Source organism: Piliocolobus tephrosceles, chromosome 10 (assembly GCF_002776525.5).
Source record: "Piliocolobus tephrosceles isolate RC106 chromosome 10, ASM277652v3, whole genome shotgun sequence".
Classification (NCBI taxonomy): Eukaryota; Metazoa; Chordata; class Mammalia; order Primates; family Cercopithecidae; genus Piliocolobus; species Piliocolobus tephrosceles.
The window spans coordinates 50,356,167-50,424,379 of NC_045443.1; the positions used below are offsets into that span (position 1 = coordinate 50,356,167).

Below are 68,213 nucleotides of genomic sequence, written 5' to 3' on the forward strand. Positions count from 1 at the left end.
TAAAAGGAAATCCTAAACTGAGGCCCCAGATGCCTTGGTTCTTTGGGGGACTCATGGAAAGTAGAGAACATTCTTCCTCTACAAAGATGCCATCTCAGATGGTGGAGCAGGGGGGATGACGGACTAGGGGAGAGGGGCTTTTACAAAGCTGCTTCTCTTAGAGCTGAGGTGGAGTTGAGGGGAGGGCATGGATGAAGGGGGCTGCCGGATGGAGGGGGGTGCGTTTCCCTGCCGCCCTGCCCGCTCCAGAGCCTGGAACAAAGCTGCTCTTGTCGGCCACTCTCCACCCGCTGCCCCCCTCCCCTCTGTATAAACACGACCACCTTTTTCCATGACCCCATCTCCAGCCTGGGCAGAGAACCCAGGCATCCTCTGCTCTAGCCTGGGCCCCCAGCCTGCTCCCCAGGAGGCAGCAGTGGGCCAGGCTTCCTTGGCCTCGTGCCATCCCTGGGGGAGTCCAGACCCTTGAGTCTCCATCTCTCATCCCCAGGTGCCCTCCCTCCACCCTACTAGCCCCAGGGAGGGGCAGTGCCCAGGAGGCAGGCAGGCAATGCCAGTGGAATGTGTGTGGGCATCAGAGGGCATGGGCAGGGTGGGGCAGAGGGGGGAACTGGAGGTGCCAGTTAGGTGGCTTTCTGAGCCAGGGGTGGGGGTGTGCCGGGATGTGGGGGGGCGTGCCCCATGCTGCCTACTAGGCTGTAGGCCACAGTGCGAGTGTGTGTGTGTGTATGTGTGTGTTTGTGTGTCTGTCTATATGGGATACCCAAGCTCCAGGCACCCTGCACACACTATCCCCGCTCCCCTGTCTTCTCTCTACTTGCCTCAAGGATATGAGACGCTGGCTGTGGTCCTTGACCCCAACTCAGCATCTGACACTAAGGGCAGAAGCCTCAGACTTGAGGACTGGGATTCCAGCTGCCCAGGACCAGAGCCCCAAAGCAGGACAGTCATCTCAGTTTCTTGCCCTGAAGACCTCCTACTCAGGCTCCCCTGCCCCCACCCCCTCCACCACCACTAACAACCAAGCATCTTCTTACCGGCTGGCCGCCTGCGGAGACTGGCTCCTACATACTGGGTCAGGTTGAGGGAACTGGGCCGTAGCTGCTAAAGACAGAGAGGCAGCGTCAGTGGAACTCTGGGGCCAGCACTCCTGGGTCCCTGTCCCGGTCTTCCGGCTCTTTCTTTGTTCCATTTGGGCTTCCCTCAAGAATACTCCATAGGTGCCCCCCGCACCTTGGCTGGAGGGAGCCAAGGCTCGCACCTGGGCTGGGAACGTGTCCCAGGGAATCCAGAGCTTCAAGGAAAGTTCACAGATCCCTATCCTATGCACTAGTCCCTCGGAACTGCTGGACACGGAGGGCCAGGCTCACTTGCCTCTGAACGTTTTCCTTGCTTTCTGATGTCCAAGGTGTGCCATTCTACTGGGGAGGGAGGAACTTGGACCAGCATGGAACAGCAAATCTACCCATCAGAGCCCGGGGGTAAGGGGGTGGTAGTCTTTCCCCGCGAGAGAATCCCTGTCTTCTCTCACATTCCCAGCACAAAAACATAAGGAGGAATGTCCCCTGGCTGAAGACTTCCCCAAATGCTCTCCTCTGCTATGCACCAAAATGCAGGGCAGATGACCCAGCCCATCCTCAGCCTGTTAAAATCTTCCCCATTCCCTTCCCACAGCAGGGCTGGCCCGGGTCGGGGCAAGAAACCCCCCTCAAGCCCGGCGGCCAGCCTGGCCAGCCTCGGGAGGACATTCGCCCGTGCGGCTCCTCCGCGCCCCCTCCCCCAGCCGCCTCGTCGGAGGACCCAGGCGACAGAGCGGGCGAGCCTCCTTCCCCGCCTGACTCACCTGGAGTGGGAGGGGGAAGGGAGGCGGCGGAGCCCCGAGGTCCCGGCGTCGGGCGGTCTCTGGGATGGAGCGTCGCAAAGTCCGGGGCTCGTGGTACTGGGGGGCTCCTGGGGGGGCACGGCTTTAGGCTGGGACTGTCCCGGGGCCTCTTGGAGCCCGCCCGCCCACGTGACCGCCCCAAAATATCCGACACATTTTCTCCCAAACCGCACACTGACTCTGCAGGCGGGGACACGGAAAATATTTTCTTTCTTTTTCCCCCCCCCCCCCCCCCCCCCACCTCCCTCCCTGCCCAGCTCCCTCCTCCCCCTCCCGCCCTCGCTCCTCCCTCCCCTGCCTGCCCCTGCCCGGCTCCCTCCTCTGTGCCCTGGGGCTGGGGGGCGGAGGGATGGGTGGGCGGGAGGGGGACTGGGCGGGGCGGCCCGGGACGCCTGGGTCTCTGCCCCTCCCATTTGCTAGGCTTCCGTGACTCCATCCCCTGGGAGGCCGGGCACGGCTGGCAGAGGAGGTCAGTGTCCTGGCCCCGTGATGCCAACCCTTTCTCTCTGGCACTTTTCTCCTTTCTGCATTTTGGGGTGACTAGTTGTCTGTGGCCAGGCTGTGACTCTTCCGAAGCCAGTCTCTGGTGCCTCCCCAGGGTAGGCAACGGGGCGCTGGAGTGGCCGGGCAGAAGTATGCCAGATCTAGAATAGATGCTCCTGCCCTTATTCTTTGCTCAGCCTTCACCTGCAGGTCCAAGTAGCCTCTCCCTTCCCCTAGCCCACCTCAGTCCCTTGGTCCCAGGAGCAAACTGGTTGACTAGTGGCTGTTGTTGGGGGTGCTGAGGCCAGGGTTCACGAACATCTTCCCTGTCATCTTGCCTGGAGTAAGCTCCAGGAGTTAGGGCGCCTGGCTGCCAATGTTGTCCCCACCTTTAGGCCTGGATTTGGAGGGGGAGAGGCTGGAGAGGAGGGCAGGAGGAACTGTGACTGGGAGTGGGAGGAGCCTTGGGCTGGGTGTGAGAGAGAAAGCACAGGCAGAGGGTGTGTGTCTGCCCTAACCAGCACCGGCCTGCCTGCCTGCCTGGTAGATGTGCCATGAATGCTTTTGACTCTGGGTGTGTGTGTGTGTGTGCGCGTGCGTGTGTGTGTGCACGCGCGTGCGCGTGCCAGTGCCGAGAGTCAGTGTCTGCGTCTGATGGGGGCATTCTCTGCTTCAACATAGACAGACTCTCAACCCTAGAGTGGGAACCCAGTGGTTTCACTCTCTATTCCACTGAGGACAGAGGTAGAGAAAAGAAGGGGTCTGTAGTCCAAGCTGTGTGCATGGATCCCAAACACTCCCATGGGGACTGGAGTTGGGAGGGAGAAAGAGGAGGAGGGGAGGATCTGAGCTAGGCTGGTAGGCTGGGCAGACATAGCCAAAGTACTTTCCCCAGCAACGCTCGCAGGGTAGACAGGACCTGAGACACAGACTCCTGGGTCACGTCACATTTTCCGTACTGGAATTACTTGGCTCTCTCCTTGCTCCCCCCTGGGGGCCAGGTGTCCTCCCACCTGGGAAAGGCTGCTTTTGGTAGCCAAAGTCAGGTGAAGGAGAGGGGGAAAGAAGAGGCATGCTGTGGCTATCTCAGGAGAATGCGAGACGGCAATGGGGGTGCAGACAAGCCCTCTCTTTCACTCCAGGGATAGGAAGAGCTGGGAATAGGTACTCCAGGGTCCCGTCCCCAGGTGGCCTAGCAGCTGTTGACTTTGCTTGGTTACCCTGGGAGCAGCTCTCAGCAGTGTGGGAGGGGCGGGTGTCAGGGAGTTGGACCCAGGCGTCCAGGCTGTGGTGGGATGGTGCCCCGCCTGTGTGGCAGGGATCCTGCCAAGAGGCTGCAAAGTTAACCCCTCCTGCCCTGCCCTAGTGGTGGCTGGCGGGAGGAGGGCGGGCCCAGTTGTGGTTTGGGAATGTGGCCCTAATTTTCCCCTCCCCCTTCCAGCACATCTGTACTTGGTTTACAGTGAATGAGCCTCCTGTCCTCATGAACCAGGCGAGGGCACCACTCCCTCCCTGGCCGGGCATTCTGACACAGAACCAGGCACCACCCGTGACACTCTCCTCTCCCTGCTGAGTTATCATCTCTCTGAACTCTTCCCTTCTCCTTCTGTAGAGGGGCTTCGGGTTGGTCCCAAAGATCAACAGCTGGAGCTCTGACACAGTGCGTCTAGGTAGCAAATGGGGCCAGGGAAGCCTAAATCGGGGGACAAAACACTTGGGGTAGCCTCTGAAGACAGAGGGAGTCAGAATTCCAGCTGTCTCTGCCCTCCCTTTGTCTTGGTTTGTCTGTCTGTCTGCCTGGGTCTTTGTCTCTGGTGGGCGTTTGTCTATCCATCCGTCTTGGTAACTGTAGCTCCTCCCTTCTGGCGGCCTCCTCGTCCCCAGCCGACGACAGCAGCCAAGCAGCGATGCCCAGGAAGACCCGCCCTATGCCGGCCCCTCCCCTTGGGATTGCCACTGCCTCCACCCCCGGCCCCTCTACCGCCCCTCCCCAGGACCCAGTGACTGGGGTCTGTTCACTGCAGCAGTTTGGAAGTCAAACCAAGCAGCAGCAGCAGATTGGGGGACAGGGAAGAGGAGCATTGTGAGGGCTTCAGATTCTTCTCCCCACCCTCCACTCCCCAGCTTGCAACAGAGCCAGCTTTCTGTCCAGAGATTCCAGGAGGAGGCTTGGGAAGAGGGCTTCCCACTCTGGAAACTGGTGGAGGGGGCTCCCCCCATTCCTCTTTCCCTTGGGTCATCCCTATTTCTAGGCTTTGCTCGGTTTGTGGCTGCTCCACTCTGTCACCTTGGCAACTTGGAGAAATGATATCTTGGGGGCCCTAAGACCAGGCTTTGCTTGCTCCCCTCATCCCAGAGCAAAGACCAAAAGGAGAGATTATGAGGAGAGGAAAAGGATGCAGATATCTGTCCCACCTGTCCTGAAAGTCATGGGGAAATGACCTATTCAGTGTCCTGATGCCGGAGGGGGTGGACAGTGGTGAGGATGAAAATTGCCCCACCCTAATTTTCACCCTCACCCCCTCCCAACCCTCCAGCATCAGGACACTGAATAGGTCATTTCCCCATGCCCAAATCTGGTGGTGTGGGGGATGTCCTATGCCATGCTCAGAGGTGTCTGGCAGATGTCTATGGGGGGTGGTGGGGGAGCTGTGTTGCAACCCCCCAGGGACATCATTAAGGCATGGAAGTGCTGTCAGGGCTTGGAGACCAGGGCACCCAGGGAGAGCGTGATGAAAACATGTTTTGTACATGTGTCCTCTCTTTTCCCTTCTTCCTCTCCTCTCCCACCTCCTCCCCCTAGGCAGGCTCTGTGCCAGTGCTGATGCCAGCCCTGCCTCTGATGCTTGCTCCACTCCATCCCTTGTACCAGGCCTATTCTGCTGCTTGGCAGCTTGTTGACTCTCCTGGTGAGTGAGTCTGTGTGTGGAAGGTCCTTACCAGCCCCAGTGCTGCCCAGAACCCCACATAGATAAGGACTTAATTTTGAAGCTCAGGATTTTAGGATTAGCCTAAACAGCTCTGGGAATTTCTTCCCTGAACAGGCACCATGCATTAATTCAACAAATCTTTATTAGGCATCCACTACGTGGTAAGCACTGTGCTAGGTTCTAGGAATACCCAGGTATGGTCCCTGGCAGGTTCACAGTCTGATGGAGTCAGATAGTAACTCACAAAACTGCAACTGGAATAATCAGTGTGGAGAGGCATGAGGTACCATGAGAATGGAGCAGAGGAGTATTCCCCCCCGCCAAGATCAGGAAAGTCTTCGGAGAAAAAATGAGGGGAGGTTAGAGAGAAGGAAGGGCAGCGAAATATATGTGCTGCTCAAGAGTATGTACAAAGGCCCTGGAATTGAGGTCCTGGCCCTCAGCCAGTCTGCTCCCCCAAAAAGAAGAGGGTCCTTCCAATCCTGTGACCTGCTTGGATTTCAATATGCCATAAGGGAGGGATGGTAAGCACCTCCTCGTGGTCATAGCAGGACGCTGAGATACCAGAATGCATTCATTTCCTCCAGAAAGGGAAACAGACACAGAGAGGGAAGACGACTCACAGGCTGAGACTTGAGATTATACTACAGAAAACAAGGCCCCATACTGGCAAATCCCCCAGGGTGAGGGATTCCTGCATTTGCCCAGCTGGAGCCTCACCAGACAGAAAGCCTTCTCCTCTGAGCCTGCTTTACCATGCCCCCACTCCCCCCGATCCAGCCCTGACCTGTCCCACTCCCTGGAGCTAGCATGTCTGCCTCCACAGTTGCCTAGAGTATGTGTGAGGTGAGTGCTACAGGTGCCAGCCAATGTGTGGGTGGATGTAGCTGTCTGTTTTGCACAGAATCTCCATCCAGGGGATACGGGGTTCTCTCTCCTCTGTCCACTGGAGAGCTTCCAATTCCTCCTATCCAGACACCAAAGTTTCAAGTTTCTTCCTTTCTGAAAAGGAATTGGGGGCCCTTTGAAAGAGGGAGCAGGCTTCTTTTTGGTTGTGCCTCCTCCAGAGCCAGCAAAGAGGTCATAGAACCAATGGGGTTAAATCCCAGCCCTGCTCTGACCCACTTTCCTCCCTGTGCCCACATCCCCTGGGGCCAGGGTGTTGGGTGGGGCCAGCCTGGCACCCCCACACCCACACCTGGGACTTCCCCTGGATGGAAACTCCCAGAACCCAGGCATCCTGCTTCCCCTGCCAACTCCCACCAACTGCGTGGGTTCTATTCAGCTTCAGTTAGATCTCCCTGTCTGCCAGTCTTTGACCAAACTACATCTCTGCACCAGCCCACCCTTTGATGTCTGGCTGCCCCTTCTGGTGGACTCCTTTGAAGAAAAGATGTGGAGCTGGGGGAGGGGGTTACGGAGAAGCCATCTTTTATTGAGCACCTACTATGTGCCAGGTATTGTGCTAGACATGTACATTATCTCATTTAATCCACAAGTCAGGGAAGTCCAGAGAGCCAGCAATTATCATCCTCACTTAACAGAGCAGGGAGTAAGAACTGGAGAGGTTAAGTGACTTGCTTAATATCACACAGCTAGGAACTGGCAGAGCTAAGATGGGAACCCAAATCTTGGTGGTCCTGAGCGCTCTTCACTATAGCAGCGTTCCTCCACTTCTCCTGCAGCTGCCCACCTCTCTATAGGATGGGAGACTTAAGAAATTCAATTTAATCCAATTCAGCAAACATTGAGTATCTATTATGTGCCAGGTACTGACAGGTACCAGAAATAAAGAGATCACTGTCCTCGAGGTCTGGTGGGAAAGACAAGCATTTGGAAGTGCTCTAATGTCAGCATAATGACCTGAACAAGGTGGCATGGAGCTGAGAAACAAGTGGTACTTTTATTTCCTCCTTCTTTACAGAGCATATAAATACATTATAAACAGTATACAGAATAAATGGAATAAAGTCAATACCTACTTCATTGCCACCCAGGTAAAAAAAATTGAGTATTTCCTATACCTTTAGAAGTTCCCCATGCATCCTTTTCACAATTCCCTCAGTCCCCTAAAAAGGAACCACCATCCTGACGTTTGTAATAATCGTAAACACAGAAATTACTTGTTTTTCTGTATAGTTTTAGCATCTGTGTATGCCTTCATGAACAATACTGCTCAACTTTGCCTGTTTTTGAACTTTCTATAAATGGAATGATACTCTATTACTTTTTGCTTCCTACTTATTTTGTTCAACTTGTGAGATATATCCAATTTGTTACACATAGCTGTCTTCCTACTATTGCATAGTACTCATTGCATGGATATACCACAAGTTATTTTTTTCATTCTACTGTTGGTGAATGTTTGAGTTGTTTTCAGTTTGGACTGTTATAAACAATGTAGCCATGAACATTATTATTATTATTATTTTGAGACGGAGTCTCCCTCTGTCGCTCAGGCTGGAGTGCAGCGGCGCCATCTCAGCTCAACACAAGCTCTGCCTCCTGGGTTCACGCCATTCTCCTGTCTCAGCCTCCTGAGTAGCTGGGACTACAGGCGCCCGCCACCACGCCCGGCTAGTTTTTTGTATTTTTAGTAGAGACGGGTTTCACCGCGTTAGCCAGGATGGTCTCGATCTTCTGACCTCGTGATCCGTCCGCCTCAGCCTCCCAAAGTGCTGGGATTACAGGCATGAGCCACTGCACCCAGCTGCCATGAACATTCTTGTACATGTTTCCCAGTCACAGATGCAGGAGTTTTTCTAGGATATAGAGTCAAACTGTATATACAGGTTTAATTTTATTAGATAGCACCAAATTGATTTCCAAAGTGGCTGTATCAATTATACAATTATATCAATTATACAAGAAATATTCCTTTTTTTTTCTTTCTTTTTTTTTTTTTTTTTTTTTTTTTTTGAGACGGAGTCTTACTCTGTCACCAGGGCTGGAGTACAGTGGTGCGATCTCAGCTCACTGCAACCACCGCCTCCCAGGTTCAAGCGATTCTCCTGCCTCAGCCTCCCAAGCAGCTGGGATTACAGGTGCCCACCACTACACCCAGCTAATTTTTTGTATTTTTAGTAGAGATGGGGTTTCACCATGTTGGCCAGACTGGTCTCCAACTCCTGACCTCGTGATTTGCCCACCTTGGCCTCCCAAAGTGCTGGGATTACAGGCATGAACCACCGTGCCCAGCCTTTTTTCTTTTTCTTTTCTGTGAGACAGAGTCTCGCTCTTGTTGCCCAGGCTGGAGTGTAGTGGTGCCATCTCGGCTCACAGCAACCTCTGCCTCCTGGGTTCAAGTGATTCGGCCTCAGCCTCCTGAGTAACTAGGATTACAGGTGCCCACCACCACACCCAGCTAATTTTTGTATTTTTAGTAGAGACGGGGGTTTCACCATGTTGGCCAGGCTAGTCTTGAACTCCTGACCTCGGGTGATCTAACCATAACCACCTTGGCCTCCCAAAGTGCTGGGATTACAGGCGTGAGCTACCGAACCCGGCCAGGAAGCAGAACTAACTTTCTTTCTTCCTTCCTTCCTTCCTTCCTTCTTTCCTTCCTTCCTTCCTTCCTTCCTTCCTTCCTTTCTTCCTTTCTTTCTGACAGAGTCTCACTCTTGTGGCCCAGGCTAGAGTGCAGTGGTGCAATCTCAGCTCACTGCAACCTCCGCCTCCCGAATTCAAGCAATTCTCTTGCCTCAGCTTCCTGAGTAACTGGGATTACAGGCACCCACCACCACACCTGGCAAATTTGTTTTTGTACTTTTAGTAGAGATGGGATTTTTCATGTTGGCCAGGCTGGTCTCGAACTCCTGACCTCAGGTGATCCGCCCACCTCAGCCTACCAAAGCACTGGGATTACAGGCGTGAGCTACCATGCCCAGCCGAAGCAGAACATTCTTTTTTTTTTTTTTTTTTTTTTTTGAGACGGAGTCTTGCTCTGTCGCCCGGGCTGGAGTGCAGTGGCCGGATCTCAGCTCACTGCAAGCTCCGCCTCCCGGGTTTATGCCATTCTCCTGCCTCAGCCTCCGGAGTAGCTGGGACTACAGGCACCCGCCACCTCGCCCGGCTAGTTTTTTTGTATTTTTTAGTAGAGACGGGGTTTCACAGTGTTAGCCAGGATGGTCTCGATCTCCTGACCTCGTGATCCGCCCGTCTCCGCCTCCCAAAGTGCTGGGATTACAGGCTTGAGCCACCGTGCCCGGCCTCGAAGCAGAACATTCTAACCAGGAGCAGGCATAGGGCCAAGAAGACCCACACAATTTCTTGCCTAAAATCTTCAGAGGTTTTCTATTTATCTTATTTATTTCTATCTTTTATTTATTTATTTTCGAGACAGAGTCTCACTTTCTCACCCAGGCAGGAGTGCAGAGGTCCAAACACAGTTCGCTGCAAACTTGACCTCCCAGACTCAAGTGATCCTTCTGCTTCAGTCCCCAAGTAGCTGGGACTACAAGCGTGCACACTCACGCCCAACTAATTTTTTGTATTTTTTTTGTAGAGATGGGGATTTTGCCATGTTGTCCAGGCTGGTTTTGAACTTCTGAGCTCAACCCATCTGTTCACCTTAGCTTCCCAAAGCACTAGGATTACAGGCGTGAGCCACCATGCCGGCCTTTATTTTTATTTTTATTTTTATTATTTTTTGAGACAGGGTCTTGCTCTGTGCTCCCGGCTGGAGCGCAGTGATGTGATCTCGGCTCACTGCAGCCTCTGCCTCTTGCCTCAGCCTGCCAAGTAGCTGGGATTACAGGCTCATGCCACCAAGTTGGATAATTTTTTCAATTTTTTGTAAAGAATGTGGTCTCACTATATTGCCCACGCTATTCTTGAGCTTCTGGGCTCAGGCGATCTTCTCCTAGGCCTCCCAAAGTGCTGAGATTACAGGCAGGAGCCACCTCGCCCAGCTGTTTTTCCCTTTTTACTTGGAATAAGATCCAAGTCCCTGCCATGGCTCACAAGACCCTGCGTGGTAGGACCTCTGCCTTACTCTCTGACCTGTGCCACTATGACTCTTTGCTCCTGGCATTGCCGTCCCCACTCTCTGGAATGTTCTCCCACTAGATATTTCCATGGCTTGCTCTCTCACTTCTTTCAGGTCTTTGCCTCAGTGACGCCTTCCCTAACCACCGAATTTTAGATTTTAGACCTCCAACCTTCCTTATTCCTTTCTCAGCTTTATTTTTCTCCATAACCCAGTCACTTGGGTTCCATTCAGCCTTGGTCCAGGTCCGCTCTGCCTCCTCTGCCAGGTTTTGACAGACTGCATCTCCCCCAAAGCCCTTAAGGGTGGTCATACCTGATTGGGGGCTGCTGATCTAACTGTCACTTCTGATAGAGTCACTTTTTATCACATCACCCTGGGATAAGAATAGTCTTTCTCATGCTCTGAAATAAGCTTAGTTATATGTTTACCTGTTTGCTTTTTGTCCCCACCCCACTCCACCCCTCACTTTTATGTGAACTCCATAAGAGAAGAAACTTAGCTATCTTGTCCATTACCAAGGCCAGTGCCTGATGCATACTAGGTCTCAAATAATAGTTGACCAGGCTGGTTGTCAGTCTCCCAGAGAAAGCTGGACACCCCCTACACTCACACCTGGGACTTGGTCTCCCTGGAAGTTCCTAGAACCCAGGCATCCCACCTCCTCTGCCAGCTCCCAACTACATCCCAGACTCCGTCTCTTAGAGCCCTCATGTGGCCACTGCTATTGCCTGCTGCTGCTTCCCTGAGTCCCTTATGGGAGCTGTTTGGGGGCCCTGAAGCAGCAGCTCTGGAGGTTGGTGTTGGAGAGACTCAGGCATCAGGGGCTTAGAACTCAATACATTTTTGTTTGTTTGTTTTTTGGGGGTTTTTTAAGACCAAGTTTCGCTCTTGTTGCCTAGGCTGGAGTGCAATGGCATGATCTCAGCTCACCGCAACCTCCACCTCCTGGGTTCAAGTGATTCTCCTGCCTCAGCCTCCCGAGTAGCTGGGATTACAGGCATGTGCCACCACGCCCGGCCAATTCTGTATTTTTAGTAGAGACAGGGTTTCTCCATGTTGGTCAGGCTGATCTCGATCTCCTGACCTCGGGTGATCTGCCCACTTTAGCCTCCCAAAGTGCTGGGATTACAAACATGAACCACCATGCCTGGCCAAGAAATGCTTTTTGATTGAGTAAAAGAGAAGACTTCAGAGATGACAGGGCCTCGCCAGGTGAAGAAGGGAGCAGGGGCACTCAGAGCAGAAAGACCAGTGTGAACAAAGGACCTGAGGCCTGGGAGTACACGTCATATTTGAAGAACGTGTTCTGATCTGGTGCTGTTGGAGGATTTTCAGGGGAGGGGGTTTGTAGGAGAACCTTGCCGGCCTGGAAGGGGAGGGCTGGAAGAGGAGGGCTGGATGTGGAGGGCTGAGCTCCCTGCAGGATCAGCAAGGCTCAGCATGTCTTAGGTTTAATCCTGTCCCCCACCATCCACCCCTCCTACTCCAACCCTGTCCTCCCCTTCACCCAGCCCCCAGCCTGACCACAACTGCAGCTGGATGGACTTCTCTCTGGGCCTGCGCTTGGGGCCTCGGAATAAGAAGCCTGCCCACCGAGAGCCTCCTGCCCGCTCCAGGCATGGTCCACCTGCCGCCTCTCCTTGTCTGTCCTGTCCCCCCTCTGCCTGTGCCTTCCCCTGCCCTGGCTGTCCCCCACCCCCCTGTTCCTGCACTGCCTGTCCCTCTAGTGCAACTCCCTGCCCCACTTGTCCTAGCCTCCCGGGCCCATCCTGTACCTGCTCTTGCCCCCGTTGCCCTGCCTGTCCTCCCTTGACTTGTCCCCATAACTCCTGTGTCTCATGCTCCGGTCCACCCTTGACCTGCTGCCACCCTTCACCCTGCCCGGTTTATCCTTGCTCCGTGAGCCAAGCTGCCTGTTTGAGCTCCCGTTTAGGCTGCGGTGACAGCTGTAGCTGTGGCCGAGGGGCTGCCTGGGGGCCTCCAGGCTCCCTTGGCTGCTGTAGCTGCTGCTTCAGGGGACAACAACGCACTTCTCAGGGGCGCTGTCTGATAATTTAGGTGGACTGTTGCCCACCAGGAGACTGCCAGTCTCCGGGAGCACTTCCGTACTGCTGCCCTGGCAAGGAGGCAGGAACTGAGTGGAGTGGGAGAGGGATCAGCTGGACCCCTCCCTCAAGCAGGTAGAGGCAGCTGGCTTCCCCCAGTCCTGGGCAGGTGGCAGTGGGAATCTGCTTTGAAGTTAGTTTCTGGGTGTGCTCCTGCTGGTTCCAGAACCTCTTCCTCTGCAACCTCTGGAATGGAAAGTGTTCTTCTCAGGGCCTCCCTCTCGGCCCCTGAAGGTGAGCAAGTTTGTCATTTCTTCCCCTCCACTGAGCCTCCATTGGAGTCTCCTCTGCAGTTCACATGAATAAATGGACTCTTCCTCTAGAGGAGCTGGAGGATCCTGGTCCAGAGGCCACTTCTTCTCCCTCTGACCTACACCCAAGATTGACCCAAGAGTCTCTGAATCCCTGACCTCTCACCTTGAGTCAGGCAGAAAGGGTCAGTGGCTTTTGGACCAGAAGAGGCTGAGTGGAAGATATTTGGTTCCTCCCTCCACTTGCAAATCCTTGGCATCCTTTGTGGTCTTTTGTTTCTAGCTCCAGGAACCCTCTGCCTGGATGTCTTGTCTTTCAAATCTCTGAGAGTTCACTCAGCCTCATGACCTCAATCTTGCAGCAGTGATCCCATCTGTGACATACAGGCTCATCTGGCGTGGGGATGAGGGAAGCTGGGAACCCTTGACTCAGGCTCCTAAGGATGGCATCCACACATAGCTAGCTGTAAGTCTCCTGTCCCCAGGGGTGGGACTGGGAGATGAGACAAGCCACCCAGAGATAGCTGAGAGCCAGGCTCGGTGGGTCATGCCTGTAATCCCAGCACTTTGGGAGGCTGAGGCGAGTGGATTGCCTGAGGTCAGGAATTCGAGACCAGCCTGGCCAACATAGTGAAACCCCATCTCTACTAAAAATACAAAACAATTAGCTGGGCATGGTGGCACGCACCTGTAATTCCAGCTACTAGGGAGGCTGAGGCAGGAAAATCGCTTGAGCCCGGGAGGCGGAGGTTGCAGTGAGCCAAGACCACACCATTGCACTCCAGCTTGGGCAACAAGAGTGAAACTCTGTCTGGAAAAAAAAAAAAAGAGAGAGAGAGAGATAGCTGGAAGTGGGAGACTCTGGTATCTGCCTGGGACGAGCTCCTAGGCTGACAGCCCTTCAGCACCACTCCATGTCTCTCCAGTTTTCTGGCTCCTGCACTAATCTGTTTCAAGCTTCTTTTTCTTAGTTGCCTTCTCTAGGACTCCTTTCATTCTTGTCTTTCTAGCTCTTTATTTTTCCTTCTGTCTTTCTACTTCACTGTCTCCATTTCTGTTTCCTGCTCACTCTCTGTCACTGGGACATTTTGCCTTCACCTAATTGTATCACTACATCTGTTTTCCCCACTCTCTATCCCTCTATTACTCTATCTAATTTGAAATCAATTTAACATATGTCTTCAGCACCCTAGGAAAGGTTAAAAAAATTAGCATATGTGTTTTTCTTCCCCCTTCTCTGTCTCAATCCTTGTCTTCATGCCTATTTTCTTCCTTGGTCTTTCCTTTTCCCTCATATCTCTCTGCTTTTCTGTCCTGTTCTGCTTCTGGGTGCATTTCATTCTTTTTGTTTTTGTTGTTAGTTTTTTGTTGTTGTTTGTTTGTTTTTTGAGACAGGGCTGGTTCTATCGCCTAGGCTGGAATGCAGTGGTGCAATTAGAACTCACTGCAGTTTCTAACTCCCGGGCTCAAGTGATCCATCTCAGCCTCCCAAGTAGCTGGGACTACAGGCATGCACCACCACTCCTGGACAATTTTTTAAAGTTATTTTGGAGACAGGTTCTCACTATGTTGCCCAGGCTGGTCTCAAACCCCTGGCCTCAAGCAAACCTCCCACCTCAGCCTCCCAAAGTGCTAGGACCACAGGTGTGAGCCACTGCACCTGGCCACATTTCATTCTTGATCCCTTCTATTTCTATCTCCTTTTCTTTGTCTCTCTTTATGTCTTCTCTATCTAGCTGCTTTTTCACTTCCTATCTCTGTCTGTCTCCCCATATCTGGTTTGCTCTTGTACTGCCCCATCCCCCCATCTCCCTGTCTCCCTGGGTCCTACACACCAGAGCACACCATGCCTGTCTCATGTCTTTGTCATTGCTGCCCAAGGGCCAGAGCACTGAGCTCTCCACCAGTGTCTGTCACGGACACACAGTCCATGCCCTGGAGTAAGCCAGGGGTAGACACGTCTACCAGAATAGCCCTTCCTTTCCCCACTCACTATCCAGGCCATTCATTCCTGCTCAGCTTTAAGCCCAAGCCTCTTTTCTTTCTTTTTTGTCTTTCTTTTTTAATGATACTTCTCCCAAATTCTTATTCTGGAAGTTGGCAATCAAAAAATAAAAAGAGGCCGGGCGCGGTGGCTCAAGCCCGTAATCCCAGCACTTTGGGAGGCCGAGACGGGTGGATCACGAGGTCAGGAGATCGAGACCATCCTGGCTAACACAGTGAAACCCCATCTCTACTAAAAAATACAAAAATAAAAAAAAACTAGCCAGGCGAGGTGGTGGGCGCCTGTAGTCCCAGCTACGCGGGAGGCTGAGGCAGGAGAATGGCGTGAACCCAGGAGGCGGAGCTTGTAGTGAGCTGAGATCCAGCCACTGCTCTCCAGCCTGGGCGACAGAGCAAGACTCCGTCTCAAAATAAATAAATAAATAAATAAATAAAATAAAATAAAATAATAAAAAGTAAAAAGAAATGGCTAGGTTCGTTTCTTTTATGGGTTCATGCCCATAATCCCAGGACTCTGGGAAACTGAGGTGGGTGGATCATTTGAGGTCAGGAGTTCGAGACCAGCCTGGCCAACATGGTGAAACCCCATCTCTATTAAAAATACACAAATTAGCAGGGCGTTGTGGTGTGTGGCTGTAATTCCAGCTACTTGGGAGGCTGAGGCAGGAGAATCACTTGAACTCAGGAGGCAGAGGCTGCAGTGAGCTAAGATCACACCACTGCACTCCAGCCTGAGCAACAGAGTGAGACTCTGTATCAAGAAAAAAGAAAAAAAATAATTAAGCAAAAGAATTAAGCATTTATTAGCCAGGCGTGGTGGCAGGCGCCTGTGGTCCCAGCTACTCGGGAGGCTGAGGCAGGAGAATGGTGTGAACCCAGGAGGCGGAGCTTGCAGTGAGCTGAGATCATGCCACTGCACTCCAGCCTGGGTGAGAGCGAGACTCCGTTTCAAAAAAAAGAATTAAGCACTTATGCTGCCTGCATGCATGTGTAAACTATATTTCAGGATAGCCAAATAGCTCTAATTGGTGAAGACAACTTCTTATTTACAGAATAATTCCAGCTAATGTGGAAGGAATATGGAATTAGAAAAATCACCATTTTGTAACTCCTAATGAAGTAATGATCAAAGCAAGACTCACCTAATGGATGAAACCAAAGAGATGGGTGATGGAGAACTTTACAATGGAAATTGAGCTGCCACAACCTAACCCCATGGATGAATCTTAGCTTCACTAAAAGTGACACAACCAGGCACTGTGTACCTCCTGATGTGACATAATCTGAAGCACTCATCACCACCTATGAAGGAATCTTGCCAAAGAAACAAACAAACAAACAAAATTGAACATAAACCTAATCAAACCTCCAGTGCTGACTTCCATTTAACAGGAAATACAGGGAATGAAGGAACAAATAAAATGACACAATAAGGAAGTAGGTAAACGCCCCCAGAATGTGTGACATTCTAAAGGAAATCTGACCCCATTTCTTCAACTAGTGAATGGCTGGGGGAAAAAAAAATGAGAAGGGACTTAAGAAGACAACCATTACATGGAACACAAGGACCTTGTTTGGTTCCTAATTTGGACAACTCAACTGTAAAGACAGTTGGGGACATGTAATTATGGACTGGGTATTTATGATAACAAGGAAGCAGTGCTAATTTTGTTAGATATTAAAATGGCTCTTGGGTTATAGAAGAGAAGGTTGTTATTTCCTAGAGATGTATGCTGAAGTATGGAGTGAAGTGACCTATTTAATTTTAAATATTTCAGCAGAGAAAAAAAGGACAGAAAGGGGTTGGGCGTGGTGGCTCACATCTGTAATCCCAGCACTTTGAGAGGCCAACGCAGGAGGATCACGAGGTCAGGAGATCGAGACTAGCCTGGCCAACATGGTGAAATCCCGTCTCTACTAAAAATACAAAAATTAGCTGGGCGTGGAGGCACACACCTGTCATCTCAGCTACTCAGGAGGCTGAGGCAAGAGAATCACTTGAACCCGGGAGGCGGAGGTTGCAGTGAGCCGAGATCACACCATTGCACTCCAGCCTGTACAACAGGGCAAGACTGTCTCAAAAAAAAAAAAAAAAGAATATGTAAGTTCTGGCCTGGTGCGGTGGCTCATGCCTGTAATTCCAACACTTTGGGAGGCCGAGGTGGGTGGATCACCTGAGATCAGGAGATTGAGACCAGCCTGGCCAACATGGTGAAACCCCATCTCTACAAAAATTACAAAAAGTTAGCCAGGTGTGGTGGCAGGCGCCTGTAATCCCAGCTACTCGGGAGGCTGAGGCAGGAGAATCGCTTGAACCTGGGAGGTGGAGGTTGTAGTGAGCTGAGATCGCACCATTGCACTCCAGCCTGGGTGACACAGCAAGACTCTGTCTCAAAAAAAAAAAAAAAGAATATGGAAGTTCATAGACCTATGCTCTCTACCTTTGTGTATGTTTGAACATTTCCATAATAAAAGAGTTTTAAATGATGTTCCTCTGGTAAGCATGGTTTCCAGTAACTCCCAGAGCATCCTTCCCACTTGCCCTGAAAGCCAGGACTTCCCCTTTGGCTCCCCACGCACAGATCCCAGCCCTTTCTCCCCTCTACCCAGGCCACCCTTTATCCCCTGTAGTTCTCTGCTGGCACAGTCCCCACATTTAGGACCTTTCCCAGTTGTGCTTCACAGCTCTGAGGGGCCAGAGAGACCTTAAGGAGTATACATATTTTGAATAGGTCCTACAATAAACAAAAATAAACCAAAATAATATAATATTGCTTTTGGTCCCTATTAGGTGCTTCTGAGCAAACTGCAATGCAATAATGGTAGAAAACTGGCCTCCATCCTGTGAAACAGAAGGCAAGGGATGTAAGGTCATCCTGTCTCATCCACTGCCTTCATCCAGGATGACCTCCACTCCAAAGGAAATACCACTAAGAATTCAGAGACTCAGGCTGGGTGCAATGGCTCACACCTGTAATCCTGGCAATTTGGGACACCAAGGCAGGAGGATCACAAGTTCAGGAGATCAAGACCATCCTAGCTAACACAGTGAAACCCATCTCTACTAAAATACAAAAATTAGCCAGGCGTGGTGGCATGCGCCTGTAGTCTCAGCTACTGGGGAGGCTGAGGCAGGAGAATTGCTTGAACCTGGGAGACGGAGGTTGCAATGAGTTGAGATCGCATCATTGCACTCCAGCCTGGGCAACAGAGCAAGACTTCGTCTCAAAAAAAAGAATTCAGAGACTCACTGTCATGAGTTCAAGGGGCTGAAGACCAGGACTGGGATGGAGGGCACTTATTGAGTAACCCTGGGAAAATCATGATTTTTTTTTTCTTTTTCTTTTTCTTTCTTTTTTTTTTTTTTTTTTTTTTTTTGGTTGTTGTTTTTGAGACACAGTTTCGCTTTTGTTGCCCAGGCTGGAGTGCAATGGTGCAATCTCAGCTCACCACAACCTCTGCCTCCCGGGTTCAAGCGATTCTCCTGCCTCAGTCTCCTGAGTAGCTGGGACCACAGGCATGTGACATCATGCCCAGCTAATTTTGTATTTTTAGTAGAGATGGGGTTTCTCCGTGTTAGTCAGGCTGATCTTGAACTCCCAGCTTCAGGTGATCCACCCACATGGGCCTCCCAAAGTGCTGAGATTACAGGCGTAAGCCACCGCACACGGCTTTTTCCTTTTTTAAAGACAGGGCTTGTTCTGTCACCCAGGCTGGAGTGCAGCGATACCATCAGAGCTCACTGCAGCCTCCAACTCCCGGGCTCAAGCAATCCTCCTGCCTAAGCCTCAGGAATAGCTGGGATTACAGGCACCCACCTCCATGCCCAGACAGGGGTTTCCCTAGTTGCCCAGGCTGGCCTCAAACTCCTGGCCTCAAGAGATCCTCCCACCTCAACTTCTTAAAGTGCTAGGATTACAGGTATGAGCCACCAAGCCTGGCAGAAAGCATGATTTTTTAAATTTTTGTTTATTTATTTATTTATTTTTGAGACAGAGTCTCACTCTGTTGCCCAAGTTGGAGTGCAGTTGTGTGATCTTGGCTCACTGCAACCTCCACCTCCAGAGTTCAAATGATTCTCCTGCTTCAGCCACCTGAGTAGCTGGGATTATAGGCGTGCACCACCAGGACCCGGCTATTTTTTTTGTATTTTTCGTAGGATGGGGTTTCGCCATGTTGGCCAGGCTGGTCTTGAACTCCTGGCTTCAAGAGATCCACCCACCTTGGCCTCCCAAAGTGCTGGGATTACAGGCGCAAGCCACCACGCCCAGTCGGAAATCATGATTTTCTGTCTTAAGTGTTTCTAGATGAAAGCATGGGAACCATCACCCCTTTCTACTCTTCACTAGTTTGCCAGCTAGGCATGAAAGCGCTTTGGAACTTGTAGGATATAAACCAGCTGTTTTATCATAAGAAAGTATTTCTACAGGCGGGACACGGTGGCTCACACCTGTAATCCCAGCACTTTGGGAGGCCAAGGCGGGTGGATCCCTTGAGGCCAGAAGTTCAAGACTGTTTTGGAACAGGGTCTCATTCTGTTGCCCAGGCTGTAGTGCAGTGGCGTGATATCGGCTCACCACAACCTCTGCCTCCCGAGTTCAAGCCATTCTCCTGCCTCAGCCTCCCAAGTAGCTGGGATTACAGGTGTGTGCCACTACCACCCAGCTAATTTTTGTATTTTTAGTGGAGATGGGGTTCTACCATGTTGGCCAGGGTGGTCTGGAACTCCTGACTTCAAATAATCCACCCACTTTGGTCTCTCAAAGTGCTGGGATTACAGGCGTGAGCCACCATGCCTGGCCAAAAGAAAATATTTCTCCAGATGTAATCCCAAACTCTCCTACCCTATCTCTAAACTTTAGTATAAAAAAAAAACCAACAGGCTAGGCGCGGATCACCTGAGGTCGTGAGTTCAAGACTAACCTGACCAACATGGAGAAATCCTGTCTCTACAAAAATTCAATATTAGCCAAGGGTGGTGGAGCATGCCTGTAATCCCAGCTACTTGGGAGACTGAGGCAGGAGAATCGCTTGAACCCGGGAGCCAGAGGTTGCAGTGAACTGAGATCATGCCATTGCACTCCAGCCTTGGCAACAAGAAGCAAGAGCGAAACTCCGTCTCAAAAAAAAAAAAAAAAAAAAACATGTACTGATCTGCTGTGCAGGTAGGTGAACTAGTGTAATTGCAGAAACTATGTGAGCTTGGAACTGGAAAGATTGGGGTCCCAGTTCTGACTCTGTCTTTTACTATGTAACTCTAAACATGTTACCTAACTTTTCCAACTCTGGGTAGTACCTACTGTATGGATTGTTGTGACAATAAGATGAGATAAGTCATCTACAGCAGTTGGACTAAACCTTCTTTTTTTTTTTAATTTTTTTTTTTGAGATGGAGTCTTGCTGTGTCGCCCAGGCTAGAGTGCAGTGGTGCGATCTTGGCTCACTGCAAGCTCTGCCTCCCGGGTTCACGCCATTCTCCTGCTTCAGCCTCCCGAGTAGCTGGGACTACAGGCACCCGTCACCACACCCAGCTAAATTTTTGCATTTTTTTAGTAAAGACAGCGTTTCACCGTGTTAGCCAGGATGGTCTCGATCTCCTGACCTCGTGATCCACCCGCCTCGGCCTCCCAAAGTGCTGGGATTACAGGCATGAGCCACCGCGCCCGGCCTGGACTAAACCTTCTTAAAACTCCTTAGGTGCATAATAACTGATACGTGTTAACAGTTAATATGGGCCAGTACTTTTGATATTAATTTACATAAGTTACTCATTTATTCATAGAATATTTATGAAATATTTATGACAATACATATCAATGACTGTTTTAAGTACTGGGAATATAGGTGAACAAAACAGATAAAAATCTGTAGGGAGAAGAGATAGTAAATATTTACTTATTTATTTACTTAGAGACAAAGTCTTGCTCTGTCACCCAGGCTGGAGTGCAGTGGTGCAATCTTGGCTCACTGCAACCTCCGCCTCCTCTTGTCCCTCAGCCTCCTGAGTAGGTGAGATTACAAGCGCACACCACCAGGCCCATCTAATTTTTTTGTTTGTTTGTTTGAGACAGAGTCTTGCTCTGTTGCCCAGGCTGGAGTGCAGTGGTGCAATCTCAGCTTACCGAAACCTCTGCCTCCCAGGTTCAAGCGATTCTCCTTCTTCAGCCTTCCAAGTCGCTGGGATTACAGGTGCACGCCACGATGCCCAGCAAATTTTTTTGTATTTTTAGTACAGATGGGGTTTCACCATGTTGGCCAGGCTGGTCTTGAACTCCTGACCTCATGATCCGCCCCCCTCGGCCTCTCAAAGTGCTAGAATTACAAGTGAGAGCCACGCACCCAGCAATTTTTTGTATTTTTAGTAGAGATGGGGTTTTGCCATGTTGGCCAGGCTGGTCTTAAATTCCTGGCCTCAAGTGATTCACCCATCTTGGCCTCTCAAAATGCTGAGATTACAGGTGTGAGCCACCACACCTGGCTGAGATAGTAAATAAATAAACAAGGAAAATACATAGTGCACTGTAGAGTAAAAGCAGCAGAAAGAATAGAGAATTGGAAGGAAAGTAGGTAGATTACTGTGCTGGAGGTGGTGGTGTTGCTATTTTAAACAGGAGGGCCACGGAAGGCCTGTCTGATCAGGTGACACTTTTTAGAAATTTGTTTCATTTTATATTTTTTTGTGAGACAGAGTCTTGCTCTGTCACCCAGGCTGGAGTACAGTGGCGTGATATTGGCTCACTGCAACCTTTGCCTCCCGGGTTCAAGCGATTCTCCTGCTTCAGCCTCCTGAGTAGGTGGGATTACAGGTGTCCACCACCATGCCTGGCTAATTTTTCTATTTTTTTAGTAAAGACAGGGTTTCACCATATTGGCCAGGCTGATCTTGAACTCCTGACCTCAAGTGATTGACCTGCCTCGGCCTCCTAAACTGCTGGGATTACACGTATGAGCCACCAGGCCCAGCTAAGATCAGTGACATTTGAACAGAGAACTGGAGGAGGTGATGGGGGAACCACGTGGATATCTTGGAGAAGAATTGTACAGGGAACAGTGTGCAAAGACCCTGGTGGTAGCCAATATAGATGGAGTAGGAGGGAGAGTAGCAGGGGATGATGTCAGAGGAGTGGCAGAAGGTCAGAGGACAGAGGGTCTTGTAGACCATTATAAAGATTTCGGCTTTTACCCTTAGTGAGATGGGAAGTCATTGGAGGCTCTTGAGGAGATAATACGGAAGCTGTAGAGAGGTTAAATAGCTTTTCCAAGGTAAAACAGCTTGAGTGGCAGAAGGTAGGGAGTTAAGCGCCAAGGCTGAAGTTCTTAACCCTATGCTGCCACTGAACTTTAGCCTTCTTTATTTGGGCATTGCTCTCCTGTGACTTCAAAGAAACTGGGACACTGGGAAGTTATGCGGCTTGCCTAAGGCCACACAGCTGGTAAGTGACAGGGGCAGAATTGCGCCTTAGTCTGTCTGCAGCCCGACTCCAAGTTCTTTACACCACACCGCCTCCCTCAGGTGTCTGGACCATACTGGCTGCTCTTGCATGGAGGTCACTGAAGTGGGAGAGGAGGCAAACCGAGGAGACCGTCCCGGCTTCGCCTGCGGTGCTGTTCCTTAGGAAGCTCCAGCCCTTGGCTCTACCGGACTGCGGGCATCTTTCCCGAGCAAGGCACGGAAGAAAAGAAAACTGGCCTTTATTTCGGGGTGGCCACGCAGGCATCCAAGAGCCAGAGGAGCAGGTGTCACGGGAGAGCGGCGAGCAAGGCCAGGCCAGGAGGAGCAACCGCAGCCGCCTACGGTCGCCCCTTCCTGACCCACCCCAGGTGTCCGGAGTTCCGCGCCCGGGTAGGGGAAGGAGGGCGGACGGGGCGGGGTTTTGGCGCCGCGCCCCCGTCACGTGACGAAGCCATCATGGCGGCGGCCAGAGGCCTGCCCGGCTCCCGGAAGCAGGCTGTGAGGGGCGGGAGCGCTGCTGGAACCCGAGCTGGAGCCGGAGCCACAGCGGGGAGGGTGGCCGTGCGGCCTGGAGCCGGACGTGTCCGGGGTGTCCCCGCAGACCGGGACAGCAGGTGAGACGGAGTCTGGGCGAGGTGCAAGCGGATGTGGCATCGCTGGGCAGGGGCTAGGGGGCGCAGTGGGGCGCCAGTGACCTGGAGGAATGGGCATCTGAGATGCACACGCATGACCCTGAAGCAACTCGAGAGGCCTGCGCGGGTGGGAGGGATGCCCGGGACAGAGGATGAGACACTGAGGGCAAAAAGAGGCTCCCCAGCGAGGATGGGAGGTAATAGAAGGACGTGTGCGGGAGGTGCTGTGGGAAAAGGCAGTAGAATTTGGGGGAGCGGGATTATTGGAAGGGACTCCCTCTTTACAGGCAAGGATGGGGTGAATGCCCAGTCCTCTCCCCTGTCCTCTTACCCCTCCCTGCCCCACAGTGTCCTAGGAGACAGCTCTGGCGGGGCCGCTCCCCCCACCCACCCAACTGGTCCCTCCGGTCTGAGATCTTGGGGAGTGGAGTTGACGGGGTTGGGTGGAGCTGCCTTCTGCTTAAGACAGTCGGCCCCTTGACCGTGCTGCCCGAAGGATGGATATGACTCTGACCCCCACCTCTCTTCCCAGGTCGTCGGGGGCTCACCATGCTGGTGACTGCCTACCTTGCTTTTGTAGGCCTCCTGGCTTCCTGCCTAGGGCTGGAACTGTCAAGATGCCGGGCTAAGCCCCCTGGAAGGGCCTGCAGCAATCCCTCCTTCCTTCGGTTTCAACTGGACTTCTATCAGGTCTACTTCCTGGCCCTGGCAGCTGACTGGCTCCAGGCCCCCTACCTCTATAAACTCTACCAGCATTACTACTTCCTGGAAGGTCAAATTGCCATCCTCTATGTCTGTGGCCTTGCCTCTACAGTCCTCTTTGGCCTGGTGGCCTCCTCCCTTGTGGATTGGCTGGGTCGCAAGAATTCTTGTGTGCTCTTCTCCCTCACTTACTCACTATGCTGCTTAACCAAACTCTCTCAAGACTACTTTGTGCTGCTAGTGGGCCGAGCACTTGGTGGGCTGTCTACAGCCCTGCTCTTCTCAGCCTTCGAGGCCTGGTACATCCATGAGCACGTGGAACGGCATGACTTCCCTGCCGAGTGGATCCCAGCTACCTTTGCTCGAGCTGCCTTCTGGAACCATGTGCTGGCTGTAGTGGCAGGTGTGACAGCTGAGGCTGTAGCAAGCTGGATAGGGCTGGGGCCTGTAGCGCCCTTTGTGGCTGCCATCCCTCTCCTGGCTCTGGCAGGGGCCTTGGCCCTTCGAAACTGGGGAGAGAACTATGACCGGCAGCGTGCCTTCTCAAGGACCTGTGCTGGAGGCCTGCGCTGCCTCCTTTCGGACCGCCGCGTGCTGCTGTTGGGCACCATACAAGCTCTATTTGAGAGTGTCATCTTCATCTTTGTCTTCCTCTGGACACCTGTGCTGGACCCACATGGCGCCCCTCTGGGCATTGTCTTCTCCAGCTTCATGGCAGCCAGCCTGCTTGGCTCTTCCCTGTACCGTATTGCCACCTCCAAGAGGTACCACCTTCAGCCCATGCACCTGCTCTCCCTTGCTGTGCTCATCGTCGTCTTCTCTCTCTTCATGTTGACTTTCTCTACCAGTCCAGGCCAGGAGAGTCCAGTGGAGTCCTTCATAGCCTTTCTACTTATTGAGTTGGCTTGTGGACTATACTTTCCCAGCATGAGCTTCCTACGGAGAAAGGTGATCCCTGAGACAGAGCAGGCTGGTGTACTCAACTGGTTCCGGGTACCTCTGCACTTACTGGCTTGCCTAGGGCTCCTTGTCCTCCATGACAGTGATCGAAAAACAGGTACTCGGAACATGTTCAGCATTTGCTCTGCTGTCATGGTGATGGCTCTGCTGGCGGTGGTGGGACTCTTCACCGTGGTAAGGCATGATGCTGAGCTGCGGGTGCCCTCACCTACTGAGGAGCCCTATGCCCCTGAGCTGTAACCCCATGCCAGGACAAGATAGCTGGGACAGACTCTTGAATTCCAGCTATCCAGGATTGTACAGATCTCTCTGTGACTGACTTTGTGACTCTGTCCTGTGGTTTCTCCTGCCACTGCTTTGTGTTTGGGAGGACATGATGGGGGTGATGGACTGGAAAGAAGGTGCCAAAATTTCCCTCTGTGTTACTCCCATTTAGAAAATAAACACTTTTAAATGATCATTGATTTGATTTACTCATCCTTACCTGTAGCCTTCTCAGTAGTTTCTGGCAAGTGGGCAGCTAGAGGTTTTTTGTTTTTTGTTTTTTCATTTTTTTATTTTTTGAGACGGAGTCTTGCTCTGTCGCCCAGGCTGGAGTGCAATGGTGCGATCTCGGCTCACTGCAACCTCCGCCTCCCAGGCAGGTTCAAGTGATTCTCCTGCTTCAGCCTCCCACGTAGCTGGGATTACATGTGCCTGCTACCATGCCCAGCTAATTTTTTTTTTTTTTTTTTTGGTAGAGATGGGGTTTCACCGTGTTGACCAGGCTGATCTTGAACTCCTGACTTCAGGTGATCCACCCACCTTGGCCTCCCAAAGTGTTGGGATTACAGGCATGAACCACCACGCCAGGCCCAGCTAGAGGTTTTAAGGTGGGATTATCAGCAAAAGTTTTCTATTTCTAACTTCTCCAAGGCTGTCTCCAGTTCAGACTGAGAACTATGGAATTGTTCTCAGCAGAGCTGTGTGGGAAGGGTCTGAGGCTCCTAGGTCCTCCACATTCCTCTGTTGTTGGACAGGCATTGCCCCCAGTTGTTAAGCAGAACCCTTGCTTATATCCAGGGTAAGATGATCTCCGTAGCACATGAAGTAGATACCCAGTATGCCAGGCCACTGAGCAAAGATTCCAGGGCCTTGGGCTGCTGCTGTGACCACCTCTTCGGCAAAGCCAGGGCCCTTCCTACCAAAGTAAGCTTGCAGCTCAGCACAGGCCTGCTGCCTGCCTTTTGCCTCTGTGGCTATGAATGCACCATTTGTCCAGCATCATCAGGGTCTACCAGATCCTTTATCCCTGCATGAAACTGAAGTGAAAGGCTGCCAAGGGGAGAGTGGTGCATTGCTGAGGGACTAGGATATCTTGTCTATACCTGACTCTCCCCCACCCAGCCTGAATGAGGGTGAGGGAGCCATCAGGGCAGGAAACAGTACTAGTGAGCCAGTTCTGTGGGTCCCTCCCTGCCTCACCTCTGATTGTATCTGCCTTTCCTCCTCCCACCAAAACCTGGGCTTCTCAGGGGAAGCACAGCCAGCTTTAAGAAGGGTAGGAAGGGAAGGAGGGTAGGCTCAAGGATGTGTCCTGGAATGTGCTTGGCATGGGCATGGGGGACAGGGACACCTATCCCTTCTGGAAAGGGGTTGATCACCTTTCCTTGGGTCCCAGACTACTTCTCAGACAGAAAGATGCAGGATGTTCCAAGAACTGCAGGTCCCAACCTGTATGGAAAGATAGCATCAGCAGGTGCTGGTGGAATGCAGGGTGGAAGGGCTTCTGCAGGGTGAGGCCAAGGGGAGGAATGGGTGGTGGTCTCAGTTCCCTTCTCAGACCAGAAAAAAACATGTTGCCCCACCCAAGCTTCAGGGAATAGACATTGAGCTTAAGTAAGAAAAAACGTATCAGCCAGGTGTGGTGATTTACACCTGTAATCCCAGCACTTTGGGAGGCCAAGGCAGGTAGGAGTTTGAGACCAGCCTGGGCAATGTGGCAAAACCCCGTCTCTACAAAAAATAGAAAAATTAGTTGTGCATAGTGGCATGTGCCCATAGTCTGAGCTACTTGGGAGGCTGAGGTGGGAGGATCAATTGAACCTGGGAGATCGAGGCTGCAGTGAGTGATGACTGAGCCATGCCACTGCACTCCAGCCTGGGCAACAGAGTGAGACTCTGTTTCAACAAACAAAAAAAAGAAAAGGTGTCTTTTCTGCTGCACCCCTACTCCTGCCACTCATCATCTCAAGACTAAAGACAGAGTCTTGCAATAACTCCACTTCCTCTTTCTGCCCTGTTGGGCTAGACCTAGATATACTTTATAGTTAGTTATTTGTAGACATTGCATCTCTTTCTATCATGCTGTGATCTTGAGGGGACGAGGAAACAGTCATTTTTTTTTTTTTTTTTCTGAGACGGAGTCTGGCTCTGTCGCCCAGGCTGGACTGCAGTGGCCGGATCTCAGCTCACTGCAAGCTCCACCTCCTGGGTTCATGCCATTCTCCTGGCTCAGCCTCCAGAGTAGCTGGGACTACAGGCACCCGGCTATTTTTTTGTATTTTTTAGTAGAGACGGGGTTTCACCGTGTTAGCCAGGATGGTCTCGATCTCCTGACCTTGTGATCCACCCGTCTCAGCCTCCCAAAGTGCTGGGATTACAGGCTTGAGCCACCGCGCCCGGCCTGGAAACAGTCTTACTACCTTTATCTCCTGCGTATATACGCACAAGTGGATGCTTTCCCCATGGCTGTGCTCAGTACATATCCGGAGAGGAGACAAGCTAGCTCACGCCTGGCTTTTCAGGAGACACTTGATAATTTGTTGTTTTGGATGACAATAATTATCATTATTATTGTTTTTTGTTTTATTTTGTTTTTGAGATAGGGTCTTGCTCTGTCGCCTAGGCCAGAGTATAGTGGCAGGATCACGGCTTACTACAGCCTCGACCTCCTGGGCTCAAGCGATCTTCCCACCTTAGCCTCCCAAGTAGTAGGGACTACAGGCAGCACCACCACACCTAGCTAATTTTTAAAATTTTTTTTTTTTTTTTTTTGAGATGGAGTCTTGCTCTGTCACCCAGGCTGGAGTGCAGTGGCCGGATCTCAGCTCACTGCAAGCTCCGCCTCCCGGGTTTATGCCATTCTCCTGCCTCAGCCTCCCGAGTAGCTGGGACTACAGGCGCCCGCCACCTCGCTCGGCTATTTTTTTGTATTTTTAGTAGAGACGGGGTTTCACTGTGTTAGCCAGGATGGTCTCGATCTCCTGACCTCGTGATCCGCCCGTCTCAGCCTCCCAAAGTGCTGGGATTACAGGCTTGAGCCACCACACCCGGCTAATTTTTAAAATTTTTATGTAGAGACAAGGGTCTCACTATGTTGCCCAGGCTCATCTGAAACTTCTGGGTTCAAGCCATCCTCCCTTCTCAGCCTCCCAAAGTGCTGGGATTACGGGTGTGAGCCACCACACCTGGCCTGACGGTAATTATTTAGGGACCCTCACCTTCCTAAGTGATATGGAAACAGAGGGCTAGGGGAGATTAATGAGATTCCTTTAGCTTTGTCCCTGCTGAGCTTGCTTCAAAGGAGCTGGTGGCAAATAGAGTGGAGAGGGTTGTTTCCTGTCAGACTCACAGCATGTTAAGAGCTGGAAGGCATCTTAGAGATTATCCATTTGGCCTTAAACATTTTTTATTGAGCACCTACTATGCCATGTGTTTTACTGCTAGGTACCGGTGATATATTTATTTATTTTTTATTTTTTTGAGATGGAGTCTTGCTCTGTTGCCAGGCTGGAGTGCAGTGGCATGATCTTGGCTTCCATGTTCAAGTGATTCTCCTGCCTCAGCCTCCCTAGTAGCTAGGACTACAGGCATGCCCCACCACACCCAGCTAATTTTTGTATTTTTAGTAGAAACCAGATTTCACCATGTTGGCCAGAATGGTCTCAATCTCTTGACTTCGTGATCCACCCACCTCAGCCTCCCAAGGTGCTGGGATTACAGGGATTACACGCGTAAGCCACCGCGCCTGGACTTATTTATTTATTTACCCAAGAGGAAAATCCATTTAAAGAAAGCAAATAACTTGCCTAAGGGCATGTAGTGAGTGATAAAACTAAGACTAAACTTTGCCTCAGGTTGCCAACCCAGTGCCCCCTCTATGACACATGCTGCCTCTGTCCCATGGGTCTTCACTTACCTGTCTTTTAGCCTCCATCCCTGCTTCCCCATCTGAAGCTCTGTCCCTGGAGAACAGCAAGAGAGTAGGAGCATTTGGCTATCTGATCCACTCAGGGGTATCTGTCCAGATTATTCAAATGAGGGATTGGTTCACCAGGTGCATACTCCCTGCAAAATGCTGCTCATGATGCTCCACCAACAGGCCCCATAAGGGAAGTGATTAAAAATGTGGATCTGGGGCCAGGCGCGGTGGCTCAAGCCTGTAATCCCAGCACTTTGGGAGGCCGAGACGGGCAGATCACGAGGTCAGGAGATCGAGACTATCCTGGCTAACACAGTGAAACCCCGTCTCTACTAAAAAATACAAAAAAACTAGCCGGGCGAGGTGGCGGGCGCCTGTAGTCCCAGCTACTCGGGAGGCTGAGGCAGGAGAATGGCATAAACCCGGGAGGCGGAGCTTGCAGCGAGCGGAGATCCAGCCACTGCACTCCAGCCTGGGTGACAGAGCGAGACTCCGTCTCAAAAAAAAAAAAAGTGGATCTGAGGCTGGGCGTGGCAGCTCACGCCTGTAATTCCAGCACTTTGGGAGGCCAAGGTGGGCGGATCATGAGGTCAGGAGATCGAGACCATCCTGGCTAACGTGGTGAAACCCCATTTCTACTAAAAATACAAAAAAAATTAGCCGGGCATGGTGGCGGGTGCCTGTAGTCCCAGCTACTCGGGAGGCTGAGGCAGGAGAATGGCGTGAACCCGGGAGGCGGAGCTTGCAGTGAGCTGAGATGCGCCACTGCACTCCAGCCTGGGCAACAGAGCGAGACTCTGTCTCAAAAAAAAAAAAAATGTGGGCTTTGCAGACGCTGCCGCCGAGGAAATTCTTGTACTACTAGCCATGGTCAACCCTACCGTGTTCTTCGACATTGCCGTCGACGGCGAGCCCTTGGGCCGCGTCTCCTTGAGCTGTTTGCAGACAAGGTTCCAAAGACAGCAGAAAATTTTCGTGCTCTGAGCACTGGAGAGAAAGGATTTGGTTATAAGGGTTCCTGCTTTCACAGAATTATTCCAGGGTTTATGTGTCAGGGTGGTGACTTCACACGCCATAATGGCACTGGTGGCAAGTCCATCTATGGGGAGAAATTTGAAGATGAGAACTTCATCCTAAAGCATACAGGTCCTGGCATCTTGTCCATGGCAAATGCTGGACCCAACACAAATGGTTCCCAGTTTTTCATCTGCACTGCCAAGACTGAGTGGTTGGATGGCAAGCATGTGGTCTTTGGCAAAGTGAAAGAAGGCATGAATATTGTGGAGGCCATGGAGCGCTTTGGGTCCAGGAATGGCAAGACCAGCAAGAAGATCACCATTGCTGACTGTGGACAGCTCGAATAAGTTTGACTTGTGTTTTATCTTAACCACCAGACCATTCCTTCTGTAGCTCAGGAGAGCACCCCTCCACCCCATTTGCTCGCAGTATCCTAGAATCTTTGTGCTCTCGCTGCAGTTCCCTTTGGGTTCCATGTTTTCCTTGTTCTCTCCCATGCCTAGCTGGATTGCAGAGTTAAGTTTATGATTATGAAATAAAAACTAAATAACAACAACAACAACAAAAAAATGTGGATCTCAGGGCCAGGTGTGGTAGCTCATGCCTGTAATCCCAGCACTTTGGGAGGCCGAGGCAGGCGGATCACAAGGTCAGGAGATCAAGACCATCCTGGCTAAGATGGTGAAACCCTGTCTCTATTAAAAATACAAAAAATTAGGCCGGGCGCGGTGGCTCAAGCCTGTAATCCCAGCACTTTGGGAGGCCGAGACGGGCGGATCACGAGGTCAGGAGATCAAGACCATGCTGGCTAACACGGTGAAACCCCGTCTCTACTAAAAAAAAAAAATACAAAAAACTAGCCAGGCGAGGTGGCGGGCGCCTGTAGTCCCAGCTACTCGGGAGGCTGAGGCAGGAGAATGGCATAAACCCGGGAGGCGCAGCTTGCAGTGAGCTGAGATCCGGCCACTGCACTCCAGCCCGGGCGACAGAGCGAGACTCCGTCTCAAAAAAAAAAAAAAAATACAAAAAATTGGCCAGGTGTGGTGGCAGGCGCCTGTAGTCCCAGCTACTTGGGAGGCTGAGGCAGAAGAATGGCATGAACCCAGGAGGCGGAGCCCAGCCTTGGCAACAGTGGGAGACTCCGTCTGAAAAAACAGAAAACAATGTGGATCTGTCCCGGCACAGTGGCTCACTCCTGTAATCCCAGCACTTTGGGAGGCCGAGGCAGGTGGATCACCAGAGGTCAGGAGTCGAGACCAGCCTGGCCAACATGGTGCAACCTCATCTCTATGATAATACAAAAATTAGCCAGGCATAGTGGTGGGTGCCTGTAATCCCAGCTACTCAGGAGGCTGAGGCAGGAGAATCCCTTGAACCTGGGAGGCAGAGGTTGCAGTGAGCTGAAATCATGCCATCATGACATTGCACTCCAGCCTGGGCAACAAGCAACAAGAGTGAAACTCCATCTCAAAAAAAAAAAAAAAAAAGAGCCCAACTGCCTGATTTGAATCTAGCTCAACAACTCTGTGCCTCAGTTTCCTTGTCTGTGAAATGGGGAGGATAGTATAGTTTCAACCCCTAAGGGTTCCTGTGAGGATTAAATGCATCATTGTACTTAAGTGCTTAGAACAGTATTTGGCCCACAGTATAAGCACTACATAAGTGTTTGCTTTTATATTTTATTTCTTAACTTCTCCAATCCAACTGAGCCTATCTGGATTTGAGTGTGGGAATGAGTGGACAGGACCGTAATGGGGTGCAGAACTTTCTAATGCATCTCAGTGATTGGGGGATTCCCAGCAGCGTTTATCCTCAGTACTGGTCCAGATGGAATTATCAAGCTATTTGAAAAGGCTTCTACTCTGGGGTATGTGAGCATCTGAGCTGGGTGTCAGTGTGTTCCACTTGAACCCATTTCCTCTTCCTCTAGTGGGAAGGTCAGCTTGGGGTTAGACTGGATACAACCACCATCTTTCACTAAGAGGCTCCTGATTTTCTGAATTTCCATCCAGCTGGAAACATGATTATTTGATCTGGAGCTTTTAAGCGATCCTGAGGAGAGAAGAGAAACATCCCGAGGACCCAGGAGCCAATGGATGAGGAGGCAGGAGGACTGGGGCAGGAAGACAGTACAGGATTCTGAGGCCTGGAGGATGACCTCTTCCTGGAAATTCAGTCCCTGAACTGGGAAGAGAGGGGCTGTTCCCAGCTAATGGTCAGCTGAGTCTAGGTACTCTCCTCATTGCTATTCCCCTAACCCCGATCCTGTGGTTTTCCCTGTCCTTTTTATTATTTTCTGCCACCACCTCCCCATAGAACCACAGATTGGAAATGTAACACAAACGAATGTCATGCTTGGGATCAGATCTGAAGTTACAAAAATACCTCACATTTACTTTAACTGTTTTTTCCATAAAGTTACAGGGTCTCATTGTAAAATAGTCAAATGCAAAAACAAATGCATATTTAATATACATATGTGAATATCAGTATGTGCTAATTATGTTATAGTAGTATATTAAAATACATATATTTGTATTGCTATATAAATATACAGTTAACACTTGAACAGCAGCAAGCCACTGACCCATGGCGCAGTTCAAAATCTGCGTATGGCTTTTTCTTTCTTTCTTTCTTTCTTTTTGAGACAGGGCCTCCCTCTTTCACCCAGGCTGGAATGCAGTGGCACGATTTTGGCTCACTGCAGCCTTAGCCTCCTGGATTCAAGCAATTCTCCTACCTCTGCCTCCCCAGTAGCTGGGACTGCAAGGTGTGTGCCACCATGCCTGACTAATTTTTGCATTTTTAGTAGAGACGGGGTTTCACCATGCTGGCCAGGCTGGTCTCAAACTCCTGACCTCAAGTGATCCACCCGCCTGGGCCTCACAAAGCACTGCAGTTACAGAAGTGAGCCACCATGCCCGGCTTTTTCTTGAGACTGAATCTTGCTGTGTCACCCAGGCTGGTCTCCAACTCCTGAGCTCAAGCGATCCTCCCGCCTCCACCTCAGCCTCCAGACTAGCTGGGACTACTCGAACTACTCGAACACCACCATGCTTGGCTTTTTTTTTTTTTTTAATTTTGCCTTCTGTTGCTGCCTCTTATTCATTTTTTTTCTTTTTCTTTTTAAGACAAGGTCTTATGTCGCCCAAGCTAGAGTGCAGTGGCGTGATAACAGTTCACTGCAGCCTCAACCTCCTGGGCTCAAGCAGTCCTCCCACCTCTGAGTAGTTGGGACTACAGGTGCACACCACCACACCTAGCTAATTTTGTTTAATTTTTTGTAGAGAAGATGGTCTCACTATGTGGCCCAGGTTAGTCTCAAACCCTTGAGCTCAAGCAATCCTCCCACCTCAGCCTCCCAAAGTGTTGGGATTACAGGTGTGAGCCACTGTGACTGGCCTGAAGATAATTCTTTAAAGTTACTTTAATTTTTACTTTTTTTTTTTTTTTTTTTTGAGACGGAGTCTCGCTCTGTCGCCCAGGCTGCAGTGCAGTGGCACGATCTCGGCTGACTGCAATCTCCGCCTCCCGGGTTCATGCCATTCTCCTGCCTCAGCCTCCTGAGTAGAGTAGCTGGGACTACATGCGCCTGCCACCACGCCCGGCCAATTTTTTATATTTTTAGTAGAGACAGGGTTTCATTGTGTTAGCCAGGATGGTCTTGATCTCCTGATCTCATGATTCGCCCGCCTCAGCCTCCCAAAGTGCTGGGATTACAGGCTAATTTTTACATTAAAAAAAATTTTTATGTATTTATTTTTTGAGACAGAGTCTCACCCTGTCACCCTGGCTGGAGTACAATGGCATGATCTCAGCTCACTGCAACCTTCGCCTCCTGCATTCAGCAATTCTTCTGTCTCATCCTCCCGAGTAGTTGGGAGCCAGGTGCACGCCACCACACCCAGCAAAATTTTTGTATTTTTAGTAGAGATGGGGTTTCACCATGTTGGTCAGGGTGGTCTTGAGCTCCTGACCTCAGGTGATCTACCTGCCTTGGCCTCTCAAAGTGCTGGGATTACAGGTGTGAGCCACCGTGCCCAGCCACTTTAATTTTTTTAGACATGGAATCTCATTTTGTTGCCCAGACTGGAGTGCAGTGGCAAGATCATAGCTCATGGGGGTCTTAAACTCCTGGGCTCAAGCAATCTTCCCACCTCAGCCTCTTGAGTAGCTATGACTACAGGCATTGGAGCAACCATGCCTGGCTAATTTTTCAATTTTTTATAGAGATGGAGTCTTGCTATGATGCCTAGGTTGGTCTCAAACTCCTGGCCTCAAGTGATCCTCCTGCCTCTGCCCCCCAAGTAGCTGAGATTATAGATGTGAGCTGCCATGCCCAGTGATTGTGTATAACTTTTTTTTTTTCTGAGACAGAGTCTCTCTCTGTTGCCCAAGCTGAAGTGCAACGGTGGTGATCCTGACTCACTGCAGCCTCTGCCTCCCAGGTTCAAGCAATTCTCCTGCCTCAGCCTCCCGAGTAGCTGGGATTACAGGTGTGCACCACCATGCCCAGCTAATTTTTGTATTTTTAGTAGAGACGGGGTTTTGGCAAATTGGCCAAGTGATCCACCTGCCTCAGTCTCCCAAAGAGCTGGGATTACAGGCGTGAGCCACCATGCCTGACCTTTTTTTTTTTTTTTGGAGAGGGAATTTCGCTCTGTCATCCAGGCTGTAGCACAGTGGCACAATCTTGGCTCACCACAACCTCTGTCTCTTGAGTTCAAGTGATTCTCTTGCCTCAGCCTACCGAGTAGCTAGGATTACAGGCATGTGCCACCACACCTGGCTATTTTTGTATTTTTAGTAGAGACAGGGTTTCAGCATGTTGGCCAGGCTAGTCACGAACTCCTGACCTCAGGTGATCTGCCCACCTTGGCCTCCAAAGCGCTGGGATTACAGGCATCAGCCACCATGCGCCTGACCACGTATAACTTTTGACTCCGCAAAAACCTAGCTACTAATAGCCTACTGTTGACCTGAAGCCTTACCAATGAATAATATAAACAGCCAATTAATACATATTCCATAATATGTATGATATTCTAGGCCGGGCACGGTGGCTCAAGCCTGTAATCCCAGCACTTTGGGAGGCTGAGACAGGCGGTTCACGAGGTCAGGAGATCGAGACCATCCTGGCTAACAGTAGTGATCCCAGCTACTCCGGAGGCTGAGGCAGGAGAATGGCGTGAACCCGGGAGGCGGAGCTTGCAGTGAGCCGAGATCGCGCCACTGCACTCCAGCCTGGGCGACAGAGGGAGACTCCATCTCAAAAAAAAAAAAAAGTATGATATTCTATATCCTTACAATAAAGTAAACTAGAGAAAAGAACATATATACACATATATTTTTTTTTCCGAGACGGAGTCTTTCTCTGTCACCCAGGCTGGAGTGCGGTAGCATGATCTCAGCTCACTGTAACCTCCACCTCCCAGGTTCAAGCAATTCTCCTGCCTCAGCTTCCTGAGTAGCTGGGATCACAGGCGCCCACCACTACACCCAGCTAACTTTTGTATTTAGTAGAGATGGGTTTCACCATGTTGGCTAGGCTGGTCTCGAACTTCTGACCTCGTGAACCATCCACCTCAGCCTCCCAAAGTGCTAGGATTACAGGCGTGAGCCACTGTGCCTCGTCAAGAACATGTTATTAAGAAAATCATGGCCAGGCGCGGTGGCACATGCCTGTAATCCCAGCACTTTGGGAGGCCGAGGCAGGCGGATTACAAGGTCAGGAGATCGAGATCATCCTACCTAACACGGTGAAACCCCATCTCTACTAAAAATACAAAAAAAACTAGCCGGGCGTGGTGGCGGGCGCCTGTAGTCCCAGCTACTTGGGAGGCTGAGGCAGGAGAATGGTGTGAACCTGGGAGGCGGAGCTTGCAGTGAGCCAAGATCCCACTACTGCACTCTAGCCTGGACGACAGAGTGAGACTCCATCTCAAAAAAAAAAAAAAGAAAATCATATGCCAGGCAAGGTGGCTCACGCCTGTAATCCCAGCTCTTTGGGAGGCCAAGGTGAGTGGATCACTCAAAGCCAGGAGTTCGTGACTGGCCAACATGACAAAACTCCGTCTCTACAAAAAATACCAAAAAAATTAGCTGGGCATGGTGGCTGATGCCTGTAATCCCAACTACTTGGGAGGCTGAGGCAGCCAAATTGCTCGATCCCAGGAGGCAGAGGTTATAGGGTGCCACTGCCCTCGAGCCTGGAAAAAGAGCGAGACTCTGTCTCAAAAAAGAAAAAAGAAAATCATAAGGACTCTTATCATAAGGAAAATATATTTATTACTCATTAAGTGGAAGCAGATCATCATCTTCATTGTCTTCATATTGAGTAGAATGAGTAGGAGGAAGAGGAAGGGTTGATCTTAATATCTCAGCAGTGGCAGAACTGGAAGAAAATCCTCATGTAAATTCACCTGTGCAGTTCAAGCCCATATTGTTCAAGAGTCAACTGTACTATAAATATACATATATGCATGTAGAAATATAAAAGGTAAAAAATGACAGGCTCCCTTAATCCTGCTCATCAGAGATTACTACTGTTAAATGTTTTGGGTCTAGACCAGTAGCAGATTTAATATCAAATCTTTTTTTTAGAGAGTCTCACTCTGCTCACTCTGTCACTCAGGCTGGAGCATAGTGGTGTGTTCTTAGCTCACTGCACCCTCCGCCTCGCGGATTGAAGCAATTCTTGTGCCTCGGCCTCGCAAGTAGCTGGGATTACAGGCATAAGCCACCATACCCAGTTCATTTTTGTATTTTTAGTAGAGACAGGGTTTTGCCATGATGAGCAGGCTGGTCTTGAACTCCTGTCTTCAAGTGATCCCCGTGCCTTGGCCTCCCAAAGTCCTGAGATTACAGGCGCGAGCCACTGCGCCTGGCCAGTCTTTTTTCTTTTTTTTTTTTTAAACAAAAATCGGATCATACCATTCATACTTTTCTGCAACTTGTTTTCTATATATCTTTTTTTCTTTCCTTAAAAGTCCACAAGAAGACTGTAACAGTCATTCATGCATCTCTGACATTTTTATTTTTATTTTTATTTTTATTTTTATTTTATTTTATTTTTTTTTTGAGGCGGAGTCTCGCTCTGTCGCCCGGGCTGGAGTGCAGTGGCCGGACCTCAGCTCACTGCAAGCTCCGCCTCCCGGGTCCATGCCATTCTCCTGCCTCAGCCTCCCAGTAGCTGGGACTACAGGCGCCCGCCACCTTGCCCGGCTAGTTTTTTGTATTTTTTAGTAGAGACGGGGTTTCACTGTGTTAGCCAGGATGGTCTCGATCTCCTGACCTCGTGATCCACCCGTCTCGGCCTCCCAAAGTGCTGGGATTACAGGCTTGAGCCACCGCGCCCGGCCCTCTGACATTTTTATATGATAATATGCTTGATATAGGACATGCTTTTTTATTTTATTATTATTATTTTATTATACTTTTTGTTTTTTTTTTTGAGACGAAGTCTCGCTCTGTCACCCAGGCTGGAGTGCAGTGGCCGGATCTCAGCTCACTGCAAGCTCCGCCTCCCGGATTCACGCCATTCTCCTGCCTCAGCCTCCCGAGTAGCTGGGACTACAGGTGCCCGCCACCTCGCCTGGCTAGTTTTTTGTATTTTTTAGTAGAGACAGGGTTTCACCATGTTAGCCAGGATGGTCTCGATCTCCTGACCTCGTGATCCGCCCATCTCGGCCTCCCAAAGTGCTGGGATTACAAGCTTGAGCCACCGCGCCCGGCCTATTTTATTATACTGTAAGTTCTGGGATACATCTGCAGAACGTGAAGGTTTGTTACATAGGTATATACATAACACGGTGGTTTCCTGCACCCATCAACCCGTCATCTACATTAGGTATTTCTCCTAATGCTATCCCTCCCCTAGCTCCCCACCCCTCAACAGGACCCCGTGTGTGATGCTCTCCTCCCTGTGTCCATGTGTTCATTGTTCAACTCCCACTATGAGTGAGAACATGCAGTGTTTGGTTTTCTGTTCTTCTGATAGTTTGCTGAGAATGATCATTTCCAGTTTCATCAATGTCCCTGCAAAGGACTCATCCTTTTTATGGATGCATGGTAGTCCATGGTGTATATGTGCTATTATTATTAGTCTATATATATATATATATTTTTTGAGATGGAGTCTTGCTCTGTTGCCCAGGCTGGAGTGCAGTGGTGCAATCTTGGCTCACTGCAAGCTCCGCCTCCCGGGTTCACGTCATTCTCCTGCCTCAGCCTCCTGAGTAGCTGGACTACAGGTACCTGCCACCATACCCAGCTAGTTTTTTGTATTTTCAGTAGAGATGGGGTTTCACCATGTTAGCCAAGATGGTCTCGATCTCCTGACCTCATGATCCATCCACCCGCCTTGGCCTCCTAAAGTGCTGGGATTACAGGTGTGAGCCACTGTGCCCAGCCATTTTTTTTTTTTTTTTTTTTTTGAGATGGAGTCTCGCTCTTGTCACACAGGCTAGTGTGCAATGGCGCAATCTCAGCTCACTGCAACCTCCATCTCTGGGTTCAAGCCATTCTCCTGCCTCAACCTCCCAAGTAGCTGGGATTACAGGCGCCCACCATCACGCCTGGCTAATTTTTGTATTTTTAGTAGAGACAGGGTTTCACCATGTTGACCAGGTTGGTCTCAAACTTCTGTCCTCAGGTGATGTCCCCACCTCGACCTTCCAAAGTGCTGGGATTACAGGCGTGAGCCACCGTGCCCAGCCTCATGCTTTATTTTTTTTGAGCCGGGCTCTTGCTATGTTGGCCAGCCTGGAGTGCAGTGGCTATTCTCAGTGAGATCATAGCTCACCATATCCTTGAAGTCCTGGGCTCAAGCAATCCTCCTGCCTCAGCCTCCTCCCAGCCTCAGCCTCCTGAGTAGCTGGGATGTTAGGCATGCACCATCACACCCGGCCATTATTTATTTATTTATTTATTTAGGGTAGAGACAGAGTCTCACTATGTTGCCCAGGCTGGTCTCAAACTCTGGGCTCAAGGGATCTCTCACCTCGGCCTCCTGAAGTGTTGGGATTATAGGTATAAGCCACTGCTCCTGGCCAAAACATGTTTTGTTTTGTTTTTTTAGACGGAGTCTCGCTCTATCGCCCAGGCTGGAGTGCAGTGGTGCGATCTCAGTTCACTGCAACCTCTGCCTCCCGGGTTCACGCCGTTCTTCTGCCTCAGCCTCCCGAGTAACTGGGACTACAGGCGCCCACCACCGCGCCCAGCTAATTTTTTGTATTTTTAGTAGAGACGGGGTTTCACCATGTTAGCCAGGATGGTCTCCATCTCCTGACCTCGTGATCCACCCGCCTCGGCCTCCTGAAGTGCTGGGATTAAAGATGTTAGCCACTGCGCCTGGCCCAAAACATGTTTTTTAATGACTGCCATGCATCATTAGGTTCTTCAAGGCTATCTGAGGCCTTCTCCTATTTTGAGGCTAACAGAACTCCTGGAGGTAGTGAGGCTTGATGTTCCCATTTCACTGAGAAGGAACAAATTAGAACTGGCACTAGAACCTGGCTCTTCTGTCCTATCTCGTTTTCAAAGCTCTTTCAACCATCCTGTGCTGCCTCTATAAGTTTGTGATTCACATGAGGAAATAATGTGACTCAAGTTCATATTAGTCAGCCTTTACTGATCTGTTGATACTTAAAGTATTTCTTTTTTTTTCTTTCTTTTTTTTTTTTTTTTTGAGGCGGAGTCTTGCTCTGTCGCCGGGACTGGAGTGCAGTGGCAGGATCTCAGCTCACTGCAAGCTCCGCCTCCCGGGTTTATGCCATTCTCCTGCCTCAGCCTCCCGAGTAGCTGAGACTACAGGCGCCCGCCACCTCGCCCAGCTAGTTTTTGCATTTTTAGTAGAGACGGGGTTTCACCGTGTTAGCCAGGATGGTCTCGATCTCCTGACCTCGTGATCCGCCCATCTCGGCCTCCCAAAGTGCTGGGATTACAGGCTTGAGCCACCGTGCCCGGCCTAAAGTATGTCTTGTAAGAAGTAGAAAAGAAAGAAAAAAGAAAAAAGAAAAAAAAGCAAAACAAAAAACAACCAAAAATAAATAAATAAATAAAAAAGAATAAGCTCTCTGCCCTTGAGGAGTTTAGAATTAAGTAGGTATAATAGGCTGGGCGTGGCCAGGCATGGTGGCTCACGCCTGTAATCCTAGCACTTTGGGAGGCTGAGGCAGGTGGATCACTTGAGGTCAGGAGTTCAAGACCAGCCTGGCCAACATGGTGAAACCCCATCCCTACTAAAAATACAAAACATTAGCTGGGCATGGTGGTGGGCCCCTGTAATCCCAGCTACTTGGGAGGCTGAGGCAGGAGAATCACTTGAACCCAGGAGGGAGAGGTTGCAGTGAGCTGAGATCACGCCATTGTACTCTAGCCTGGGTGACAAGAGCGAAACTCCGTCTCAAAAAAAAAAAAAAAAATGCTGGGTATAGTGGCTCACGCCTGTAATTGTAACACATTGGGAGGCTAAGGCTGCGGAGGATCACTTGAGCTCAGGAGTTCGAGACCAACCTGGGCATCATAGTGAGACCTCATTTCTATCTTTAAAAAAAAAATTGTAGGTATAATAAAATACGTGGGGAAAAAGTCCTAGAATGCTTGCTAAACAACAGGTAAATGAACACTGATAGCTAAGGTGTAAGTAAGAGGAACTGAGTACTGTGGTGAATAATTTTGTTTTTGTTTTTGTTTTTGTTTTTGAGACAGAGTCTTGCTCTGTCACCCAGGCTGCAGTACAGTGGCAGGATCTCAGCTCACTGTAACCTCAGCTTCCCAGGTTCAAGAGATCCTCTCAAGTAGCTGGGACTACAGGCCCCCAACACCACACTGGCTAATGTTTGTATTTTCAGTAGAGACGGGGTTTCACCATGTTGGCCAGGCTGGTCTCGAACTCCTGACCTGAAGTGATCCACCTGCCTCCGCCTCCCAAAGTGTTGGGATTACAGGCGTGACCCACCACGCCCAGCCTTCTTTTCTTTCTTTTTACAAAAATAATCTTCCCTGCTAGATTCTCAACTCATAAAAGAGCTCTATGATGATGGAGAAAGATGAATTATCCAGTAGAGTTCATCAGCGACAAGCTGATAACCAATTTTGAGCTTAATTCTTTGGTGGAGGAAGGAAAGAGACAGCTGAATCTGTGTTTAGGGAAGTGGTTAGTACTTACGAAACATAAGCCATTAAAGACTGTGAAATATCCCAGGAAATGAATTTCCAGAGTTCTTCCTGCCACTCACAACTCCCACCCCACCCCACCCCACTACCCTCTCTCCCCAAAGAGCACCAGATCTTGTCTTTCTCATACAACCGATAGGAGTAAGGCTGGAAGGCAGAGAGAGAGCTGGAGGTCGCTACGGGTACTCATTTTAGTTCCCCTAGAAAACTATCTTTAAAATAATTTCGTAGGAAGTTGGGCGTGGCGGTGCACGCCCGTAGACTCAGCATTTTGGCAGGCCAAGGCGGGAGGATCACTTAAGCCCAGGAGTTCCAGGCTGCAGTGAGCTGTGATGCGCCACTGCACTCCAGCCTGTGTATCAGAGCAAGACCCTGTCAAAAAAAAAGAAAGAAAGAAAAAAGAAAGAAAAAGAAAAGCATAGAAAAAAGCATAGAAGTCTAAGCCCTTTTCTTCTAGTAAACCAAACCGCTTGAGTTCCCAACTAAGCTCTTTTTGTTATTTCTCTTCTCTTGAAACTTAAACTTTTACCTGAGCTCTGAAGATAAAGGAGGAAAAGGGGTGGCATTACCGATAGCGACTAAGCGACGGGTAGATGAGAAACAGCTCTGACTGGAAAAAAAGGGGAAACCCGCACTCCCAAGCAGCCTTAACGCACAGAGCAGCAGGACCCTCCGGGGCGCCGCGGGAGCGCGCCGCGCGGCGGGTAAACTACAACTCCCAGCGTGCCGCGCGCCCGGCGTTATGCCGCGCCCGGTGATTGGCAGTCGCGGATATTTGAAAGGAGGGGCTGGCGCGGAAAACGAAGGTTACATTTTGGATCCTCGCTGAGTACTGGTCAGGCGGGCAAGTCCTGTACTTAGGAAGGAGGGCGACCTCTGGGGCGGTAAGGCCGGAAAGGACTCGTGAGCGTGGGTACGTGCCGAAGTGAAGGGGATCCCCAGCGCTGACGCGAGGAGAGGCGGGGGTGGCTCCTGGAAGGAGTATCGGGAGGCCTTCGGACGGCCCCGGGGCGCTGAAGGGCTGGGCCGAGGCCTCTGGGGTAGCGCGGCGAGTGGTGTGGTAGTGCGGTCGGGGATCTGCCCGGAGGAAGGAAGAGGGGAATCGTCCATTTATAACGGGAGCACGGCGTCCTGGCGTGGGTTTTCTCCCCGATGAAATTTCTGGTGTGATTCTTTGCCTCCTTCCACGACCTTCAGCCCTCTTCCCTTCCTCCAGTTAGCTTCATTAACGATCTTCTCTAATCGGTCTCTTTTTCCCTAGCTCTCTGGTGTCATGAGGAACTTTAAAGGAGTCAACTTTGGGACTCTGCTAAGCAGCCAGAAGGAGGCTGAAGAGTTGCTGCCTGACTTGAAGGTGGGGGTGCTGCCTGGCCCGGGATACACCTGGCTTTCCAAACTGAGCTGTTTTGTGTTTGCCTTTTGAAGAGATGGATAAGTTGGGGACCCTCTCTGAGCAACCCTATTTCTTTCTCTACCTCTTTCCTGCCTTTGCTAGCCCCATTCATATCTTTCTCTACTTCTAGGAGTTCCTGTCCAACCCTCCAGCTGGTTTTCCCAGCAGCCGATCTGATGCTGAGAGGAGACAAGCTTGTGATGCCATCCTGAGGGCTTGCAACCAGCAGCTGACTGCTAAGCTAGCTTGCCCTAGGCATCTGGGGAGCCTGCTGGAGCTGGCAGAGCTGGCCTGTGATGGCTACTTGGTGTCTACCCCCCAGCGTCCTCCCCTCTACCTGGAACGAATTCTCTTCGTCTTATTGCGGAATGCTGCTGCACAAGGAAGCCCAGAGGCCACACTCCGCCTTGCTCAGCCCCTCCATGCCTGCTTGGTGCAGTGCTGTCGCCAGGCTGCTCCCCAGGACTATGAGGCCGTGGCTCGGGGCAGCTTTTTTCTGCTTTGGAAGGGGGCAGAAGCCCTGTTGGAACGGCGAGCTGCACTCACAGCTCGGCTGAAGGCCTTGAGCTTCCTAGTACTTTTGGAGGATGAAAGTACCCCTTGTGAGGTTCCTCACTTTGCCTCTCCAACAGCCTGTCGAGTGGTAGCTGCCCATCAGCTATTCGATGCCAGTGGCCATGGTCTAAATGAAGCAGATGCTGATTTCCTAGATGACCTGCTCTCCAGGCACGTGATCAGAGCCTTGGTGGGTGAGAGAGGGAGCTCTTCTGGGCTTCTTTCTCCCCAGAGGGCCCTCTGCCTCTTGGAGCTCACCTTGGAACACTGCCGTCGCTTTTGCTGGAGCTGCCACCATGACAAAGCCATCAGCGCAGTGGCAAAGGCTCATAGTTACCTAAGGAACACCAATCTAGCCCCTAGCCTTCAGCTATGTCAGCTGGGGGTTAAGCTGCTGCAAGTTGGGGAGGAAGGACCTCAGGCAGTGGCCAAGCTTCTGATCAAGGCATCAGCTGTCCTGAGCAAGAGTATGGAGGCACCATCACCCCCGCTTCGGGCATTGTATGAGAGCTGCCAGTTCATCCTTTCAGGCCTGGAACGAGGCACCAAGAGGCGCTATAGACTTGATGCCATTCTGACCCTCTTTGCTTTTCTTGGAGGGTACTGCTCTCTTCTGCAGCAGCTGCGGGATGATGGTGTAAGTTAAGGACCTGGAGGTAGGGTGGGGACATGGTCTGTGGACTCACTACCAGCCTAGGGTATTTGGCAAGATCTGGAAGTCCTGGCTCCCTCCTTGTTAAGCTGCTCTCTGGACTGTGCCTAGTGAGCTAGCAAGCAGCCTAGTCTATCCTCAGAGGGCAGTGGCCCTTCTGGATATCCTTCCTCGTGCTCCCTGGGCTCTGTCAGCTCTCCAGGACTCTGGCTCAGTCTTCAGCTTGGAGCCCTCTTTATCTCTGCTCCTCATACCAACCTTCTGCTTCCTTCCTCAGGTGTGTAGGGGCTCCTCCAAGCAACAGCAGTCTTTTCTTCAGATGTACTTTCAGGGACTTCACCTCTACACTGTGGTGGTTTATGACTTTGCCCAAGGCTGTCAGGTACTGTCTGGGAATCAAGGAACCTGGACTAGGCTCATAGGGTTTGGGGTTGCTCCACTGCCCTCAAACAGCTTTGGGGTTGCTTGGCTTTGGGTGTGGAGTGGATTGGAGGTCATCTTGGACCCAGCATGACTCCTCACCCTCAAACCCTTCTTGTCCCTTCAGATAGTTGATTTGACTGACCTGGCCCAACTAGTGGAGAGTTGCAAATCTACCGTTGTCTGGATGCTGGAGGCGTTAGAGGGCCTGTCGGGCCAAGAGCTGACGGACTACATGGGGATGACCGGTTAGTGCCCTGGGTCCCAGGCACAGAGTGTGGGAGGGTCATCACCCATTAGGCAGGTGAATAGTACTTGCTGCATGGTTCTGACCATTGTGAGGGTTCCTCATGATTCAAGAAGGCAGTGAAAGAAATGTTTATAAGTACCAGCTACTCTATGTTTAACACCAGTAGAGAAGTGATGAGGCTAACTTATAGCAGCAGACACTATTTATTTGACTGGAATCTAACTTGGCATTAACAGTTGTACCTAATATGCAACCTTATGACCTTTCAATATATTTGTTTAATTTCTATTTTTTTAATGTTTTCTTTTTTTCTTTCTTTCTTTCTTTTTTTTTTTTTTTTTTTGAGCTGGAGTCTAGTTCTGTCACCAGACTAGAGTACAGTGGCGCGATCTCGGCTCACTGCAACCTCCACCTCCTGGGTTCAGGCGATTCTCCTGCCTCAGCCTCCTGAGTAGCTGGGATTACAGGCATGTGCTGCCACACCCAGCTAATTTTTGTATTTTTAGTAGAGATGGGGTTTCACCGTGTTGGCCAGGATAGTTTCGGTCTCCTGACCTTGTGATCCACTCACTTCGGCCTCCCAAAGTGCTGGAATTACAGGTGTGAGCCACCGTGCCCGGCCAATGTTTTCTTTTTTTTCTTTTTCTTCACTTATCAGAATCCAGGAATCATTACAAATGACCTTTCTGTATATTTAAGTGGTTGGTGTATTTTTTTTTTTTTTTTTGAGACAAGGTCTTGCTCTGTTGCCTAGGCTGGAGTGCACTGGCACAACACAGTCTCAACCTCCTGGGCTCAAGCAATCCTCCCACCTCAGCCCCCCAAGCTCACCTTGCAAGTTCAAGTGACTCACCTGCCTCAGCCTCCCAAGTAGCTGGGACTGCAGGCATGCACCACTACGCCTGGCTGATTTCTGTATTTTTTGTAGAGACGAGGTCTCCATGTTGTCCAGACTGGTCTCGAACTCCTGGACTCAAGTGATCTGCCTGCCTTGGCCTCCCTGAAACCCTGTCTCTACTAAAAATACAAAATTAGCCAGGTAGGGTGGTGCGTGCCTGTAATCCCAGCTACTTGGGAGGCTGAGGCAGGAGAGTTGCTTGAACCTGCAAGGTGGAGATTGCAGTGAGCTGAGATTGCGCCATTGCACTTCAGCCTGGGCAACGAGGCACTCGAGCCTGGGCAACAAGAGCAAAACTCCATCTCAAAAAAAAAAGAATTCTTCCCACAGAGTACTGAAGACTGATTTTATTTATTTATTTATTTATTTATTTATTTATTTTATTTTATTTTTTTTTGAGATGGAGTCTCACTCTGTTGCCCAGGCTGGAGTGCAGTGGCCGGACCTCAGCTCACTGCAAGCTCCGCCTCCCGGGTTCACGCCATTCTCCTGCCTCAGCCTCCCGAGTAGCTGGGACTACAGGCACCCGCCACCTCGCCTGGCTAGTTTTTTGTATTTTTTAGTAGAGACGGGGTTTCACAGTGTTAGCCAGGATGGTCTCGATCTCCTGACTTCGTGATCCGCCCGTCTCGGCCTCCCAAAGTGCTGGGATTACAAGCTTGAGCCACCGCGCCCGGCCTGACTGATTTTATTTTTTCCCAATCATCTATGTTGATGGCCAAGAAGCTGCATAAATAAGTTATTATCATTTATTCATTCAGCAAGTATTTGTTGAGTATTCACTGTGTGTGATGCACTATTTTGAGTACTTGGATGTGTCAGTAAACAAAACAAAGATTCCTTCCCTCATGGAGCCACGTTCTAGTTTGGGGGAAAAGATAAACAGATTCAGTAAATAAGTGAATTATCAACATATTAGAAAGTGATAAGAAATGTGAGGGAAAAGGAAAAGTAGAGCAGGATAAGAAAGGGAATTGAGGCCGGGTGCGGTGGCTCAAGCCTGTAATCCCAGCACTTTGGGAGGCCGAGACGGGCGGATCACGAGGTCAGGAGATCGAGACCATCCTGGCTAACACAGTAAAACCCCGTCTCTACTAAAAAATAGAAAAAACTAGCCGGGCGAGGTGGCGGGCGCCTGTAGTCCCAGCTACTCGGGAGGCTGAGGCAGGAGAATGGCGTAAACCCGGGAGGCGGAGCTTGCAGTGAGCTGAGATCCAGCCACTGCACTCCAGCCCGGGCGACAGAGCAAGACTCTGTCTCAAAAAAAAAAAAAAAAAAAGAAAGGGAATTGAGAGTCTAAGGTGCATGACGGGGGGGACGTTACCACCTTAAATCAGGTGGTCAGGGTAGACCTCATTGAGAGGGTGATGTGAGCACAGGCTTGGAGGACGTGAGGGAGTTAGCCATGTGGGTTCCTGGAAAAGGATATCCCTGGCAGAAGAAACAACCAGTGCTGAGGCAGGAGGGGTTCTGGTTTGTAAAACAAGTGCAGATGGGCTGAGTGGTGTGGGTTCACCGTACTAGAATGAAGGGCATGGGCCTATTTGGAGCAGGAAGGGGACAGCCACCCCTTCCTCATTCCTAGCAGTAGGGGTTCCTGTCTGATCTGGAAGCTGCTGAGCTGACCATAGATTGAGCTAATCTCTGCTGCCTCTCCAGGCGGAGAGGGTGGTGGGAGCCATTCCTACGGTCAATTGTGCCTTTTCTCCCCTGCAGCTTCTTACACCAGTAACTTGGCCTACAGCTTTTATAGTCACAAGCTCTATACCGAGGCCTGTGCCATCTCTGAGCCGCTCTGTCAGCACCTGGGTTTGGTGAAGCCAGGCACTTATCCTGAGGTGCCTCCTGAGAAGGTACAAGGAAATGAGAGGTGCAGGAAGGGAGCTTATGTGGTCGGGGAATGGGGGGAGCAGGAAAGGGCCTAGCCAGCACCCTCCCTTCGAGTAGGGGGTTAGTAGCAGCATGTTGGCACCAGTATTTGGAGCAGTGTTTCCCAAACCTCACTGTACTGTAACTTAGTGTTTTTCTTTAGATTGACTCACTTTTTTTTTTTTTTTTTTGAGACGAGTCTCGCTTGCTCTGTCGCCCAGGCTGGAGTACAGTGGCGCCATCTCGACTCACTGCAACCTTTGCCTCCCGGGTTGAAGCAATTCTCCTGCCTTAGCCTCCCAAATAGCTGGGATTACACCCACTACCATGCCCAGCTAATTTTTGTATTTTTTGTAGAGACGGGGCTTTCACCATGTTGGTTGGCCAGGCTGGTCTCGAACTCCTGACCTCAGGTGATCTGCCTGCCTGGGCCTCCCAAAGTGCTGGGATTATAGGCTCAAGCCACCACGCTGGGCAAGAACCAGTGTTCTTAAGCAAGAATACCTGTTAACTGATGCATTGGCGGGATTGGCAAGCAAGATAGGTCATAGAGGGGCTTGGGTTTCATCTTGACTGAGATGATAAGCCTCTAAAGGATTTAAGTGGAGGCATGACAGCAGACAGGCGTTTTGGATTTCCCTGACTTTGCTGTGATGAACGGAGTGCAGGAGAAAAGACTGGGTAATCAGGCTGCTATAGTAACCTAGGCAGGGAGGGGTGGGCTGAACTGAAGCAGCTGCACAAGGGATGGAATGCAGTGGATGGGTGCAAGAAGCCAAGGATTAACCTAGTAGGTGACTGGTAGGAGGGAGAGCGAGAGAAGGGAACATCAGAGATGGCCCCACATTTCTGACTCAGGAGAAGGTAGTGCCATTTGCTGAGAAGGATTACAGGAGGAGAAGCAGGTTTTCAAGGGTGTGGATTGGAGCCTCTGAGTTGAAGGCACTCAGAGTATTTCATTTTTAGGTGTCTCCTCTCTTGGGTGGGGGTGGCTCAGGAGGCCCACCTGCCAACCCCACCCCACCATGTGGTGTATGTACCTATGCATGTACATCCCTTTCCACCATACACACTCACTGGTTCCTCTCCAGTTTGGTCTGTTCCCTTTCTCTGGTCAGTTGCACAGGTGCTTCCGGCTACAAGTAGAGAGTTTGAAGAAACTGGGTAAACAAGCCCAGGGCTGCAAGATGGTGACTTTGTGGCTGGCAGCCCTGAAACCCTATAGCCCTGAACACATGGCTGAGCCAGTCACTTTCTGGGTCCGGGTCAAGATGGATGCGTCCAGGGCTGGAGACAAGGAGCTACAGCTAAAGTGAGTTGGGGGCCAGATGCGGTGGCTCATGCTTGTAATCCCAGCACTTTGGGAAGCTGAGGCGGGTGGATCACTTGAGGTCAGGAGTTGGAGACCATGGCCAACAAGGGGAAACCCCATCTCTACTAAAAATACAAAAATTAGCTGGGTGTTGGCCGGGCACGGTGGCTGACGCCTGTAATCCCAGCACTTTGGGAGGCCAAGGCGGGTGGATCACGAGGTCAGGAGATCAAGACCATCCTGGCTAACATGGTGAAACCCTATCTCTACTAAAAATATAAAAAATTAGCCAGGCGTGGGGGCAGGCGCCTGTAATCCCAGTTACTTGGGAGACTGAGGCAGGAGAATGGCGTGAAGCCGGGAGGCGGAGGTTGCAGTGAGCCGAGATCGCTCCACTGCACTGCAGCCTGGGCGACAGAGCAAGACTCTGTCTCAAAAAAAAAAAAAATTAGATGGGCGTGATGGCGGGTGCCTGTAATCCCAGCTACTCAGGAGGCTGATGCAGGAGAATTGCTCAAACCCCTGAGGTGAAGGTTGCAGTGAGCCGAGCTCGCACCACTGCACTCCAGCCTGAGTGACAGAGGGAGACTCCGTCTCAAAAGAAAAGTGAGTTGGGAAGGGGGTCAACCATGTTTCTCCCATGGATAGAGTGGCTTTTGGTACTCATGGTCATGTCCTTTCATGTTTATGTCTGAAAAAGACAGTAATTCCTTCATTCATTAGTTATTCATTGAGTGCCTACTATATGCTAGCCACTGTGCTAAGTACTTGTGGGTATAGTGGTGACAGTGGTCTTACTTTCATGGAGGTTATATTCTACTTGGGGAGATATTTTTAAAAAGGACATTTTGTGTCTGTTCCTTTTTTTTTTTTTTTTTTTAAATAGAGACAAGGTCTCACTATGTTGTCTAGGCTGGTCTTGAACTCCCAGGCTCAAGTGATCCTCCCACCTTGGCCTCTCAAAGTGCTAGGATTACAGGCATGAGCCAATGCACCCAGACTTCACGTATGCTCTATGAAGACAACTAAACAGTGATTTGCCAAAAGAGGGAGCAACTTTAGGTAGGTTATTCAGGAAAGCCCTTTTTGAAGAAGTGACAGATGAGACCTGAGGATGTGAAGGAATCTACTCTATAAAGATCTCAGGGAGCCTGGGCAACATAGTGAGACCTTGTCCCTACTTAAAAAAAATTAGCCGAATGTGGTGGCATGAACCTATAGTCTATTTACACTTAATTAGGAGACTGAAGTGGGAGCAAGGAAGAGCCTGGAAGATCAAGGCTGCAGTGAACCGTGATCACGCTATTGCACTCCAGCCTGGACAATAGAGTGAGACTGTCTGAAAAAAAAAAAAACCTCAGGGAAGAGAATTCCTTGCAGAGAGAGTAGTAAATACAGGCCGGGCGCGGTGGCTCAAGCCTGTAATCCCAGCACTTCGGGAGGCCGAGACGGGCGGATCACGAGGTCAGGAGTTCGAGACCATCCTGGCTAACACGGTGAAACCCTGTCTCTACTAAAAAATACAAAAAGCTAGCCGGGCGAGGTGGCGGGCGCCTGTAGTCCCAGCTACTTGGGAGGCTGAGGCAGGAGAATGGCGTAAACCTGGGAGGTGGAGCTTGCAGTGAGCTGAGATCCGGCCACTGCACTCCAGCCCGGGTGACAGAGTGAGACTCCGTCTCAAAAAAAAAAAAAAAAAAAAAGTAGTAAATACAAAGGTTGCAAGGTGGGAACAAACTTGGGACCATGCTTGAGAAAGCCAGCATGCTGGGGGTAGTAGAATAGGAGTATAGGTTGGAGAGCCATATGGAATGGAGGTGGTCAAGGTGGGAAGAGGCCAGGTCACACAGGGCCTTATAGGCCATGGTCAGGGCTTTGGAAATGATTCCTAGTGGGAGCCCGCTGCAGTTTGTTAAACAGAGGAGCAATGCAATCTGATTTAGATTTTTAAAGCCATGACTGGAAACTTACTGAGCTTTCAGCAAGCCAAGGCTGGGGCTCCTCAGCATGGGAGCAGAGGCTATATGCCTTCTGGGCTCCACCCTGGTGCTGAGCATGCCCTCTCTCAGGACTCTGCGAGACAGCCTAAGTGGCTGGGACCCGGAGACCCTGGCCTTCCTGCTGAGGGAGGAGTTGCAGGCCTACAAGTCTGTGCGGGCTGACACTGGACAGGAACGCTTCAACATCATCTGTGACCTCCTGGAGCTGAGCCCTGAGGAGACACCAGCCGGGGCCTGGGCACGAGCCACCCACCTGGTAGAACTGGCTCAGGTGCTCTGCTACCATGACTTTGCCCAGCAGACCAACTGGTAAGGAGTAGTAGCTGCGGAGGCCACTCTTGCTCCTTGCCCTAGGTCCTCTCACACTCTTCAGAACCAGTTTCCCTCTCCACATCCCTGAATGCTCCCTTCATCTTGTGGCCATGGGAGCACATGCAAAGGGTGAGGCCAGCTGTTCTGCAGCCAGCCCTTCCCAGGGCACTGTGGCAGGTACTCATAGTAGGCCCAGCTTAAGCATATCTTCTCCCTGCAGCTCTGCTCTGGATGCTGTCCGGGAAGCCCTGCAGCTTCTGGAGTCTGTGAGACCTGAGGCCCAGGCCAGAGATCAGCTTCTGGACGATAAAGCACAGGCCTTGCTGTGGCTTTACATCTGTACTCTGGAAGCCAAAATGCAGGAAGTGAGTGTGGCTGCTGTGGGGCTCAGTAGAACTGGGTGTAGGAATTATTGTCCCTGGGCCCCCAACAAGTTGGTATCAGCCCTTTTTTTGTTTTGTTTTTATTTTTAGAGATGGGGGTCTCTCTGTTGCCCAGGCTGGTCTTGAACCGGGCTCAAACAATCCTCCCACCTCAGCCTGCCGAGTAGCCAGGACTATAGGCCCACACCACTGTGCCCTGTTTTATACTCCAATCTTCCCATCCAGGGTATCGAGCGGGATCGGAGAGCCCAGGCTCCTGGTAACTTGGAGGAATTTGAAGTCAATGACCTGAACTATGAAGATAAACTCCAGGAAGATCGTCTCCTATACAGTAACATTGCCTTCAACCTGGCTGCAGATGCTGGTGAGGGGTAAATGGAGTATGGCATGGGCATCTCCATGGTTTCCTAAGAGTGGAACAGGGACCCCTGGTGAGAGAGAGCCTGACCTTATAGAGTAGGAGGTTGTGGAAGCAGTGGGAGGTTGATGTAAAGGGCAGAGGATGTTATGGAGGAAGGCAAGTTCTCTCCAGATTGCCCATGCTGAGACAGCAGTCATTTTCTTCTGGCTTAACAGCTCAGTCCAAATGCCTGGACCAAGCCCTGGCCCTGTGGAAGAAGCTGCTTACGAAGGGGCAGGCCCCAGCTGTACGGTGTCTCCAGCAGACAGCAGCCTCACTGCAGATCCTAGCAGCCCTCTACCAGCTGGTGGCAAAGGTAATGAGGTGGGGCATTTAGGGGGACCCATATAAATAAGGACTAAACCAGAAACAGCTCCTTCACCTTCTTTGGCCTGTGAGCCTGCTGAGAAGCCATGAAAGCCAGTGATGAAGCACAGGCCTGTATCACCAGTCTTATTTTAAATCCAAGCTCCCTCATTGTGTATGGCCTCGGGCAAGTTGCTTAACTTTCTAAGCCCAAGTTTCCTTATCTCTAAAATGGGGGACATACGACTGCCTCATGGCGTTATGATTCCGTGCGGCAGTGCATGGAAGAGGTATAGTGTAAATGGTGTGCTGAAATGTTAGCTTTAGTCTGGGCATCATAGCGAAACCCCATCTCTACAAGAAATAAAAAAAATATAGCCTGGTGCGGTGACATGTGCCTGTAATCCCAGCTACTCAGGTGGCTGAGGCAGGAGAATCCCTTGAGCCAGAAGGTGGAGGTTGCAGTGGGCTAAGATCGCGCCACTGCACTCCAGCCTGGGGGACAGAGCAAGACACTGTTTCATTAAAAAAAAAAAAAAGTTAGCTTTAATTATTAGATGATTTGTTACCTATCAGAAAAATACATAGATGCCTTTATACACAATCTTACATTCTTACATTGTTATGTGTGCCTCTTTTTTTTTTTGAGATGGAGTCTCACTCTATAGCCCAGGCTGGAGTGCAGTGGCGCAATCTGGGCTCACTGCAACTTCCACCACCTGGGTTCAAGTGATTCTTCTGCCTCAGCCTCCCGAGTAGCTGGGACTATAGGCGTGCAACCATGCCTGGCTACTTTTTTGCATTTTTAGTATAGACAGGGTTTTACCATATTGGCCAGGCTGGTCTTGATCTCCTGACCTCAGGTGATCCACCCGCCCCAGCCTCCAAAAGTGCTGGGATTACAGGCATGAGCCACTGTGCCCAACTTTTTTTCCCCCCCGAGATAGTCTTGCTCTGTCACCCAGGCTGGAGAGCAGTGGCGTGATCTCAGCTCATTGCATCCTCTGCCTCCTGGGTTCAAGCGATTCTCCTGGCTCACTCAGCCTCCTGAGCAGCTGGGATTACAGGCGCATACCACCACACCCAGCTAATTTTGTATCATTGGTAGAGATGGGGTTTCACCGTGTTGGCCAGGCTGGCCTCGAACTCCTGATCTCAGGTGACCCGCCTGCCTCAGCCTCTCAAACTGCTGGGGTTATAGGCATAAGCCACTGTGCCTGGCCTATAAGGCCATGTACATTCTTATTTCAGGGAGTTTCACAAACTTCCTGAAGCTCTACCCTAGACTCCAATTAGGAAACTTAGAAAAAAAAAAAAAAGCCATTATACATGCTGTTAACTGTGAGCATTAGACCATATTTCTAGCAGGGGAAGCTACCTCAGCCCTAGATTTGAGTCTTGGTTCTGCCACATACCTTTATGTGAACTTAGACAAGCAACCCATGTGAGTCTTAACTTCCTGTACTGTAAAATTGGGATTAGAGTTGTTATGAGGGTTAAATGCACTGATGCATGTAAGCCTTGGCACAGTGCCTGGCACATAGTAAGAACTCAGAAAATCCTGGCTATTGATGATGAATGGCATCTAGGCTTTAAAACAGTAGGGGCAGGGTGATGATTACTTCATCTGGGTAACCACATTCCACCCAGGCCCTGAGGTCAAACTACAGTCCAAGGTCCCAAAGGGCTGGGGAGCAGAGGGTAGAAATGGAGGCTTGAGCAGGGGTGAAGTAAACTTTGGCTGCTCTTGCTGACCAGCCCATGCAGGCTCTGGAGGTCCTCCTGCTGCTACGGATTGTCTCTGAGAGACTGAAGGACCACTCGAAGGCAGCTGGCTCCTCCTGCCACATCACCCAGCTCCTCCTGACCCTCGGCTGTCCCAGCTATGCCCAGGTGAGTGCCCAACCAGCCTAGTCTGGAGACTGCAGGGGGCCCGTAGCTTTAGAGGCCCACCTCTTTTCTGAGAAGACAGGATATCAAAGGGGCAGCTTCTCAGCCTTTTACCACCACAATTGGCTGGAGAATTGTGGAGTGTGGAGCAGTTGGAGGCGGCTGTAAGAAGGGGAGTCATCTTTGTCCTTCCTGCAAAACCAGTTGTTCATTAAGTTTACAGACTGCTGCAGGAATATACCGCCAGTCTTGTATTTCCTGACTGGTTCTGTTGCCCTAGTTGATGCTTCATTGCTCACATAAGGCTATCACAGTGTCTCCTGGTTGGTCTCCTTGGCCTCCAGTTTCTCCCTGTTCTACTTCATCTTAATGACCACTGGTAGGCACAGGTGTGATCTAATCTCTTTCCTGCTTAACCCTTTTCCCTTTTGCCCCAAGAATACTTGCCAGTGCTTATGGTTGCAGTGTTTACCCCTGGATAACTTTGCCACGAAATATCTCACTCTTATTATTTTCGCATCACTCTAGTATATTGACTTTGAAAACAGAAGACATGATTCTGTTTACAGCATTCTGTTTTTAGTGGTGTCATTTCCATTCACAAAATATAGTAATTCTTTTTTTTTTGAGTTCAAGCAATTCTCCTGCCTCAGTCTCCCGAGTAGCTGGGATTACAAGCACCTGCCACAATGCCTGGCTAATTTTTGTATTTTTAGTAGAGATGCAGTTTCACCACGTTGGCCAGGCTGGTCTCAAACCCCTGAGCTCAGGTGATCTGCCTGCCTTGGCCTCCCAAAGTGCTGGGATTATAGGCGTGAGCTACCGCATCTGGCCAAAATATAGTAATTCTTTTTTTTTTTTTTTTGAGGTGGAGTCTCGCTCTGTCGCCCAGGCTGGAGTGCAGTGGCGCAATCTTGGCTCACTGCAACCTCTGCCTCCTGGGTTCAAACAAGTCTCCTGCCTCAGCCTCCCGAGTAGCTGGGATTTCAGGCACGCACCACCACGCCCAGCTAATTTTTATTGTGTTTTTAGTAGAGATGGGATTTCACCATATTGGTCAGGCTGCTCTCGAACTCCTGACCTTGTGATCCACCTGCCTCGGCCTCCCAAAGTGCTGGGATTACAGGCATGAGCCACTGTGCCCAGCAGCCTGCTTGTTTTTTAAAATTTATTTTATTCATGTTTTGAGACAGGGTGTCACAGTGTTGCCCAGGCCAGAGTACAGTAGCATGATCATGGCTCACGGCAGCTTTGACCTTCTGCACTCAAGTGATCCTCCCACACCACCTTCCTGAGTAGCTGGGATTACAGGTACATGCCACCACACCTGGCTAATTTTTAAATGTTTTGTAGAGACAGAGTCTCACTATGTTGCCCAGGCTGGTCTTGAACTCCTGGGCTCAAGTGATCCTCCCGCCTCAGCCTCCCAAAGTGCTGATATTACAGGCATGAGCCACTGTGCCCAGCTACTGCTTACTCTGTATATAGCTTTAATCTAAAAGTGGTTAACCAGGCTGGGCGCAGTGGCTCACACCTGTAATCCCAGCATTTTGGGAGGCCGAGGTAGGCAGATCACCTGAGGTCGGGAGTTCAAGACCAACCTGACCAACATAGAGAAACCCATCTCTACTAAAAATATAAAATTAGCTGGGCATGGTGGAGTATGCCTGTAATCCCAGCTACTTGGGAGGCTGAGGCAGGAGATCACTTGAACCCTGGAGGCGGAGGTTGCAGTGAGTCGAGATCATACCATTGCACTCCAGCCTGGGCAACAAGAGCGAAACTCCATGCCAAAAAAAAAAAAAGTGGTTAACCAAGTGTTAAATGCACAATTTAGAGAGTGAATCAATAACTCCTATGCAGATTATAATATCTGAAATAATATAATATTTATTGGACATGTTGAGCATTTTGTTTATAAATGCTTTACTCCACTTTTTTTTTTTTTTTGAGGCAGAGTCTCGCTCTGTCGCCCGGGCTGGAGTACTGTGGCCGGATCTCAGCTCACTGCAAGCTCCGCCTCCCGGGTTTACACCATTCTCCTGCCTCAGCCTCCGGAGTAGCTGGGACTACAGGCGCCCGCCACCTCGCCCGGCTAGTTTTTTTGTATTTTTTAGTAGAGACGGGGTTTCACTGTGTCACCCAGGCTGGAGTACATTTCTGGACCCCCCGATCCCTGCAACCTCTGCCTCGGGTTGAAGTGATTCTCCTGCCTCAGCCTCCTGAGTAGCTGGGATTACAGCGCGTGCCACCACGCCTGGCTAATTTTTGTATTTTTAGTAGAGACGGGCTGTCACCATGTTGGCCAGGCTGGTCTTGAACTCCTGACCTCAGGTGATCCGCCCACCTTGGCCTCCCAAAGTGCTGGGATTACAGGCGTGAGCCATGCAGTCGCCCTTATTTACTCCACTTTCGTTTGAAGAGTGTGGCTGCCTTTCCTCATGCGCCCTCTGATTGCTTCCTTAGTTATACCTGGAAGAGGCAGCATCGAGCCTGAAGCATCTTGATCAGACCACTGACACATACCTGCTCCTTTCCCTGACCTGTGATCTACTTCGAAGTCAACTCTACTGGACTCACCAGAAGGTATTTCTCACTTTCTTCATCTCCGAAGGCCCTGGGTATTAGAAAGAATTTAGGATTTTCTTGATATTTGCCTGGCTTTTGAGATTTCCCTGGAGCTAGGCAGAATGTTCCCAACCCTGAGAGGCAGGCATATTTCCTAGCCTTGCCCTCGCCAGCGACTTGCTCATCAGTCCTCCTCTGGTAGAGATACAGTCCTTTTCCTTCTTCAAGGGCAAGGGGCAAAGTCTGTCCTGTGACGAAAAGCTGGGACAACAGTGATCCTGGGAAGGCATGGGAGCTCTGGACTAGAAATCCAGGGGATCGCAAAGACTTGAGTTTTCTCCCAAACTAGTTGTGTGACTTGGGCATGTCTTCTACCCTCTCATGCTCTAGTTTCTTCTCTACGTTTTTATCATTCCTAAATTGGTGGACAAGTCACTGGTGAGGGCAAAGCTAGGAACTGTTACTGCTTCTCAGGATCAGGAACGTTCTGCCTAGCTCCAGGGAGATCTCGAAAGCCAGGCAAATACTCAGAAAATTCTAAAATCTTTCTAATACCCAGGGCCGTCAGGGATGGGGCCACGTAATCTCCAGGGCCTCTCAAGCTCTGAAGTGCCTGTCTGACTCCACTTACTTCCTCCTCTGGCCCCTTCTCTCCTTTAGGCGACCGAGGGCGTCTCTCTGCTACTGTCTGTGCTTCAGGATCCTGCCCTCCAGAAGTCCTCCAAGGCTTGGTACTTGCTGCGTGTCCAGGCCCTGCAGTTGGTGGCAGCTTACCTTAGCCTCCCGTCAGACAGCCTCTCACATTCCCTGTGGGAGCAGCTCTGTGCCCAAGGTGAAAGAATAGGGTGGATGGCCCCCTTTGGATGACGTGTATGGTTTGTCTGCTGTCAGCTCTTCTCAAACCTCATCCCCTCTGCCAGCTGTGTGGCCCAGCCTACCTAGAACCTGCACAGAGTAGGCTTGGGATAGCAGATGGGTTTCAGTTTGCCTGCTGACTCTAAACAATTGGTGACTGACTGCCTGGAATACTAGGCTGAAAGGACTTTTTTTTTTTTTTTTTTTTTCCTGAGGTGGAGTTTCACTCTTGTTGCCCAGGCTGAAGTGCAATGGTGCAATCTCAGCTCACTGCAACCTCCGCCTCCCGGGTTCAAGCGACTCTCCTGCCTCAGTCTCCTGAGTAGCTGGGATTACTGACATGCGCCACTACGCCCAGCTAATTTTTGTATTCTTAGTAGAGATGGGGTTTTACCATGTTGGCCAGGCTGATCTCGAACTCCTGACCTCAGGTGATCCGTCTGCCTCAGCCTCCCAAAATGCTGGGATTACAGGCTTGGACCACTGCGCCCAGCCAGCTGAAAGGATTTTGAGACCCCATGGGATCTCAGAGGGAAGGCGTTATGAGATTGATTAGCTCTGCCTGCCTAAATGCAGAAGGAAGCATGGGAAGCAGGCTTTGCTGCCTTAGCAGCTGAAGGTGGTGAAGTTCTGGCTGCATCCTCTCCCTTCTTTGCCACACCCACCACAGGCTGGCAGACACCTGAGGTAGCTCTCATAGACTCTCATAAGCTCCTCCGAAGCATCATCGTCCTGCTGATGGGCAGTGACATCCTCTCAACTCAGAAAGCAGCTGTGGAGACATCGTTTCTGGACTATGGTGAGTCTGGGGAGGACAGCAGGGCCCTGTTGGAATGGATAGGCTATATGAGAGGGCTGCAGTTTTTTCTCCAGAGGATCCACACTGTGGCTGAGTGATGGTTGTCTTGTCTCTTTTGCTACAGGTGAAAATCTGGTACAAAAATGGCAGGTTCTTTCAGAGGTGCTGAGCTGCTCAGAGAAGCTGGTCTGCCACCTGGGCCGCCTGGGTAGTGTGAGTGAAGCTAAGGCCTTTTGCTTGGAGGCCCTAAAACTTACAACAAAGCTGCAGATACCACGCCAGTGAGTACAGGGCCAGAGGATATGGCAATGATGGCACCAGAGTGCCATGCACCCTTGAACATGGATTCCAAACTGTTCCACAGATTACATGCTATGTTTAGATGCATTTGTGGAAAAAGGCATTCCACAGCTAAATAAGTGGGAAATGCTGAGTTAATCAAGGTTAGATGTTTTTATTTCCCGTAGGACTCTCGTGTCCTTCAGTATGTGGATATACCTTGCAAATCTCCAAAAGGGAGATCTAGTGTACAGTGTTTCCCTAAGAATGTTTTCCCACAGGATCCTTTTTTTTTTTTTTGAGACAGAGTCTCGCCCTGTCCCCCAGGCTGGAGTGCAGTGGTGCAATCTCAGCTCACTGCAAGCTCCGCCTCCCAGGTTCACGCCATTCTCCTGCCTGAGCCTCCTGAGTAGCTGGGACTACAGGTGCCTGCCACCACGCCCAGCTAATTGTTTTGTATTTTTAGTAGAGACAGGGTTTCACAGGGTTTCATCCTGTTAGCCAGGATGGTCTTGATCTCCTGACCTCGTGATCCGCCCACCTCAGCTTCCCAAAGTGCTGGGATTACAGGCATGAGCCACTGCGCCCAGCCTCCCACGGATCCTTTTATTGAGGAATGCAGTTTGGGAAATCCTGTCCCAAGGCACAAGGAGAGTTGGGATTAGAGAGAAGAGTAGAGGGTTTTTCCCCAGGGAGCCTTTAAGTCAGCTTAAGGGAGTGAATGCCTTTTGGAGGCAGGGAAGGACTGAGGAAGCTCAGCCTGGGAAAGAAACAAAGAGAAAGACTCTCCAGGAAAACAAAGGATTCCTCTGATTGGTTCTCCTCTCCTCTCTCAACAAGGTGTGCCCTGTTCCTGGTGCTGAAGGGCGAGCTGGAGCTGGCCCGCAATGACATTGATCTCTGTCAGTCAGACCTGCAGCAGGTTCTGTTCTTGCTTGAGTCTTGCACAGGTGAGCAGCCATGTCCCCATGCCCATAGGCCGTGCTGAAATGGCACATACTACAGCACATCTTTCTGTGTAAAGGTTTCGTTGCCTTTTTTTTATTTTTGAGACAGTCTCGCTTTATCACCCAGGCTGGAGTGCAGTGGTGTGATCTTGGCTCACTGCAACCTCTGCCTCCCAGGTTCAAGTGATTCTCCTGCCTCAGTCTCCCCAGTAGCTGGGACTATAGGCATGCGCCACCATGCCCGGATAATTTTTTCTTATTTGTAGTAGAGACGAGGTTTTACCATGTTGGCCAGCTTGGTTTTGAACTCCTGACCTCAGGTGATCCACCCGCCTCGGCCTCCTAAAGTGCTGGAATTACAGGCATGAGCCACCGTGTCCAGCCTTTGTTCCCTTTTTAATCAGATACTGACTTCTGGTCCCAGGGCAGCATTCCCTTGACTTTAGTCCAACCATTGGTCTCCTTTAGACAGCCTGTCCCAGACTTACCCTAGTTCTAGTTTTCAGTGCTTCCTAATACATTTTGGCTATTTAAATTTGATTTAGATAATATTTAGGGCCAGGCTTGGTGGCTCATGCCTGTAATCCCAGCACTTTGGAAGGCCAAGGCAGGCAGATCACGAGGTCAGGAGTTCGAGATCAGCCTGGCCAACATAGTGAAACCCCATCTCTACTAATACAAAAATTAGCCAGGTGTGGTGGCGGGCACCTGTAATCCCAGCTACTCGGAAGGCTGAGGCAGGAGAATCACTTGAACCCAGGAGGCAGAGGTTGCAGTGAGCAAGATCGCACCATTGCACTCCAGTCCGGGCGACAGTGTGAGACTCTGACCCCCCCAAAAAAAAGAAAGATAATATTTAGAATTCAGGTCCTCAGTCACACTAGCCACACTTCATGTGCTCATTAGCCACATGGCTAGTGGCTACCGTATTGAGTAGCACGAACATCCTCAGGAGGGCTGAAGCTAATCATAAAACATTGCATTTATGGCACATTTCGTCTCCTCAATCACATATACTTCTAGTATTTCATTTCCCCCAAACTAGACCCCATAAAGCTGGGTGGGAGCATAGATTATTTTCATTTGTTAAATGAGAAAGTTGAGAAGTCAATGTTTGGGGCCAGGACCACAGGGTAGGAGGCAGGATTCAGGTGTGGGCCTGTTGGGGCCAGCCTGCTCTTCTCAGCCATGTGGCCCCTGAGCTGCAGGTGTGGGGGCTTTGTGGCCTGCATTTAATCCACTGTTGGTTGGAAAGAAAACATTAAAGATTTTACCTCCTAGGCGGGTGGATCACAAGGTCAGGAGATTGAGACCATCCTGGCTAACACTGTGAAACTCCATCTCCACTAAAAAATACAAAAAACTAGCCGGGCGTAGTGCCGGGCGCCTGTAGTCCCAGCTACTCGGGAGGCTGAGGCAGGAGAATGGCATGAACCCAGGAGGCGGAGCTTGCAGTGAGCCGAGATCACGCCACTGCACTCCAGCCTCGGCAACAGAGCAAGACTCCATCTCAAAAAAAAAAAATTTTTTTTTACCTAAAAAATAAGCCATACTAATATTTGATATGTTATACAGTAATACATATATATATACATGTACATATATAAAACACGTATATTAGAGAGTTGGGCCCCAAAGTCACTTAGGAAGTGCTTGATGCCATTTCTCCCCATTTTATAATTCTTGTTCTGCTTTCTCCCCAGAGTTTGGTGGGGTGACTCAGCACCTGGACTCTGTGAAGAAGGTCCACCTGCAGAAGGGGAAGCAGCAGGCCCAGGTCGCCTGTCCTCCACAGCTCCCAGAGGAGGAGCTCTTCCTAAGAGGCCCTGCTCTAGAGCTGGTGGCCACTGTAGCCAAGGAGCCTGGCCCCATAGCACCTTCTACAAATTCCTCCCCAGACTTGAAAACCAAGCCCCAGCCCATACCCAACTTCCTGTCCCATTCACCCACCTGTGACTGCTCGCTGTGTGCCAGCCCTGTCCTCACAGCAGTCTGTCTGCGCTGGGTATTAGTCACGGCAGGGGTGAGGCTGGCCATGGGCCACCAGGCCCAGGGTCTGGATCTGCTGCAGGTCGTGCTGAAGGGCTGCCCTGAAGCTACCGAGCGCCTCACCCAAGCTTTCCAAGCTTCCCTGAATCATAAAACACCCCCCTCCTTGGTTCCAACCCTCTTGGATGAGATCTTAGCTCAAGCATACACACTGTTGGCATTGGAGGGCCTGAGACAGCCATCAAACAAGAGCCTGCAGAAGGTTCTAGAGTCAGGGCTGAAGTTTGTAGCAGCACGGATACCCCAGCTAGAGCCCTGGCGAGCCAGCCTGCTCTTGATTTGGGCCCTCACAAAGCTAGCTGGCCTCAGCTGCTGTACTACCCAACTTTTTGCAAGCTCCTGGGGCTGGTGGCCACCATTAATAAAAAGTGTCCCTGGCTCAGAGCCCTCTAAGACTCAGAGCCAAAAACGTTCTGGACGAGGGCGCCAACAGGTAGCCTCTGCTCCCCTGCGCCTCAATAATACCTCTCAGAAAGGTCTGGAAGGTAGAGGACCGCCCTGCACACCTAGACCCCCAGGCCGGATCAGGCAAGCTGGCCCTCATGTCCCCTTCACCGTGTTTGAGGAAGTCTGCCCTACAAAGAGCACGCCTGAAGTTCCCCAGGCCCCCAGAGTACAACAGAGAGCCCAGACGCGCCTCAAGGTGAGGTGGGACTGTTGCTAGGTGGTGGTGATGGTGTTGGATGGGGTTATTCCTGGAGGAGAATGTTTTATAGAGCAGGTGTCCCTGTGGAATAGCGGGGTCCCCAGGGCCTAGTGGAACCTTAATCTCCTGCTATCTGCAGTACCCCAACATCTTGCTTTTTTGTTTGTTTTTTGTTGTTTCTCTGTTTTTGTTTTTGTTTTTTTTTTTTGAGACGGAGTCTCACTCTGTCGCCCAGGCTGGAGAGCAGTGGCGCAATCTCAGCTCACTGCAAGCTCTGCCTCTCGGGTTCACACCATTCTCCTGCCTCAACCTCCCAAGTAGCTGGGACTACAGGCACCTGCCACCACGCCCGGCTAATTTTTTGTATTTCAGTAGAGATGGGGTTTCACTGTGTTAGCCAGGATGGTCTTGATCTCCTGACTTCGTGATCCGCCCACCTCGGCCTCCCAAAGTGCTGGGATGCTGGGATTACAGGTGTGAGCAGCCACCGCGCCCGGCCTTTTTTTTTTTTGAGACGGAGTCTCATTCCGTCACCCAGGCTGGAGTGCAGTGGTGCTATCTCGGCTTACTGCAATCTCCACCTCCTGGGTTAAAGCAATTCTGCCTCAGCCTCCTGAGCAGCTGGGATTACAGGCAGGTGCCACCACACCCAGCTTATTTATATATTTTTAGTAAAGATGGGGTTTCACCATGATGGCCAGGCTGGTCTCGAACTCCTGACCTCAGGTGATCCTCCTGCCTCAGCCTCCCAAAGTGCTGGGATTACAGACATGAACCACTGCGCCAGGACAACATCTTTCACAGCAAGACCTAGTTCCAAGTCTCCCTTTGCTTCAGACAGAGACATTTTCCTTAACTTTAACGTTCCTTTTACCTTTTCATCCCACTTTCTGTTCCCTCATTTTCTCCCTCCTACCCCTTCCCCTTCCAAGAGTCGCTGCCCTTCATCTAGAGTGTTGGGTGTCATGTGGGAAGTTAGTTCTGAAATCTTTCATGGTCCTGTGGGACATTGCTTGATGGTGCCTCCACTGCGCCACCTGCTGTCACAAGGTGTCTTGTCACTGAAGACCTCTTGGCCCTTCACCCTTTCCCTCTGATCTCAGGTGAACTTCAATGAAGACAGTGACTTGGAAGACCCTGTCTCAGCTGAGGCCTGGCTGGCAGAGGAGCCTAAGAGACGGGGCACTGCTTCCCGGGGCCAGGGGCGAGCAAGGAACGTCCTGAGCCTAAAGACAGATGCCGTGGTTGCCCCAGGTAGTGCCCCTGGGAATCCTGGCCTGAGTGGCAGGAGCCGGAGAGCCAAGAAGGTGGCATCAAGACATTGTGAGGAGCAGCGTCCCCAGAGGGCCAGTGACCAGGCCAGGCCTGGCCCTGAGATCATGAGGACCATCCCTGAGGAGGAACTGACTGACAACTGGAGAGAAATGAGCTTTGAGATCCTCAGGGCCTCTGATGGGGAAGACTCAGCCTCAGGTAAGACAGCAAGGGTGAGATGGAAGGTGCATGTTTTGGGGGTTTGTTCTGGGGCAAAGCACAAGCAGTAAGTGCTTCCAAGGAAGTACAGGAAGAATGCTCTTTTGCTGACTCTAAGGGAGTGGATTACAGAAGGAAGAACAAAGAGAATGGCAGGGGGAGGGAGCACTGTGAAAAAGGCCTGCTCTCTCCCCAGGTAGGAAGGCTCCAGCGCCGGACCCTGAGGCAGCTTCTGGAGAATGGGAGCTGCTGAGGCTGGATTCCAGCAAGAAGGAGCTGCCCAGGCCATGCCCAGACAAGGAGAGTGACAAGGACCTTGGTCCTCAGCTCCGGCTCCCCTCAGCCCCCATAGCCACTGGTGAATATGCGACCCCTGACGTTGGTCACTTTGAGAGGGCTGAGCTTCTAGAACTCTTGACCCCTCTGTCTTTCCAGGATCTGATCTGGATCCAGTAGCCTGTGAACCTGTGTTTGAACCCCAGCACTCTGTCTATGAGCTGTGTGCAGGTCACTTAACTTCTCCAAGCTTCTATTCCTTCTGTAAAAATGGGGTTTAGGGGGCACGGTGGAGTGAGTTGATGCCTGTTAGTTGCATGGCACCTCATTTGGCATGCTGCTCTTCATAAATGGTAGCTGCTATTTGCCACATGGGAGATGAGATAGGGACTCTTCTTTCTTGGAAAGTTCCTGTCAACTATGAAATAAGGAATTCAGCTGTACCAAGTGTCCTGACATTCCTCTAGGTCTTTCTACCCTGGACTCCATCTGTGACTCCCTGAGTGTTGCTTTCCGGGGCATTAGTCACTGTCCTCCTAGTGGGCTCTATGCCCACCTCTGCCGCTTCCTGGCCCTGTGCCTGGGCCACCGGGATCCCTATGCCACTGCTTTCTTTGTCACCGAGTCTGTCTCCATCACCTGTCGCCACCAGCTGCTCACCCACCTCCACAGACAACTCAGGTGGGTGCCCACCATCCCCGAGACTCCTGCTGGGGCAGACCAGAGGGAGGTCCAGACTTTGAAGGAAGGGGACCTCATCCCTCCCTGTGTTGCTTGCAGCAAGGCCCAGAAGTACCGAGGATCACTTGAAATAGCAGACCAGCTGCAGGGGCTGAGCCTTCAGGAGACGCCTGGAGATGTCCCCCTGGCCCGCATCCAGCGCCTCTTTTCCTTCAGGGCTTTGGGATCTGGCCACTTCCCCCAGCCTGAAAAAGAGAGTTTCCAGGAGCGCCTGGCTCTGATCCCCAGTGGTATGCGGGCAGGCTTCTGGCCGGCTCCTCTGTCCTCTTTTGCATCTTCTTACTGAGGAGCTGGGTGAAGGAGTTTTAGGCATTGGTTAGTTTACATAGATTTATGACCCTTATGTCATACCTTTTCACCTGTTAGCATCTTAAATCAGGAAGGTTTGTTGTTTTTTTAAACCTCAACTTTGAATTACCAGCAAATTCAGTGTCTTTCCTCAGAGGTGAGTTCAGATGCCTGGGGTCTTCTGTACTAACATGAAACATACACATGATTTGAGTACCTCACTTTGTTAGTTCCTGTGAGAAACACAAAGTACAGGACGTGGTCTCTGTGCACAGGGAGCTATTAGGCAAGGGAGAGCACTTTGACCTCCAGTGATCAAGGAAGGCTTCTTGATGCTGTCTTGAGTGATGGACAGGGATTGAGTGCCCAAGACAGAGAAAGGAATTCTTTCAACAGCTGAGTGATTCTGGCTGTATCCTGTTTGTCAGGGGTGACCGTGTGTGTGTTGGCCCTGGCCACCCTCCAGCCCGGAACCATGGGCAACACCCTCCTATTGACCCGGCTGGAAAAGGACAGTCCCCCAGTCAGTGTGCAGATTCCCACTGGCCAGAACAAGGTAGGATTCCTGGGCCATGGAGCGAAGTTGGGCTGGGTTGGGCTTTGGGTCAAGCTGCTCACATTCTGTGTTGGGAGAGGGAGAGAGATGGTGATCATGTGGACAGGCAGAGCTCTCACAGCGCCATCTCCCAAAGCTTCCTCTGCATTCAGTTCTGAATGAGTTCGATGCCATCCAGAAGGCACAGAAAGAGAACAGCAGCTGTACTGACAAGCGAGAATGGTGGACGGGGCGGCTGGCACTGGACCACAGGATGGAGGTGTGTGCTCCTGGGGTGGGGTCAGGCCTGCCCTAGGAACGACCCGGGGAGTCCCAGTGTCTTCTCTACCAGAGGGCCTGGGTCAGTGCTAAAGCCACTTCAAATCATTTCTGGAAGTGTAGACCTAAATTTAAAAATATGTCACCTGGGGAGAACTTCAGAGCCCAGAACTTGAAGAATATATGGGAATGGATATTTAAAGATATGCAGAAAAAAAAAAGACTTAAACCCAACTATCAGCTTCCCAGTTTTAGCTTTCATTGCCCACCTGTTAATATTTGTCACAACAGAGGGATAGATAATAGTCTATACTCTCCCAGTCTCAGAAAATGAAAAAAGTTTCTAGATTCTTGCCTTCTATGACTAACAGAAAGATACGTAAGACAGATATGCACGTTGGAAAACGCATTTTCTCATCTCCAGAATGTCAGTGCCTGTGAGAAAGAAGCTCAGTTTCCTCTCCGACTAAAGGGTCTGCCCTCTGCATTCAGGTTCTCATCGCTTCCCTAGAGAAGTCCGTGTTGGGCTGCTGGAAGGGGCTGCTGCTGCCGTCCAGTGAGGAGCCCAGCCCTGCCCAGGAGGCCTCCCGCCTACAGGAGCTGCTACGGGAATGTGGCTGGAAATATCCTGACCCCACTCTGCTGAAAGTGAGTGAGGAAAGGAGGGAAGGGGGCCAGGCCCAGTGGCTTGCACCTGTAATCCCAGCACTTCGGGAGGCCAAGGCAGGTGGATTGCTTGAGCTCAGGAGCTTGAGACCAGCCTGGCCAACAGGATGAAACCCTGTCTCTACGAAAATACAAAAATTCGCTGGGCGTGGTGGCCGGCACCTGTAATTCCAGCTACTTGGGAGGCTGCAGCAGAAGAATTGCTTGAACCCGGGAGGCAGAGGTTGCAGTGAGCCGAGATCGCTGCACTCCAGCCTGGGTGACAGAGCAAGACTCCATCTAAAAAAGGGACAGGCGCTGTGGCTTAGGCCTGTAATCCCAGCACTTTGGGAGGCCGAGGCGGGTGGATCATGAGGTCAAGAGGTAGAGACCATCCTGGCCAACAGGGTGAAACCCCATCTCTACTAAAAATACAAAACTTAGCTGGGCTTGGTGGCACGTGCCTGTAGTCCCAACTACTCGGGAGGCTGAGGCAGGAGAATCACTTGAACCCAGGAGGTGGAGGTTGCAGTGAGCCGAGATTGTGCCACTGCACTCCAGCCTGGGCGACAGAGCAAGACACTGTCTCAAAAAAAAATAAAGCAGGGAAGGGGAAGAAACTGGACTTAATCCTTTCCCAGCAGCCATCATGAATGAAGATGGTGCTCACCACCACTGTTCCCCTGCAGATCATGCTCAGTGGTGCCGGTGCCCTCACCCCTCAGGACATTCAGGCCCTGGCCTATGGGCTGTGCCCAACCCAGCCAGAGCGAGCCCAGGAGCTCCTGAATGAGGCAGTAGGACGTCTACAGGGCCTGACAGTACCAAGCAATAGCCACCTTGTCTTGGTCCTAGACAAGGTAAGGAGCTGGGGCAGAGGGGCAGTGTCTAGTGGGGAGTGAGTACCAACTCATCCCCATGCCCTTTCTGACTTCTGCATATACCTGGCTGGGGACAGTAACCTCTTAGTGCTTTTTGCCCAGGACTTGCAGAAGCTGCCATGGGAAAGCATGCCCAGCCTCCAGGCACTGCCTGTCACCCGGCTGCCCTCCTTCCGCTTCCTACTCAGCTACTCCATCATCAAAGAGGTGGGGTTCAGGGAGTGGTGTTTGGGGATGACTGGCAATTGGGGAAGACCTCAACAAGGAAGGGCAGAGAAACCTGGGAAGAGAGGCGAGGGTCCTAGGAATGGCTCAGACATGGAAAGGGGCTTGGGCCTCTTGATGAGACAAGCATCCTAATCACCAGTGTCTCCTCCTCAGTATGGGGCCTCGCCAGTGCTGAGTCAAGGGGTGGATCCGCGAAGTACCTTCTATGTCCTGAACCCTCACAATAACCTGTCAAGCACAGAGGAGCAATTTCGAGCCTATTTCAGCAGGTCAGGGGCACAAAGACAAGAAGAGTGGGGAAGGGTAGATAACACACAGGGGCAACAAGCCTTTTCTCCAGAAACAGCTGTTGCAGCCCACCTTCTATTTAATGATCCCTCTGCCGTCTTTGCCATCTGACCCCTGCCATGCATTTCCCTATTCTCACTCCTGCCTTTTCCCTGCAGTGAAGCTGGCTGGAGAGGAGTGGTTGGGGAGGTGCCGAGACCCGAACAGGTGCAGGAAGCCCTGACACAGCATGATTTGTATATGTGAGTGCTTAAGGCAGGGATGTGGGGAGAGGGCAGTCCTGAGGATGGTATCACCATGGGTTGCTTTGGGACTTGAGAGCCTCTGGAGACAAAGGCAGAGGCCAGGTACTGCTAGCTCAAGACTCATCTCACCTCCTTCTGCCTTAGCTATGCAGGGCATGGGGCTGGTGCCCACTTCCTTGACGGGCAGGCTGTCCTGCGGCTGAGCTGCCGGGCAGTGGCCCTGCTGTTTGGCTGTAGCAGTGCGGCCCTGGCTGTGCATGGAAACCTGGAGGGGGCTGGCATCGTGCTCAAGTACATCATGGCTGGTTGGTGAGTCTCCAAGGGCAAGACCCATCCTAGGGCACTAAGACTCCTGCCCTCACCCCAGGTTCTTTCCCAGGTCTGAATCCTGCCTCTTGTGTGCCCCATTTTCCTCCTATCCCTAGTTCCCTGGCATGCCTGGACCATTTAACCCTTAGCTCCCATCTATTCTTCTCTTGTAACCAAGGGCCAAAGGAGTTTCTCATTGGTTCAATCCTCTCTACCCACCCACCCACCACCAATGGTGTTTTCCTATGTATTCTGTTTTAGAGCCCTTACTTTATATTTCTTTTCTTTTCCCAGCCCCTTGTTTCTGGGTAATCTCTGGGATGTGACTGATCGTGATATTGACCGCTACACGGAGGCTCTGCTGCAGGGCTGGCTTGGAGCAGGCCCGGGGGCCCCCCTTCTCTACTATGTAAACCAGGCCCGCCAAGCTCCCCGACTCAAGTATCTTATTGGGGCTGCCCCTATAGCCTATGGT

General features: G+C 50.8%; 3 protein-coding genes and 1 pseudogene across 6 annotated transcripts in view; 3 read left to right on the forward strand and 1 right to left on the reverse strand.

The window, feature by feature from the left end:
• RARG (retinoic acid receptor gamma) overlaps nucleotides 1-2,120 on the reverse strand; it is a 21,671-nt gene extending 19,551 nt beyond the window's left edge. Inside the window, exons 1-2 of one of the 2 annotated variants that reach the window (XM_023210997.1) lie at nucleotides 1,844-2,120; nucleotides 1,038-1,101 (exon numbers count right to left, since the gene is read on the reverse strand). The gene's annotated coding sequence lies outside the window, so the exon portion shown is untranslated. Of the gene's footprint in view, nucleotides 1-1,037; nucleotides 1,105-1,843 lie in introns of both variants that reach the window. The other variant, XM_023210996.1, reaches the window with a different exon arrangement.
• A 20,403-nt stretch (nucleotides 2,121-22,523) lies between these two features.
• MFSD5 (major facilitator superfamily domain containing 5) lies at nucleotides 22,524-24,852 on the forward strand. Of its 2 annotated transcripts, none has more exons than XM_023210994.2 (2): nucleotides 22,524-22,712; nucleotides 23,263-24,852. In XM_023210994.2, the coding sequence occupies exon 2, from the start codon at nucleotides 23,280-23,282 to the stop codon at nucleotides 24,630-24,632; it is 1,353 nt and encodes a 450-aa protein (XP_023066762.1). In that variant the 5' UTR covers nucleotides 22,524-22,712; nucleotides 23,263-23,279; the 3' UTR covers nucleotides 24,633-24,852. The 2 variants fall into 2 exon arrangements, with proteins under 2 accessions (XP_023066762.1, XP_023066761.2); XM_023210993.3 differs by lacking the exon at nucleotides 22,524-22,712 and adding an exon at nucleotides 22,768-22,927.
• A 4,563-nt stretch (nucleotides 24,853-29,415) lies between these two features.
• LOC111541701 lies at nucleotides 29,416-30,154 on the forward strand (annotated as a pseudogene). The gene has a single exon (XR_002731357.3). The product of XR_002731357.3 is annotated as a peptidyl-prolyl cis-trans isomerase A pseudogene (transcript).
• Nucleotides 30,155-41,581: 11,427 nt separating this feature from the next.
• Nucleotides 41,582-68,213, forward strand: part of ESPL1 (extra spindle pole bodies like 1, separase) — a 33,895-nt gene continuing 7,263 nt past the window's right edge. The window contains exons 1-31 of the mRNA XM_023210989.3: nucleotides 41,582-41,654; nucleotides 42,032-42,124; nucleotides 42,294-43,355; nucleotides 43,648-43,752; nucleotides 43,918-44,038; nucleotides 46,655-46,791; nucleotides 47,926-48,119; nucleotides 50,186-50,425; nucleotides 50,649-50,793; nucleotides 51,037-51,175; nucleotides 51,388-51,527; nucleotides 53,276-53,410; nucleotides 55,874-55,993; nucleotides 56,636-56,807; nucleotides 57,501-57,629; nucleotides 57,754-57,910; nucleotides 58,749-58,858; nucleotides 60,559-61,547; nucleotides 62,654-63,023; nucleotides 63,220-63,381; nucleotides 63,767-63,980; nucleotides 64,080-64,270; nucleotides 64,757-64,884; nucleotides 65,021-65,143; nucleotides 65,635-65,790; nucleotides 66,477-66,647; nucleotides 66,771-66,875; nucleotides 67,050-67,165; nucleotides 67,343-67,426; nucleotides 67,574-67,738; nucleotides 68,033-68,213. The exon at nucleotides 68,033-68,213 is cut by the window's right edge and continues 76 nt beyond it. Coding sequence (XP_023066757.2) covers nucleotides 42,044-42,124; nucleotides 42,294-43,355; nucleotides 43,648-43,752; nucleotides 43,918-44,038; nucleotides 46,655-46,791; nucleotides 47,926-48,119; nucleotides 50,186-50,425; nucleotides 50,649-50,793; nucleotides 51,037-51,175; nucleotides 51,388-51,527; nucleotides 53,276-53,410; nucleotides 55,874-55,993; nucleotides 56,636-56,807; nucleotides 57,501-57,629; nucleotides 57,754-57,910; nucleotides 58,749-58,858; nucleotides 60,559-61,547; nucleotides 62,654-63,023; nucleotides 63,220-63,381; nucleotides 63,767-63,980; nucleotides 64,080-64,270; nucleotides 64,757-64,884; nucleotides 65,021-65,143; nucleotides 65,635-65,790; nucleotides 66,477-66,647; nucleotides 66,771-66,875; nucleotides 67,050-67,165; nucleotides 67,343-67,426; nucleotides 67,574-67,738; nucleotides 68,033-68,213 — 6,342 coding nt within the window. The 5' untranslated portion in view covers nucleotides 41,582-41,654; nucleotides 42,032-42,043. The remainder of the gene's footprint in view (nucleotides 41,655-42,031; nucleotides 42,125-42,293; nucleotides 43,356-43,647; nucleotides 43,753-43,917; nucleotides 44,039-46,654; nucleotides 46,792-47,925; nucleotides 48,120-50,185; nucleotides 50,426-50,648; nucleotides 50,794-51,036; nucleotides 51,176-51,387; nucleotides 51,528-53,275; nucleotides 53,411-55,873; nucleotides 55,994-56,635; nucleotides 56,808-57,500; nucleotides 57,630-57,753; nucleotides 57,911-58,748; nucleotides 58,859-60,558; nucleotides 61,548-62,653; nucleotides 63,024-63,219; nucleotides 63,382-63,766; nucleotides 63,981-64,079; nucleotides 64,271-64,756; nucleotides 64,885-65,020; nucleotides 65,144-65,634; nucleotides 65,791-66,476; nucleotides 66,648-66,770; nucleotides 66,876-67,049; nucleotides 67,166-67,342; nucleotides 67,427-67,573; nucleotides 67,739-68,032) is intronic.

Bases quoted from the DNA above. Each gene is read 5' to 3' on its own strand.
- MFSD5 (XM_023210993.3), top strand. From the start codon at position 22,825: ATGACCCTGAAGCAACTCGAGAGGCCTGCGCGGGTGGGAGGGATGCCC. The intron at 22,928-23,262 runs GTAATAGAAGGA...CTCTCTTCCCAG, and splicing joins CTCCCCAGCGAGGATGGGAG to GTCGTCGGGGGCTCACCATG.